Source organism: Morus notabilis, unplaced genomic scaffold (assembly GCF_000414095.1).
Source record: "Morus notabilis unplaced genomic scaffold, ASM41409v2 Scaffold574, whole genome shotgun sequence".
Taxonomy (NCBI): Eukaryota; Viridiplantae; Streptophyta; class Magnoliopsida; order Rosales; family Moraceae; genus Morus; species Morus notabilis.
The window spans coordinates 243,111-314,505 of record NW_010365017.1 but is presented as its reverse complement, the minus strand read 5'-3'; the positions used below and the strand labels follow the sequence as shown (position 1 = coordinate 314,505).

Here is a 71,395-nt window from a genome sequence, read left to right as displayed (position 1 = left end):
TAATATATATATATATATATATATATATATATACATTTTGTTTTCAGTTTATTTTTATGAGACACTAATGAGCATGTTGCTAAATTTTATAATTAATTTAATGAAGTTTGCTTTGAGTTTTATAATGTTAAATGAGTAGGGCATAAGGACAGTTCTACCAATGGGGATTCTTTTACCCCTAACCCCGCCTAAAATTAAACGGGTATGAGGGACAAAATAAGAGTATGGTATGGGGTGGGGGAGCATACCCGCCCCTGCCCAACCCGATTCTCATCCCTATTTTTAATCCGAATAACTAATTAATAAGTTACACACAAGTCACACATCAATTAATGTTAGGATTTTTTTGTTGGCATTAAGTTTGAATTCAGGAAAATAAAAAAAATTATTTTTTAAAGGGTGGTTCTTTTCACACTTCTAATTTTACTCTCCACATCCCTTTCTAATTACATACTTCTCATAATTTTCAAATGATTAAATTTTCTTTCTACAAACCCTTATTATTCTAAAATTATCCCTAACTATTTTCATAAAACTATTAAGGATAGTTTTCTTTACACTCCTCCTTTTTTTCTACACACCCACCTTTTTACTCTTCACACCCTCTAATTACACCCCCACATAAGTTAATTTATCATTTTAATATTATCTTTTTTTATAACTTTTTATTTTTTATTGAAACTTTAGTCATACAGTTTTTTTTTTTTTAATTTCAATAGGGAAACAAAAAATAAATAAAAATAACAAATGAAAAAGTAAATGAAAAAAATAAAAAATGTGAACTGAGTTGCATTATAGTGTCTTACCAAAAAAAAAAAAAAAAAAAAGAGTTGCGTTATATTGTATACTGGTCGAGTTATAGCATTAAAAAAAAAAGATGGAAGGGGAAAACCCCATAGTTTGACATTATAAAAAACAGAAAAAGGTGAGAAAGATTTGTTTAAAAGATTGATTAGCAAATAAATATGAACAAAAAACGAAAAACAAATGAAAAAACAAGCTTCATATAACAAATAGTAAAGAAAATTGAAGACCTCCATGTAATTTTTTGGAATAGTTATTGAAAACGTTAAAGTTATATGCTATGAATTTTTCAAATAGAAATAATTTATAATTCAGAATATAATATATGAGGTGTGTGGAGAGAAAAATACTCTCTGTTAGTTTTTCTTTTGTAATAGACTTAATTATATAATTAAGTCTATTGTCTTTTTTTTACATTTTATTTAACGATCTTTTTGTGATAAGAAATTTTTAATATGAAAAGAGTGTATAGAGGAAAAAAAGTTATGAATAAAACCACCTTTTTAGAAATAAGCCTTATAATGATAACGACAAGTCGTTGGTGTGATTACCCACATTTATCATAGAAATGTACAATAATTAATGGCACGAGACACAAAAAGAAAACAATAAAAAACTAGTAATTAATTATGTAATATTTATTATTTTTTCAGCGCTATATAAAAAATTAGGAAAGAAAGAAAAAAAAAAACTTTGTGATAACGATCTAGAAAACAGAGTGCAAGCCACACGTATCAAAGATCATTTTATAATAAGAAATTTTTAATATGAGAGAAGTGTAGAGAATAAAAAAAGTTGTCAATAAAACCACCTTTTTAGAAATAAGCCTTATAATGATAACTACAAGTCGTTGGTGTGATTACCCACATTTATCATAGAAATGTACAATAATTAATGACACGAGACACAAAAAGAAAACAATAAAAAGCTAGTAATTAATTATGTAATATTTATTATTTTTTCAGCGCTATATAAAAAATTAAGAAAGAAAGAAAAAAAAAAAACCTTCTCCGTTCAAATTTAGAATTTGAGTTTTGCTACAGTAAAAAGTTATCAGAAACAGTCACATCTAACTATTTTGTTACAGTAAAAAGCTCTCACATAAAATCATATCTCAATTCGAATTACAAACTCAAATCAACGAAATGAACAGTAACTATCTAGAAAACAGGGTGCAAGCCACACTTATCAAATTCCCCACGGAACTAGCAAAACGACCCAATTTCCATTTATAAGAAGAGAGCAAAATTGGGAAAATTTGGTCATGAAAAGTAGCTTGTCATGATTGGCCTTTCCCATCTATAAAAGCCAAATATTCCTAATCAAAACTTGAAAGTTATGTGGTGATGATACAACAATACAATCTACTTTCTTCTTTTTTTTATTTTTTATTTTTTAATAATTAATCTCAAAGTTGCTTATGGGCCAAATTCTGTGTGCCCAAGTCGTTTTCATCAATTTTACACTTCCTCATTGTCTTCAGTTTCAGCTCAAAGATATTCTCCTTTTAACTAAATGCATAGATTACCAAATCATGACAAACAAACCAACATATTTTGCATTTTAAAAACAAACATATTGAGAAAGAGAAGCCACATTTTAGTGTTCCTTTTATCCCTTGATGTCAATTCTCTTATGATTTTGGGCAAGGAATAAGGAGACATGTCATGAGGGCACAAATTCAGCTTCATGGTGCTACTTCTTTTCTCTTTTCTAATTATGTCACTCCAAAGATAAAAAGAAAAAAAGACGTGTTTTTGTTTTTATTTTTTTCCTAGTTATTACACTTAATTATTTAAACAACAAAATCTGTAATCTATAATCTATTATCTATAATAATACATGAAGTAATAGGATTTTTTTTTCTTTTTTGATGAGCTAAAGAAAATAAGTAATAGACGTTACTTTGTCAAGTGTTCTAATTATAAAATAAAATAAACATGTAATAGATTATTGGAAAATTTGGGGGGAAAAAAGAATGCATAAGGTGATAATACACTTATCTGGTTGAAAATCAAGAAAACCCCTACTAATATTAAGGTTTAAAGTTCAAATATCCAGATGTTTAGAAAAAAAAAAAAATATATATATATATATATATATACATATATATGTGTGTGTGTGTGTGTGTGAGTTTTTACCAATGTCAAGCCATGTCCCACGCGAACCCAGAGAGGCTAATGAAGAAATTTCAAAAAGCCAACACGAATAACAAGCACCTAGCAAGTTACGTGAACCAATCTCAACGTTTTATCACTTTTGAAATTTAAATTTTTATGAGAGAAAATTAAAGTAACATAATTAAAGTTATAGGTTTACATTGTAAGATTCCGTTAATTTCACCGATTTGAGTTTAAAATTCAAATTTTGTCACAGTAAAAAGTTCTTAGAAACAGTCACATCTAATTTTTTTGTTACAGTAAAAAACTCTCACAGTAAAGTTACATCTCAATTCAAATTAAGAACTTGAATTAACGAATTAAACGGACCCTCAAAACTCATATTCCAAAGATACAACTAAACGAGCTTATTGATTATTTTATTGTTTATTAGCCCCTTTAGGCGAGCTCAAAAGAATAGGTGTGTGAGTGTGTGCAGATTCAAATTTGAACGGCTTCATTCTTTAAAGTGATGTGGTAGCCATAGATCCAACGCCTAAAATTGTTTTTTAAAGAAAAAATTGTAGAATTTACTATTTAGATTATATTGAGTCTAGATTTTTATTTCTTACTCTTGATTAATACCCTTTTATTAGTATAATTATTTGACCAAAAATGTTATTAATCAAGAGTAATGGATAAAAATCATGACTCATGCACTTTTAAGTGGTATTTATCAAAATTACTCCTTATTTAAAAAAGATTATTCTCAAAGATGCCCTTAAATTTTAAAGTCATTTTCAATTTATCCATGACTTTATAATTTAAAATTCATGAGATAAAATAGAAATTTTTAAAATTTAAGAAGTAAACTGAAAATAACTATAAAATTCAAGGAGCGTTAGTGATAATAATCTATTTTAAAAAAAAAATTTGCAGCGCACGCACTGAGTAACTGACATTCTCAACCCACTGTGTCCACCAGGTAACTGATATTGTTCACTTACATATTGTTATCCATTGTACATACAGAAGCCAATAACCAAACAGATTACCTCAAGTCTGCCACACTTTTATATTCCAAGCTAGCTTACTAATTCATCTGCTCCAATGGCATGCAGTTAATTTGAGCAACAATTGCCCGAACACAAGAGTTTTATTATTATTATTTTTTGCTAATAAGCCTGAACACTAGACTTAGTCAAGGATGTACGGCAGTTTCCACTGAAAGGTAAGAGTAAAAAAAAAGAAAAATAAATAATAATCAAATTTGAATTGGACATGACAATTTTATATGTGAACCCATTTACCCGTCGGGATCCATCTTAAATGGGACGGAAAAATCCATTCTGAATGGGTTCAGGTTGTAAATGAGTTAAGGCTCCGTTCACTTCACCGATTTGAGTTTAGAATTTTAGTTTTACTACAGTAAAAAGTTCTCAGAAATAGTCACATCTAACTTTTTTACTACAGTAAAAAGCTCTCACATAAAATCACATCTCAACTCGAATTATAAACTCGAATCAGCGAAGTAAACGGATTTTAAAAATTTTAACGATTTTGAAATGACCCTATTCCTCATTTATCCGCCCCATTTAATCGTATATCATTGTTAGATTTAATATATTATATATGCAAGTACCCTGAACCCTTGACGCGGAGACCGTCCCATCCCTGCCAAAATGTGCGAGTTAACAAGGGCAATGTTGGGTATTATTTTTTATTCGTGGGGTGGATTGGCGAGATTTGTAGTATGTGTTCGTGGTCGGTTCAGGCGACCGAACTGAATAATTTTTGTATAAACCAATAACTAAATTAAAATTTTTTTTTTTTTGGGCGGTTTGATTTTTTTGATGAAAACCAAATTAAATCAAATAATTCATAAAAAAATTTGAGCAGTCTGAGCTTAAAACTAAAAAAGTTTAATAATTTACAAAAACTATAAAGTCATTAATTCATAAAAATAAAAATAAAAAATTTAAATTTACAATAAAACTTAAAAATAGCAAATGTTTTAAAGTTCACCATTTAAAATTTTAATACAACTAACAAAAATGTGATAAGTTGTACTTTATAAGTGTAGAATCTTGATTATGACTAATAAAATTTAAAATAAATAAAAAATTATATATGTATTATTTTGGACGGTTTGGGAAGTCCAAACCACAAACCAAACCGTCCAAAAAATTAGATAAAAAACGGACCAAACCACCCAATAATTCAAAAACAATTGATGATTTGGTTCAGTTTAATTTAGATCGAGCGATTTGAGTGATTTGACGGATTTTTTGAACACTCCTAATTATGACGCATGAATTGATATAGTTGGACCGACGAGCAAGGTTGCACCTGAATCCATTGTGGTAATATATCCAGCAAGGCACAAGCATAAAAGTGTTCACATGAAGTTGAAAAAATTGTCCGTTTGGTTGGATGATTCGTTCTCTTATTCGAATCATGTTTCATAATTTGTTACAGTATTTTCTCTCACAAAAAATACACGTAAATAAAAAATAATTCTAATTTCATGGTTTTAATCTATGAACCAAATAAGCTCGAAAAAAGTTTACTCCACGTTGAAAAAAGATGAAGTTATTATCTCCTCTGACCCTTATAAAAGGACCCCAGTCCATTACAAGGTACACCAAGAGCAATAGCTCCCTTATCTCTCTTAAATTTCCTTTTAGGGTGTTTTCGGGTGTTTATTTGATATCTTGTAACAACTCTAAACTACGTTGTCGTTGACCTTTAATCAATGTGAATGTGAGCTTTCTCTGTGGCCCATGATTGTTGTTGGTGACGTTGGTTGCTCTTTAAACTCTAATCCCATATGCTTTTGTTGTCAAACCCAATATCTGATAATGATTTTTCTCCCCCATTTTTCAGCGACTGAGCAAGAAAAGGCTCAGAGTGGGCAGTTGAGACCTTACTCTTATGTAGTTGTTCTTTTTCATGCTTCAAGAGTCTTGTTTAGCTGGGTATGTAATCGGCGAGACGTGGCATGTGAGTAGCCCTTCACTCAGAGGATTGTCCTTTCCGACAGTGCTGTGTGCCCAGAGTTAGCGAAATGACCTTGCAACCTAGGGATCACCAGGCAGCTCTTTCGCTCTATAGGGATGGGGGCATAGCACAATTCTTCTTGGAGGAGGGTTGATTTACCCGGGTGACTGATCCTGCCATAATGTACTCCTACCTGTAGCACCGGCAACCGAAGTCGAGCATATATACGACGATCTTCATGCGTGAATAGCCGGGAGGAAAGAAAGGGCGGTAGATGATAATGAAAAAGGGCGCCGCGTCTAGACGGGCGGGCAGAATGGATGCGCGAAAGGTGCCATGCCATGGAGTGAGGAATATCCCGAGTCTCATGTAAGACAACTAAATGCACCTCGAGGTGCTAGCTTATTGCTTTGGAGTTTTTTTATTTTGAGTATTGAAGTATTTTGGATGGTAAATGGATTACAAAATGAGGTTTTTGAGTTGGCATGAGCCAAATGAGCCCTAGAGCTTTTAGATTGTGATCACATTAGCTAATTTACAATTATAAGAAGACTAGTTAACCTTAAACCTGTAAATAAGGAACGCAAAAGGATAATAATCTAACAGACGGTGACTGAAAACGAATTTTGAAGGGAAAACCCATGAGCTCACATTTGCACAACCCCATTTCATTTGTCAAGTGCGCTTTAGAAGCGATACAGCTGAATAGGAGATGCTGATGCGAGACTTTTTTAATTATTAGGGACTCGTTCACTTCGCGGATTTGAGTTTTTAATTCGAGCTGAGATGTGACATTTTTTAAAAAATTTTTACTATAGCAGAAAAAGTTAAATGTGACATTTTCTAAGAGTTTTTTATTATATAAATTTAAAATTAAAAACTCGAATCGGTAAAATGAACGAAGTCTAGACGACATGTGTGGAGACTCTTCACCTTTTCATTAACATCAGTAATGAATGGTGTTGTTGTACTTACAGAAAAAGGAAGCCTGAAGATGAGACCCGCATTTGAGCTGCCAATCTCAAGACAAAGTCTCCATTTGTGAGATTTTTTGTTTAGTAGAAAGCACGATTTATGCCCTTATAGTAGAAGCAGACGTCTCATTTGGATTATCAGTTAGTCAAAGATTAAAAGCTCTGAATTCAGAAGAGATTTGTTGTGCCTAGAGGATAAAAAATATCAGGATTGTGAGCATATATGGATTTCAGCTCTCTTCCTTTCTCTTCCTTCACACCTACTTCAGACTTTGCATAATGGTTTCTCCCTTGGCATTTTTTTTAGGAAATTAGGCGTCAATGCTCAAGTACTTTTGTTGTTTTTGTTATGTCTAAAGACTCAGTGCTTGTTCTTTTAGAATAAAATTTAAAAAAATTTAAATTTAAATTTAAATTTTATTTAAGTTTACGTTCGTTTATAAAATTTGAGTTTTAACTCGTATTTTAATTTGAGTTTTAACTTGAGTTTTGGGCTAAAATCTGAGTTCAAATTCACCCATATAACATAGTAAAATTTTTCATTACTATTGAGTTTTTATTAAAATATTATCTAAATACAAATTCAAATTTTGATCCACTCAAACACAAACTCAAATAGATTTTCAATTCAAATCATAAATCAAATGTGTACATCTAAATATAAACTCAAGTTACAATTTCAACTCAAATTATAACTCAAATTTAATTCAAGATCTATACTCAAATTACCATAATTTAAAAATGTAACCGAACAAGTCCTTAGTATTTTTTGTCAAGGATATTTCAGGAACTTTTTCAAATTTGAACAATCGAAGAAGTGACAAGGTAAATCTTTAATTAAGCTTGTCATAAGATTGTCACTGTAATATTAGCAACAATGGGGTGCTCGTGCAAGGAGTAATTTTTCTACTTGAATGCACGAAAATTTACATAGGTATTATTATGATCATGCATAGAATATTTATATATTACAAAATTAAAAATCTGACTTCACGTGCTCCATTAAGTAATAAGAAAAAAGATGTACGTTGTAGTCATTTTTCTTATTTCATCTTCTTCACTTAGCGTGGCGACACCATTGCTGCTTCTACTAAGAGCTTCCTAGACATTTGTTTTTCGACAATTCTTTTTGTCTTGAAATTTTGAAAAGGAATCCCATTACACTAATTTAAACTAGAAAAATTTAGTAGTTATATTAAGTAATTAGAAAACTTCTCTGGTATGCCAACCTACCAGCAGATCTAGAGGTTGTTTGGTTTATATATTTAAAATTATGATTCAAAATCATTCTCATTTTACGTGTATTTTTTGTGAGAAAAAATACTGTAGAGAATCATGAATCATGATTCAGAATTAAGGACGGATATAGGAAATAAACGTCCCCCTAATTTCTGATTGTTAAATTTGATCAAAATTATATTAAAAAAATAAACATAACAAATAATTTTTTATATAAATCAGACGATTGAAAAGTAAAGATTTACTAATAGCTTATTTTTTCTAACCCTACTATAGATTCTCTCAAGTAATTATTTTTTAAAAATATTATTATGTGTTGAGGTTGAATTTCACACCTTATCTCTAGGCCCACGGAGAAAGCATGATCAGACGACTTGGACAAAGTCATATTGACCAATCCAAACAAGAATCAAGTAGAAGACGACTCGATAACTACAGTCGACTAGAGACAACCAATTGACTGGCCAACCAAATCGACTTAGGACCCCGTTTATTTTACTGATTTGAGTTTAAAATTTAAGTTTTGTTATAGTAAAAAATTCTCAGAAACAGTCATATCTAACTTTTTTACTACAGTAAAAAACTCACACAACATCACATCTCAACTCGAATTAGCAAACTAAACGGGCTCTAGAGAACCCAGATCAACTGGATCATTGCGGGATCCACCTTGGATAGATTGGGAAATGAGTATCCCTCAAATTCCACAAACACCAAATCAAATAAATCATGCAATATAAGAAAACTGCCCACTCATCCAGCTAACTGCAAATTCACTCAAGAATTGGAAAATTTAGGAGGCTTAAACCATTTCCAGTAAATAGGGAATTGTTATTTCGAATTAATGATGATATGCTGCCCTCCTTCTTTCCCATTCTCATTATCCATTGCAATTATATGTTATATCTTATATCGTGAAAAATGTTAACGTCGCTCATTTTGTCACTCTCTTTGTCACTTTGTCCTTTCATTATTTGACGGATTAATTTCAAAAATTTTCCCTCGAATTATGACCCTTGTAACATTTTACCTCTCAAATTTTAAAACGTAACATCCGCTCCCCCCTGAACTTTGTTCCGTTAACAAGTTTTCTCCTTCTGTTACAATGAGTGACAGAATTCACCACGTGTCAGGCACATGACCTATCTGAGGAGGGTAATTCTAAACTAATTCTGAAACCAGATCTCTTGCACATAAATTTTCTCCACTGTCAAGCCACTTTCACAATTTGAAAAAAAAAAAGACTCCTCTCTAATTTTTCTCTCTTCCTCTCTCTCTTTCTCAATTATCGCTCTATCTTTGAGAAACCAAAAAATAATCCTAGACTTGAGAAACTGGATCTCCACCTGTAACATCGATGGGGTTGGGTTGCCGAGGCCGGACAGAGAGTCACGATAGGGCTGGAGAGAGAGAATAGCAGGGTTGGGTGCAACGGTGGTGCGTCGCAAGAGAGCTAGGCTTGCCGGGGCTGGAGAAGGAGGAGTTCGGGTAGCGTGACGAAGGTGGGTCACGATGTGCGATGGATTTGGGTCGCCGAGGCTGAAGAGGGAGGAGACGCAGTGTAATGACCAAGAAAATTTTAAAATTTAAATAATGCAATTTATGTATTTAAGTCAATGATTTTTCCTGGAAAAAAATATATTATGTTATATTTTGTGACTGAAGGATTTATGGAATTAACATTAGTATTCCTAAATTCTATAGTAGATTTCATGTTAAGTTCATGTTTTACGATCAAGTAAATTCGATCGATTAAATTCTCGACGTACTTTAAGGCGGAAGAATTTTCAGTACATATACAGTTTGAGAATCTTAATTCTAAGAATCTCCAAGCACAATACGAACTAGCATCAAGTATATATACATGAGGAAATTACAGCCACTATAATTTTTAAGAGTTTCAAAGGAAACTTAAGAGAGTTGACAAAAGTACAAGGGGTAGCTTAATGTGTAGAATTGAATGAGGTGTGATGAGGGAAGATGAAGCGGACTCATGATTATTTTTTTCCTTCTCTTTCTTCACTTGGCCGGCCATGCTTAGGGAATTTATAGCCAAATTTTAGTTAGTTGAGTGTGCTAGAAGATTTCATGATGAGATGAATCAAATCAACTATTTGACAAGAAGGCTTACTTCACTTCTCTCTTGAAGCATCCAATTAGCCAAGCAAGGGAAAATTAACCCAAAAACTTTGCTAATTAAGCTAGCTTGATAGGCTTAATTAAGAACTAGGAAGAGATCAAGCAAAGTCTATAAATGTTAGACCATTAGTGCAAGCATTAGGTTAGCCATTTTGCACATTTCCTCTCCTTTTCCACACACCAAAACCGGCCATACTCCACCCATTGCCTCTCAAAATTTTCTCTCACTCTCCTAACCTTAAGCCACTAGTAAACAATAGAAGAAGAAGAAGAAAATCAAAGTGTTCTAGGAGGAGTCTAGTCAAGCATTTCTCTAAGGGTATAAATTCTAAACCCTTTCTTTCTTATGTTCTAGCAAAGTTTGAGATTTATAAATATTCTTCTCAAATTTTCTTATACTCTTCTAATTCCAAGTCATTAACAAACCTTAGAGGAAGAAGAAGGTGATCAAGTGTTCTAGGAGGAGCCTAACCAAGGATTTTCTTCAAGGGTATAAATTCTAAACCTTTCTCCTTTATTTTCCTACCAAAAATTAAGTTGTGGATTAAGGATGTAATTTGTGGTTCTTGAGAAAATAAGTTGTAATAAGGGTGTGTGAGTTTTATGTTGGTTTTGTGTGTTTTGAGGTTAGTTTAATTAGTATTATGTGGTATGTTTAGGTTTGGTTTAAGTTTGCTTATTTTGGGTTGTAGGAAAAATTTTTCGGTTACTTTGAATGCGAAAATGAGACCCTAGAGCGAGATTTTTCAGCATTTCTTAGTTTGAACTTATGGTTCTCGATGTTTTAAACATTTTTCTGTGACTGTGATAAAATCCAATTTTAACTCTAAAAGCAGTCCAACACAGTTTCGAAAAAAAAACAGCAGCCACTGTTTTCAGCAAACGAGGCATTTAAAGGCTGAATTTCAATTTTCTCCAAAAATGACATTTTTAGATCTCGACGAGACGAAGAATTTTTGCGAAGAACATATTTTTGAAATCCAACTCTAAGATGTAGTAAAACACAGATTTCAGAAACTGTACAGTTTTAACTAAACAAAACTAACATAGTGTGATTTTTAACAAATGGTTATCAAATAACCGGAGATGTAATTTCAGTAACATACTATGGTGTTAAATCTCGTTTTAATGGAAATATTTATAAAGAAAGTTTTTAAGAAAAATGATTCCTTTTAAGAACTTAATGGTTTATCGAGCAAATCATCCCAACGAGTACCTACGAGCCCAATACGTTAGGTCCTTAGAATTTTGAAGATTTGATGTGGGTCTAACACCCGTATTAATTCAAGAGACCCCGTGAGTTTAAATTTCAACAGCCTAAGAGTTAGAACGTAGTGAATAAGTTTCTAGGCCGAATTGGGCCATAATATCATTATAAGTCCAATGAGGTAGATTACGGAGAATAAGTCACTAGATTGGGTAATCGATTTTCAATCTAGGCAAGTAGATGATAAGGGCAATTAAAAGATATAAGATTTTGAGGATTTAATAAATTGATCCTTATAGTAAAATTATCCTTCAGTAAATGAGAGGAATACATGCCTTAATGAAATGGTTAGATTTCCTTTATAAGCTGCTAAAGTAGAATAGCAAACGACAGTTAATCTCACACTCTCAATGGGTGTTCATTTTCATAAGTAAGCAAGTAAGAGAGTAGGTTGTTTGGTGAAAAGAAAATAATAGCTCTGTAAAATTAGGTAAGTAGGAATCTCGCCTACAATATGAATATATTTTAAAGAAAAGTTACACATTAGTTGAATTTTAAAACGTAACATCACCTCCTTTCAAACTTTGTTCCGTTAACAAGTTTTCTTCTTCTGTTACAATGAGTGACGGAATTCGCCATGTGTCAGGCACATAACCCATATGAGGAGGATAATTCTAAACTAATTTTGAAACCAGATCTCTTGCACATAAATTTTCTCACTGTTAAGCCACTTTCACAATTTGAAAAAAAGGAAACTCCCTCTCTCTAATTTTTTTTTCTCTTCCTCTCTCTCTTTCTCAATTATTGCTCTATCTCTGAGAAAAAAAAAATCTCAAACCTGAGAAACTAGATCTCCACCTACAACATCGATGGGATTGGGTTGCCGAGGCCGGACAAAGAATCATGATGGGGCTGGAGAGAGAGAAGAGCAGGGTTGGGCGCAATGGTGGTGCGTCGCAGGAGGGCTAGGCTTGCCGGGGCTGGAGAAGGAGGAGCTCGGGTCGCGTGACGATGGTGGGTCATGGTGCGCGATGGATTTGGGTCGCTGAGGTTGAAAAGGGAGGAGACGCAGTGAACGACGATGGTTGGGCTCACTAAGTCAGATAGAGATAGACAAGATCGAGGGGGAGAGAGGATTTTCTTTGTTTTTCTGATTATTTTTTATATTTTCAGAGAGTATAAGCGTAATTGCACTTTTAATTCTTACTAAATAAGTGACACGTGTAATTCATCACTCATTGTAATAGAAAGGAAAAACTTGTTAACGAAACAAAGTTCGGGGGAGCGGATGTTACGTTTTAAAATTCGGGAGACAAAGTGTTACGATGGTCATAGTTCAAGGAGAATTTGTTAAATTAATTCTTATTTGACATGTAAATTCTATTATTTTATTTTTTGTTTAAATAATAATATATAATATTAGTGGAGATCTCATTATGAGAAAAGGTGGTCGTAGAGAGAGATGTCGATAATGAGAGAGATGAGCTGTAGAAAGATAGTTAGAGAAGAAATAAGAAAAAAATAAAAATTATTTTCATAAATACTCTTTAAATTATATACTATATTTTAAAGTATCCTTTAATTTATCAAAACAGTGCAAAACACTTTTTGATATGTAAAAAAAAATTATTCTTTTTGTCTATTTCTATCCATACTACTAACAGTATGGTTGACTCATCATTAAGCATTAATGAATGATATTAAATTCTAATTAAATTTAAAAAATAATTGTAAATATTAAAACAATAATAAATTTAAAAAAACCCCTTAATTTTAAATTGAATTAAAAAAATAATTAAGGGCTGATTCTTTTGAGTGAAAAACTTAAAAAATGCAACTTAAGTTACAATTTTATTTGATTCATGTTCTTTTAAAATTAAATTTGAGTTCTCGAGTTTAAATTTTTCCTTCAACTCGAGTTCAGAAACTCGAACTCAAATTAATAAACATTATTTTTTCTATTCTTAAAAATACTATAACTTTTTCGTTTTAATTCTGATTGAGATAATTTTTTTCTATGTGGTGACAACGAAAAAATGAATAAAACTTGACCCATATACCCTATTAACATTTTTCATTAACATTAAATTTTTATTAAAATACTATTTAAATACAAATTTAAGTTTTGACTCACTCAAATACAAATTCAAAAAGATTTCTTATCTCAAACTATAACTCAAATGTACACAACCAAACACAAACTTAAGTTACAAGTTCAACTCAAATTATATTCAAATTCAACTAAAAAATTATACGTTAAACTCTAAAAAGAAGAAATCCTTATCATCCCCCAATGAAGAACAGTGAAAATCTCAAGAAAAGCAAAGCTTCACCTCCTTCGACTGTTCTTCTATGGTGGTTGAGGTTCTGTACACTGTACAGTATGAATATTTTCTCTCCGCATCAGTTATTATACAAACAGGTATCTATATATGCATTAAGCACTCGTGAGGGATTATTCTCCTCTGGGAGTTTTTTTATTTTGGTCCCCCTAACCCACAGACTTGAGCATCCGCATTCTCGTCGCCGTTCGTCTTGCTCGAGATGGTGGGATCTCGTCGGGAATGTCTGCGGATTAGTCTTGGGTGAGATTTGAACCGAAAACCAGGTCAGCAATGGGCGAAAGGCGACGGAGGAGACGAGGGTTACAGCAGAGGCCACGAATGAGAGATCGCCATTGTCGTTGTTTGGTTGAGGAGTTTGGGCGGAGAAGCCCACTTGTACGTCGTTGATTTGGTCGGATCGAGAGGTTTTGGGTTCGCCGCTCCAAAAAGGTCTTTTTCGATATATATATATATATATATATATATTTTTTTTTTTGAGGGCTTATTATCAGCAAATAGTATATTATGATATCGACGATGCTTTCATAAATGCGTTACGATTATCAACGGAGGAATCGGGATTATCTTTCTCTTTCTTGTTGACTACCAAAGAATTATAGTCCACGGGCCTCTTGTTGGTCACTTTCTCTCTCCACAACACAGTTTTTAGTGTCTCTCTCAGCTTCCTCTGTTTCCAGGAAAATCGCCATCAAAACTTCTTGCGCACCACGTTATCTTTCGCCCAAGAAATCCCACCTTTTGACTCTCTCGTGTTGACTAAAACTCTCTCCACAACACAGTTTTTAGTGTCTCTCTCAGCTTCCTCTGTTTCCAGGAAAATCGCCATCAAAACTTCTTGCGCACCACGTTATCTTTCGCCCAAGAAATCCCACCTTTTGACTCTCTCGGGTTGACTAAATTTAGGGCCGTACATAGATTGAATTCGTGCGGGTTATAATTATTTTTATTTCGGTGTGGATTGTCCATATTTAATCTTACCGATATTAAAAAAATTTCACAACTTAATAATGTTTAGATTAGGTTGAGATGGGACAGGTGGGTTGGGTGGTTAGGTTCATCATTAAAGAATTAAAGTTCAATCTAACATTTAAAATTCATCATCAAATAAAAATAATAATTCTAACATTTAAAGTTTATTATCAAATAATATTAATCATCAAATAAAAATAATACTAATAATTAAACATAATTCTAACATTCAAAGTTTATTATCAAATAAAAATAATACTGATTAAATTCATCATCAAATAGATAATAATTTAAAGTTCAATCCAACATTAAATATGAAGCAAAGTAGTCTATTCAACATCAAATATAAAACAAATATAAATTAGAGGCTTAATTTAAATTTATCTAAAGTAAGCACTGTAACAACAACTGTTCTTATCAGTTTACACTCATAGGCTCCTTATCAGGTATGTTTGTACAGATTAAATTGAGATGTGCGGGTTATTATAGGCCCAATTCACAAACTGTTTTAAACACCTCAGGCCAAACATTTAATGGGCCAAAAAATAAAAATAAAATTATAAATTACCTTTTTTGAATTGAATTAGGATGGAGTGAGTAGGGTGCCCTAACTAAAACTCTTCCAGCATTATTATACGACATAACTATATATATAGACACACGTATACACACTCGCACACACAAAATATTCATTCTTTCACTTGCATGTGGACAGAACAAAAAGCTCCACAAGCAATGGAATTCATAGCTTCACCGAAACAGGTTATGCCAAGCTTTTTCTCACACTCTTTCTCATACCCAAGTACTGATTTCCTCTTTAAACCAGTTTTCCTTCGTGGGGTTTCTGGTTCATTGCATTTAGTTTTGCTTTTTGTGTTGTTTTCTTCGTGGGCGTGTCATAAATTCAAGAGGGGTAATAGGGAGGCTCCAAAAGAGAGGTGCAAAAACACCACAAGTTTGTATTATAAACAGACTTTAATTTTTTGCCTTGGTCTTTTTGCGTTTAACTTAGTTTTGTGTTTATTTAGTAGCTTTTATTGGTATAGGAATGGTTGGTCTGAAGAAAGGCTAGTGACCCTTTTGGATTTAGCCATTAGAACAGTTTCTTGGGGTGTAATTTCTGTTTGTTTGCACACCCAATTTTCCAATTTTGGCAACTCAAAATACCCGTATTTTTTAAGAGTTTGGTGGGGTTTCTACTTCTTTCTTTCTTGTTATTGCCTTGTCATTGACATTGTTCTATACAAGAAACAAGTTTCCTTAGCTGTTCAGTCCTTAGTTTTAGATGTTGTTTCGGTTATTTCGGGTTTGTTTTTCGTATTCGTCGGGGTGTTCGGGAAGGATGAGGATGAAGATACCCTTCTTGGAGAACCCCTTTTGAATGGTAATAGTGGAGAAGATAGTGATTTAGTGTCAAATAAGTCCAAAGGGGAAGCAACTGTCACCCCCTATTCGAATGCCGGAATTTTCAGCATTCTTAGTTTCTCTTGGATTGGTCCTCTAATTGCCGTTGGCAATAAGAAGACTTTGGACCTTGAGGATGTTCCTCAACTGGATGTTGGAGATAGTGTGGTTGGAATTTTTCCGACTTTAAAGAGTAGGATCGAGTCAGATTGCGGAGGAGTTAACCGAGATACCACGCTTAAGCTGGTGAAAGCGGTTTTCTTGGCTGTTTGGAAAGACATTCTTTGGACAGTCTTGGTTGTGCTTTTGTACACACTGGCATCCTATGTCGGCCCTTATCTTATTGACACTTTTGTTCAATACCTTAACGGGCGACGGGAGTTCAAAAACGAGGGTTATATGTTGGTTTCTGCATTTTGCGTGGCAAAGATCGTGGAGTGCCTCACGCAGAGGCAATGGTTTTTCAAGACGCAACAGATTGGAGTTAGGGTCCGCGCAGCACTTGTGGTGATTATTTACAACAAGGGCTTGACCCTTTCATGCCAATCCAAGCAGGGGCATACCAGTGGGGAGATCATCAATTTCATGACCATTGATGCTGAGAGAATTGGCGACTTCGTTTGGTATATGCACGATCCTTGGATGGTCATTTTGCAAGTCGCTCTAGCTTTGCTGGTTCTGTATAAAAATCTTGGCTTTGCTGCAATTTCGACGCTTGTGGCGACTGTGTTAGTTATGTTGGCTAATCTCCCTCTGGGGAAGCTGCAAGAGAAGTTTCAAGACAAGTTGATGGCGTCGAAAGATGTTAGGATGAAGGCAACCTCGGAGATATTGAGGAACATGAGGATTCTCAAGTTACAAGGTTGGGAGATCAAGTTCCTGTCCAAGATTTTCGAGCTTAGGAAAACTGAGGCAGGGTGGTTGAGAAAATATCTTTACACTTGGGCTATGACCTCATTTGTCTTTTGGGGTGCCCCTACATTTGTGTCTGTCGTCACTTTTGGTACTTGTATGCTTCTTGGGATCCCACTTGACTCCGGGAAGATCTTATCTGCTCTTGCAACATTCAGAATTCTTCAAGAGCCCATCTACAATCTGCCGGACACGATTTCAATGATAGCACAGACAAAGGTTTCCTTTGACAGAATATCATCTTTCCTCCGTCTTGATGACTTGCAGCCCGATGTTATCGAAAAGCTTCCAAGAGGTAGTTCAGAGACAGCCATAGAGATAGCTGATGGTACTTTCTCCTGGGATGTATCTTCCCAAAATCCAACCTTGAAAGATATTAGTTTCAAAGTGTTCCGCGGTATGAAAGTTGCTGTTTGTGGTACCGTTGGCTCGGGCAAGTCAAGCCTGCTTTCTTGTATCCTAGGAGAGATTCCAAAGATTTCTGGGATCGTTAAGTTGTGTGGGACGAAGGCCTATGTTGCTCAGTCACCTTGGATTCAGAGTGGCAAGATAGAGGAGAACATATTGTTTGGTGAGGCGATGGACAGAGAAAGGTATGAGAGGGTTCTTGAAGCTTGTTCATTGAAGAAGGACCTGGAGGTCCTCTCATTTGGTGATCAAACAGTGATCGGGGAAAGAGGAATCAATTTGAGTGGTGGACAAAAGCAGAGAATACAAATTGCCCGAGCCTTGTACCAAGATGCCAACATATATCTTTTTGATGATCCTTTCAGTGCTGTGGATGCTCACACAGGATCCCATCTCTTCAAGGTAATCCTGAATTTCTAGTCTTTTAATATTCATGCATTTCTTAGTATGCAGGCATTATTTGAGATAACTAAATATACTTACCAATGTTATATTTGTTTGTTAACAGGAATGCTTGCTGGGCCTATTGAGTTCAAAAACTGTAATTTATGTTACTCATCAAGTTGAATTCTTACCCGCCGCTGATCTGATATTGGTAAGGAAGTAGTGTTTTCCTTTGTGATAACTGCATACAAACTTATTTTTTTAATTTTTTTAATTTTTTTAATTTTTTTAATTTTTTGTTTCTAAACATGATATTTTTATCAACTATTAGGTCATGAAAGATGGAAGGATTACGCAAGCCGGAAAGTACAATGAAATTCTGAATTCCGGAACTGATTTTATGGAACTTGTTGGCGCCCACAAGGAAGCATTGTCCACGCTTAATTCAGTTGATGCCGGCTCAATTGAAAAGAGATGCATTGATGAGAAAGATGAAAATTTAGTGACTACAAATGGGGTTATGAAGAAAGAAGAAGACGGAGTTGGTCAAGATAGTCAAACTGAGGATGCAGCTGAACCAAAAGGGCAGCTCGTTCAAGAAGAAGAAAGAGAGAAGGGTAGAGTCAGTTTTCAGGTCTATTGGAAATACATCACAACAGCATATGGAGGAGCTCTTGTGCCTCTTATACTGCTCGGGCAGATTTTGTTTCAGGTCCTCCAAATTGGCAGCAACTATTGGATGGCTTGGGCAAGTCCTGTTACGGAGGGTGCAGAGCCTGCAGTTGGAGGCGTTACACTGATACTTGTATATGTGGCATTGGCCATAGGGAGTTCACTTTGTGTCCTTGTGAGAGCTACGCTTCTAGTGAAGGCTGGGTATAAGACAGCTACTTTGCTGTTCAATAAAATGCATCAGTCCATTTTCCGTGCTCCCATGTCGTTCTTTGATGCCACCCCAAGTGGAAGAATCCTAAATAGGGTAAATGAAGAATATTTTTCTTAGCCATAGTTCTTGATTGGATAATGTAGGGCTTTGGTTATTTTAACAACTTTTCTTTCTTCATTTTCGTGCAGGCTTCTACTGACCAAAGTGCGGTGGACCTTACCTTTTTCACTCAAATTGCATCCTTTGCTTTCTCTATGATCCAGCTTGTTGGAATTATTGCAGTGATGTCCCAAGTTGCATGGCAAGTCTTTATTGTATTTATCCCTGTCATTGCAGCCTCTGTCTGGTATCAGGTATTCCTTTCGACATTGTCGGAATGCTATGTTAAAAATCTGTATTGATGGTTCCTTTGAACTTCCAAATCACAATGACGTTTAACATAATTTTATGACTTAACTTCTCAAAAGTTTTTGGATGAAAAGTGGGAAGGATGGTTTATTAATAATTGTAATGCATATATGCAGCAATACTACATGCCTGCTGCGCGAGAACTATCACGGTTAGTTGGCGTCTGCAAAGCTCCAGTTATACAACATTTTGCAGAAACAATTTCAGGGGCAACAACCATAAGGAGCTTTGATCAAGAATCGAGATTCCGGGACACAAACATGAAATTGGCAGATGGGTATTCACGGCCTAAGTTCCACATTGCTGGTGCAATGGAATGGCTATGCTTTCGGTTGGATATGTTTTCTGCCATTACATTTGTCTTTTCATTGGTTTTCTTGATTTCTGTTCCAGAGGGTGTGATTGATCCAGGCAAGTTATTCCCATTCAGAAACTTCAATTCTTTCTTGCAAAACAAAAGCGTAAGGAGACTGAATCATTTTTTTTTTCTATTTTCTGTTTTGATATAGGTATTGCGGGCTTAGCTGTTACATATGCACTTAATTTGCATACGTTACAAGCTTGGGTTATTTGGAATCTTTGCGAGATGGAGAACAAAATAATATCAGTGGAAAGAATACTTCAATACACTACTATCCCAAGTGAGCCTCCACTTGTGATAGAATCAAATCGGCCAGATCGTTCTTGGCCATCACGTGGAGAAATCGATGTTCGCGATCTTCAGGTACTTGCTGGTTTCTAGATGCTATTCCCTTCTACTTGCTTGACATCAAAAGATATTTTAAACTTTATGTATGGGTTATTCATGTATGTGATGGTAAATTTATAGGTTCAATATGCCCCGCACATGCCACTTGTGTTGCGAGGTCTCACATGCACTTTCCCCGGAGGAATGAAGACCGGCATTGTAGGGAGAACAGGCAGCGGCAAATCAACCCTCATACAAACACTTTTCCGGATTGTTGACCCTGCTGCTGGTCAGATTGTGATAGATGGCATCGACATATCTTTGATTGGCCTGCATGATTTGAGATCAAGGCTGAGCATTATCCCTCAGGAGCCAACCATGTTTGAAGGGACTGTAAGAAGCAACTTGGATCCACTTGAAGAATACACAGATGAACAAATATGGCAGGTGGGCTTTCTTTTCTTTTCTTTTTTCCTTTTTCCCCCTCTTTTTTGCATTCCATTTAGTCTTCTATTGTTGTATATTCTTAATATCTCGCTTGCATGGTTTTAGGCTTTGGATAAGTGCCAACTTGGAGATGAAGTTAGGAAGAAAGAAGGAAAGCTGGATTCTGCAGGTTTGTTTGGTGGCTATTCCATAAAATATACATATTTGAATTTCTGTTCAAATTTCATGTTCAAACTCATGAACCAAACGGCCCTTTCTATGTTGATGTGGATTATGCAGTGACTGAGAATGGAGAGAATTGGAGTATGGGCCAGAGGCAACTTGTCTGCCTTGGCAGAGTTCTACTCAAGAAAAGCAAGGTCCTGGTGCTTGATGAGGCCACCGCATCCGTCGACACAGCTACCGACAATCTAATTCAGCAAACCCTCCGAGAACACTTTTCCGATTGCACGGTTATCACCATTGCTCATCGCATAACTTCCGTACTCGACAGTGACATGGTTTTGCTTCTTAGTCATGGCAAGTATTTTATGATCATGTGATCCTAAGTTTACCTTTTTTGCGGTTTTTTGCAATGTCCTGATCATCTTCTCTTCATTTTCACGCAGGGCTTATTGAGGAATACGACTCTCCGGCAAGATTGCTAGAGAACAAATCGTCCTCTTTCTCGCAGCTCGTGGCGGAATACACCATGAGATCAAATACAAATTTTTGAAAAGCTTTCTAAAATAACAACTGTTTTGTTGAGATGAGTTTCTTGACGATGATGAAAATGTAGAAGTATTGTTGCTTTTTTTGGTGTTGGATAAACAAACTCTGTAGCATATTTAAGGCTTGTTTTTTTAGAGTGTAATTTGAGTGTAGTTTTTGAGTTGAATTTGAGTTATAACTTGAGTTGAAGTTGTAACTTGAATAAAGTTGAGTAAAGTTAAATAAAATTAAAACTTAAAAAACATGAACTTGAATAAAGTTGAAACTCGAGTTGTATTTCTTTGAATTTTTTAAATAAAAGAACAGACCCTTATTCAAGTAAAAAAAAAAAAGAAAGTATTTTTAATACAAAGCTATACACACTAGTGAGAAGTGAGAACATTTCCTCCTTTTATTATGTCTAACTTGTTTGGAGGAGTCGGGCTATATATCATCACATATTTTAATCAATCATAAATTCAAAGTCTCATGCTAATTATGATACATGTTTTACACAATCATACTAATTGGTTAAAAAAAAAAAAAAACAGAGAACTAGTATTTTCTTGATTGAGATCCGATTATCACACTAATTTTCATTGCCCAATCACAATTACCCTCTTCTTTGATAGAACGCATAGGCAAAACAAACAAGAATCCTATCCCTACAACTTATAAGTGGACCCCACTAAGTAATACTAACAAGGAACTTATACAATAAAGAACTTATACAATGACACTGGGGACTAATAAGTTAAAAAAATAATTATATCAAAATTAGAGGATTAAATTTATTAATATTTAATGGGAACTTTGTGTACATTAATATAATAAATTGCATATATACACACATATATTTTCAATAAAAAATTACTTGACCCCACTAAACTGCATTTAATTCCATCCGTGAACTTATAAACACTATATATATAATATTAAATCAAAGGATGAAAGGTAAAATGTGTCGTTACTACATTTTAATTAAATTTTAACTAAAATAATTAGAAACTTTTTTAGTGATTTACTCTTACCATACTCTCTATTTTAATTAAATATAGACTGTTTTAATATTTATTGAATTTAAAATATAAATAACTTTATTAAAATTTTTAAATTTTTTTTACACTTATTACGGTTAAAAGAATAAAATAATATAAAAAATTAAATTATTAACCTCTTCATATATATATATATATTTTAAAAAGCTAATCTTTTCATACTAACTATATTTAGTTAGTGCGAAAAATATTTTTTAAAATGACTAATTATTTAGTTAATAATCGAAGTGGATAAAAATAAAGTAAAAATAAAAAAAATTATCAATATTAATTGCAAATAATTTCCAAAAAAGAATATATGAAATTAAGCTCTTCTGATTGAATCATCCACCTTGGAAGAAGAAAAAGCAGTATGGGAGCTAGATGAGTATTAATTTTCGTACCAATCAGTTACAATTTTGTCAAGTTTCTTCAATATTGGGTTTCTACATAAATACGATTTTTTTTTTGAAACAAAAGTCTCAAATTTCAAGGCTATCTACAAAACTCACATCAATGTGTCCACCCGTCAAACATAGATATGAAATACATAATATTAAATAAGTGTTTGTCATACATCACTCATTTACACTAGGGATGAAAGAAATCACTCCGAACTCGACTATCCGATCCTATCCTACCCGAAAATATAGGGTTTTTTTCGGTTTAAAATTAGCCCAACTCGCAATGGGCGGGTAGGGTCGCGGGGCCAAGCCCATTACCCCGTTTAACCCTACCCGGCCCAAAATAACCATCTGCACTTTAAAAACCCTACATCACGCCATCACCTACCTCTCTCTCTCTCTCTCTCTACACGCTAAAGTGAACGAAAGCGTTCTTTTTCCACCGTAAAGAACTCTTCTTCCTTGGCCATCACTTCTCAAATGTGAATGCTTAATGGGTTTTCTTCACTTTCCATTCACAACTATGTTCACCGTTTAGAAAAGGATATATGGGGTTTTCTTTACTCTGGTTCATTAATTTTCTGAAATGGGTTTTTGAGGAGCTTTGCTCATAAGCAGATTTTTGACAGTTTCAGGAGTGTTTGTTTGTTTCCTGGGATTTTAGTGCAAATCTGTCTGAATATTTGTGAACCCTCATTGTGAAGAACGTCGCACTTAAAATTTGGAGTTGGTTTACCCGAAGTAATCCGGCCGACCCGAGGTAACCGAATGGTATACAGGTTCTAAAATTAATTAACTGTTGCGGCCCAACATTTTCTCAGGCCGATTATTACGGGCCGGCCCAAAACAAGCCCAAAAACTAACCCTACCCAGCCGACTTTCACCCCTAATTTACACAACACAAAATTTATCACACTTCAATACAAATTGGTCTCATTCATTTCACTAATTCGATTTTAAAATTCGAGTTTTATTACAGTAAAAAACTTTCAGACATAGTTATATCTAACTTTTTTTACTACAGTAAAAAGCTTTTAAATAAAGTCACATTTTAACTCGAATCAAGTCAAAAATCTAGTCTTAATACAAATTCATAAATCTAACGTGCATAACAGAAAATCCAGAGTCTCTCAGAAGTGCCATCAAAAAACAATTGTGAGACTTGTTGTATATCTAACTACTCTGACCATCGCTCGCAATAAGAATACCGACTATTTAATTTAAAAATCAACAAAATAGAAATAAATAGGGAAACATTATAAATAAATCAAATGTTCTAAGCGCTAATTTCGAAAGAATTCAATAACGATAATAACAATAGTAATAATAAAGATATATATATATATATATAATCCATAACAACTGATAGAAATCTAATTTTCAGAATAACATAATAACTCATCAATATTAAAATATCTGGATTAGTTAAATAATCAAACACCCGCATACCCGTTACTATAAAAGGTCAGTAATACTTCTATTTGGTAGTAAGACCATCTCTAATATAAATGTTAATGTCAATTATATATTTAACATTAAAAAGTATAATATAATATGTTAGAGTATCTCAAATGTAATGTTATAATTAATGTACTAATTGAAAATTTAGCATTTGAATGTAAAAAATAGTTTTCAATACAGTATTATTTATTGTGTCAAATTTCTAATGTGTTATATTTTGTGGTAAATTTCTCATCAAGTATAGCACATAGAAAATTTAGCATTTGATTACTATTAGTATAAATGTTTACTTTTTCATGTTATGACTTTTATATTTTTTAATTATTTAAAAATAAAAGTTTACTTTTACAATTTTTAAAACTTTATGATTATGGGGAAAAGTAGATTTAACATTTTAAATAACATTATGCATTAGAATAAAAATGAAAAATAACATATCATATCACATTTTTTGATCCTAAATATATAATGAGCATTAACATTTGTACTGAAGATAGTATTATTTTTATTTTTGCTCCATTACATAATGCTATTTGAAATGCTAAATTTATTTTTTCTCATAATCATTAATTTTTGAAAGATGTAAAAGTAAAATTTCATTTTTAAAATAATTAAAAAATACAAAAGTTACAATGATTACATGAAAAATAAACATTTCAGCTAATAATAATCAAATGTCAAATTTCTCATATGATATCTTAGTAGGAAATTTGTCACAAAATATAACATATGAGAAATTTGACACAACAAATAACATTGTATTAGAAAGTATTTATTGTACTAAAATACTAAATTTACAATTGGCATATCAGTAATAGTATTACATTAGGATACTCTAATGGAAGAGAAACGAAATGAGAAAAAAAAGTTTGTTCTGCCACAAACGAACACCCCGTTAAAGAGTTTGCGTATCAGTTAAAGATAAGACCAGCAATGAGACACCATTTTATATAGAAAATATTTGTAAATGACATAAATATAAATCTGAGAACTCAAAACTTTACAAATGGAATTACTAATGCGTATGCATCTTTGTGACTTAGTATAATCACGCAAAGCTTTGTTCTTTTCTTGGTGGTCACACAAGTTAGCTATACCCCGGAAATTCCTATCAAAAGTTAGGAGACGTTTGGTAAGGAGATTCATACTATGATTTGAATCATGGTTCATAGTTCGTTATAGTATTTTCTCTAAAAAAATACACGTAAATCAAAAATGATTCTAATTCATGAACCAAACGTCTCCTTAGTTTAATTAGTCAATTTTAAATTTCTATTAAAGTTCTTGTCCCATCTTGTACGTATTGGGTACATTTGATACAAGAAAAAGTTTCTAGATTCATAAAGATATTGAACAACGTATAAACACTTTAGATCATGTCCAATATAAACGCAATATCAATATCATATTTGACTAATAATATGAAAATGACTTATAAAGCTAGTAGTTATCAAATTTAACTACTAAATAATATTGTATTGGAGGGTTATTATTGTTCACTAGAGATGTTCACATTCGTCACTTATCTCTCAAAGATTCTCTTTTTGATATGTCTATTTTTTTCTTTTAATCTTTTACCTTAAAATTATATCTCCACTTGCGATCATTATTGAATTATGTGCGTGGAGTACTTTCCTAAAGCAACGTCAAAAATGACCAACTCATCAATCAATTTACTGGGTGGTCCAATTAGAAATAAAATAAAAACTACCTTATTTTCTCTTTCATTTTGTCTGCATTCTGCTCCGATTCCGTCCCATGAATACTTTATGATTCTGTTTATTTTACTGATTTGAGTTTAGAATTTAAATTTTATTACAATAAAGAGTTCTTATAAACAATCACATTTAATTTTTTTACTACAGTAAAAAACTCTCACATAAAGTCACATATCAACTCAAATTAAAAACTCGAATCAACGAACAAAACAAACCTTACTTTTTAACATTTTATCAAATGATTTTAAAAATGTAACATCTGTTTTTTTTAGAATTTTCATTAAAAAAACACATGTCATATAAATAATCGTTCTTGTTAAATAATTTGATGAAAAATTACTCCTTTACTCATTAAAAGAACACATGTCATACATTGTCTAATCTAGGTTTTAATTTTCTTCCCCCATATAAAATGAATAGCCAAGGCCATTGTAGGCTAAAAACAAAAAAAAAAAAAAAAAAAAAAAAAAAAAAAAAAAAAACACCAGACCTTGCGTTTTGATGAATTTTGAACTTCCTTCAGTGGTCAGTTCAGCCCCTGGCCTGCTCAAGATCCCTTGCAAGGCTATAGTTTATTATTATTATTATTATTATTATTATTATTATTATTATTATTATTATTATTATTATTATTATATTACATTATTATTATTCACATTATTATTATTATTATTTTCCTCTATTTCAAGACTTGTGCATGCAATAATAAAAAACATTTTAATGGATCATTAGTATTAAATGTATTCCAATAATAAGGTTTTTAGATTAAAATTAGATTTTAAATACAAATAACATTTTAAAGGCAAGATTACCAAAATACCTTCATTTTATACACCGGAAGTCAATTTTTTGTCGAAATTCTAAGAAAAATTTTCTTTTTTTGTTCATGTTTTGATTTTCATATGAAATAAATGTTACGTTTTGAAAATTGAAGAGTAAAGTATTATAAAGAATATTGTTCGAGAGGAATATTTGTAATTAATTTTTTTTAAGCGCCTTTGAACTCAATAAAGCTTTGCAATTTGTATGATGAAGAAAAGGAAGTTGATTTTCCGTGTTTGCTCCAATTGCGTTTCTTGCCTAAATCTTGATTATAGTTAGGACTGCTTTTCCAGTCCCTCCAGATCTCCCATATACCAGAGACCCAAAAAAAAAATAATAATAATGGGAATAGCTGGCCTTTCATGCATGTATGTTTTTTTTTTTTTTTAATCTTTTTCCTTTATTTTTCTTTTTTAAGCAACTTGGAAAGGGAGTTTGATAGCTAATTGAGTGGAAGATAATCATTGTAATTCAAATTAATATTTTAGTTGACTTTTTTTTTAAATAATATTTTAGTATGACGTGGTAAAAGTAAAAAGCTAAAACATGTAGGTCACATTAGGATTAAGACGTAGGCCCCATTTATTTCACCGATTTAAGTTCAGAATTTAAGTTTTATTATAGTAAAAAGTTCTCAGAAACAGTTACATTTAACTTTTTTACTACAATAAAAAGTTCTTACATAAAGTCACATCTAAACTCGAATTAAAAACTCGAATTAACGAACTAAATAGGCTCATATTATGTACAAATCCGGTCTAATATAAATCATTTAGGTGTGTCTAGTGGCAATAATGAAGGAAAACGTATATGCATGCTTTGTTTTTGAAAGTGTACATCATGTTTTACAAAAGGACAGTGAGATGGATAAATACCTCCAAAATAGAGACAAGGGATACACATGCTCCATGTGATAAACGTACGTCAAAAATCAAACGTTTGGTTTATGGATTCAGAATTATGATTCAGAATCATTTTTAGTTTACATGTATTTTTTGTGAGAGAAAACAATGTAACGAATCACGAATCATGATTTAAATCATGATACGAATCTACTAACCAAACGCATGTTCCTCAATTATTAGACAAGTTTGGTTCTTTAAATTTGCCATTAATATACCAATAAATAAGAGAGTTTCTTGGGTAGTACCAAAGAAAGTACATTACGAGTAGCTTTCTATTCTTCAGCCGTAAAATTTACACTAGAAATTGTCTTTTTTGTTTATTTTTTAATTTGTTATGATTTTAACCCGATCAAACAGACAAAAACTAGTACTACTAATAGAGAAGCCTACTAAAGAAAGTCCCTAATAATTAAAAAAAAAAAATTATCCACATGCAAGTTGCTAATCTTTCTAGCCCGTTTGGTAATTTGGTTCATGTATTTTGAACTAAAAAATTGACTTAAAATGATATTTGATAATGCTTTTTTAAATTTATTTTAAACCATTGATTTGAAAATAACCCTACAATTTACATTGATAGTCTATAGAATATGTTATTTTGTACTATCAGTACAGTAAGATTTTAGTCATTTAATTAAGATTTGATGGTCTCATTAATAAATGTCTATGTTGAAAATAGTGACCTAATTGTAAAAATACTCACTAATAATGTGCCTAATCGTAGAATAATATTATTATATACTTTTCAAAAAAGAATAATACCTGACTACCATAGTAAAATTTTTCTTTATTTTATCAAAAAAATTTAAAAAAGAGAATGAGAATTTTGTCAAATATTATAACTATTTTAAACTGATTATGTTGCTTTTGCATACTTTTCTCACAAAATTTTAACATATATCTAAACTAATGAATGAAACATGCATTAAGGAACGGAAATTTCTACGCTCTGAGCCATCATTTTAACTATCAGTAAGAGTTACTGTTTTAGTTATTAATTAATCTTTTAACAATATGATGTAACATAATATTATAGATTATACCTGTTAGAAAATTAATTCACCGGTTAAAATAACAATATCTAAAAATCTGTAATTAGAAAAAAAAACTAGTTCCCACTGCATAAGTTATCCCACATGAAAAATATAAAAATATTAGGGCCTTGTTCACTTTGCGGATTCGAGTTTTCAATTCGAGCTGAGATGCGACATTTTATGAGAGCTTTTTACTGTAGCAGAAAAAGTTAAATGTGACATTTTCTGAGAGTTTTCTACTGTAAAAACCTAAAACTGAAAACTCGAATTGGTGAAATGAACGAGGCCTTAGAGACAAAGGCTAAATAATTATTTTTTTAACTTCTTTTTTATTATTATTTAACATTTAATCTTTTTTATAAATTTAATTATAATATAATATTCATAATTAGTGGACATTTTTTCAATTTACGTGTATTTTTTATGAAAAAAATACTGTATCGAGTCATGAATCATGATCAAAACTAAACGCACACTTATAGTGCGTTTGGTTCAAGGATTCGTGTCATGGTTCAAATCATGGTTCGTGACTCGCTATGGTATTTTCTCTCGTAAAAAACACACGTAAATCGAGAATAATTCTGAATCATAATTCTTTAATCCCATTTTACGTCAGTAAATTTGTTAAATTTATAAATGAAAGTTGATGTAATATAGGCCTCGTTCATTTAACTGATTCGAGTTTTTAGTTTTAGATTTTTACAGTAAAAAGCTATCAGAAAATATCACATTTAATTTTTTTTTGCTACCGTGAAAAGCTCTCAGAAAATGTCACATCTCAGCTCGAATTAAAAACTCGAATCCGCAAAGTGAACGAGACCTAGACCTTTTTAGATGAATTAATCTATTAAAAGTATTTATTTCTAATTGTTAAATTTAATTAAAATCACATTAAATTAAAAATTTTATAATAAACATACAGTTTTTAATTAAAAAAAATAGAGATCTCGGTTCACTTTTTCCGGTCCATAGAAGAAACTCCCAAAAAAAAAATCTGGCCGGTTCGATAAAACCGAGGCAAAAATAACCGCTTATATATATTTCCAAAACACGAAACGGCACGCCGACAAATCCACCTTCTGAGTTCTGACACCAAACCATTAGATACAAGACCCAATTACACCTTTTTTATTTCTAAATTTATTAAATAAAAATAAATTTTCGCACGTGCCACGCGTACGGAAACACCGCTCTTGGCACGTGCGAGGCACCTTCTCCTCCCTCGCCACTCTGAGATTCCCCACCAACCTGACCAGCGAACCTCAAAAAAAAAAAAAAAAAAAAAATCTCTCGCTAGAGCTCGGGAAAACTCAAATGCCGATTTCGAAACTCCGATAAGAGCTCAGAAATTCTGCGTCGCAGATCCTGAAGAAGCTTCTCGAAGGTTCCTTGGAGATTTTCTTTGGAAGTCGCGCTTTTTTTTTTGTTGAGCTTTTACTACTACAACTATGGAGTCGATACTGGCCCGGGCTTTGGAGTACACTCTCAAGTACTGGCTCAAGTCCTTCTCCAGAGACCAGTTCAAGTTGCAGGGTCGGACCGTGCAGCTTTCCAATTTGGGTGAGATTGAGATTTCGGCGATCGATTTTGCTTGGTTTTTGTCGGTTTTGTGATTGTTTGATTGATTTAGGTTTAAAGATTGGAAATTTGATTTGATTTTTGTTTTTCTTTTGTTTTTTTTTTTTGATAAATTGGTAGATATAAATGGCGATGCTTTGCATTCGAGCGTTGGATTGCCTCCGGCGATCAATGTGACAACGGCGAAAGTCGGCAAATTGGAGATTGTGGTTGGTGATTCTTGATCCTTTATTTGCACTCTGTGTCATTTGAATTTTCGAAATTTGGAAGGTGAATTTGGATTGTGATGCGAAGTTTTGAAATTTATTGCTGTTTGCTTACTTTTGTCAAAGATTTAACTTCTATGCAATACAATGTTTATATCATGGGTGTAAAAGAGGTAATTCGGTTGAATTTGTTTGATTTTCGGTAACTAAGTCGACGCATAATCTAAAAAGTCCTAAGATATTTTGAATGCCTGAAATGAGTTTCCTTGTTCATATAATTTTGAATCTTTTATCATTTTCCAAATGTATATATTTGGGTGTTTAATTAATGTACATTGTCTTTTTTCTTTTTTCTTTTCCTTTTTTTTTTCTGGGTTTACCAGCTTCCATCAGTAAGTTATGTACAAGTAGAGCCGATTGTCGTTAAAATCGATAGGCTTGATTTGGTTCTTGAGGAAAATCCTGATGCAGATGCATGTAAAAGTCCAAGCAGGTAATGTTATTCATAGTTGTTTGAGGTTTGTTTAAAGATTCAGGTGGGTTTCACCATTAAGGTTCTAATTCCTTCTTACTTTTGCAGCTCTCAGTCATCCTCTAGCTCGGCGAAGGGTAGTGGTTATGGATTCGCGGATAAGGTTGGTTCTCTCTTTTGTGTAGTTAAATTTAGGTTTTATAAATCAGAACAGAAAGATTGCTAGGTGATTGCCCTGAAATGAACTGGATTCTTTATAAGAATTTGCATGAGAAATAGCGAATCTGGCTTCTTAGGTAAACGATGATTGTGTCGTATAAAAAAATTCTAAAGCTCAATTCTTGTAAGTAAGGCAGCTAAGAACCACAATGTTTAAGATACATGCTAAGACATGGAATCTCCTTGAATAATTGACCATTCAAGTAACATGTTTCGGCACTGGGTTGAGACTTGGAGTTTGCTATTCCCAACTTCTCTGAAGTTCATCTATTTATAGCATTTTGTTATGATAAGAAGCTGAAAGTTTCACTCTCTCCCCTAAATAACTATTCTGTCTGGTTCCATTTCTTGCATTTGAGCCCTTGCTTTTCCATTTTTGTATTTCATTCATAATAATTCCACTGTTGGGTCATCATTATCATTAGCATAGACAAGATATGTTTCCGAATTTTGTCCACAAGGCTTTATTTAAAATTTTATGCTTGATTCTACTCTGAAGGAATTTTTATATGGGCGCGTATGACGTGCACATAAAGACAAGTAGTTGCACCGAGTTATGGATTGACCTTCTTTACGTATCAGATTGCAGATGGAATGACTATAGAGATTTCTACTGTCAATCTTTTACTTGAAACTCGCGGTGGTGCTCGACGCCAAGGAGGGGCGACTTGGTATTCCCTAACCTTGAATGTGTAGTTTTCTTTGTGTACCTTGATATGTCAACATTTACATAACTGAAACCCTTATCATAACTTAGCAAGAAAAATATGCTGACACGACAAGTTTTTATTGTACAGTTGAAAATTTTGTGCTGTCCTAAATTAGAAATTAAGAGCTATTTACACATTATATGTTCAGTGATGTTCCATATCATATTCACGTTGGATTTACAAAGATTCATTTCTTCAAGTTTCTTTTCTGTTACAGGATGTCGCCTCTAGCATCTATCACTATACGCAACCTCTTGATGTATACCACAAATGAAGATTGGCAGGTAATGTACTGATTCTTCTCATAAGGTGATTTCTTGACCACATTCTACATTTGATTATTTTCAGCTGCTTACCTCAGCAAATTACTGTAACAGGTTGTAAATCTGAAGGAGGCACGGGACTTCTCCGCTAACAAAAAGTACATATATGTCTTCAAAGTAATATACTACGCTGCATACATGAGATGGATGTTCCTTTTATATTTATGCATTTGTTTAGTTCTCTATCTTTTGCACAAGTCCAAGCTTATGTTGCACGTGTCTTGACTTTTGCGATTGCTTCTCCATTGTGTATGCATGAGTGTTTGCTTGTACTGTCTTTATTATTATTATTATTATTATTATTATTATTATTATTATTATTATTTTTCTGTCCTCTAATGTCAAAAAAGTTTTGGTACTCATGCCTGGTTAATAATAATGATGTACACTTTTCTTACCAGAAACTTGTGTGGGAGTCACTGTCTATTGATCTCTTGCCTCATCCTGATATGTTCATGGATGCTAATGTAGCATGCGCCCGAGAAGGCGGAAACCAGAGAGACGATGATGGTGCAAAGCGAGTTTTCTTTGGTGGGGAGCTTTTTCTAGAAGGAATATCAGGAGAAGCTTACGTAAGTCAAGTCTGATCGCGAGGTTGATTTTGATAGGTTTTGTTTTGTTCTCTGCATTTTCTGATGCTATAGAGCACTGTATGGGTTTTTTTTCCCATTCTCAATTTGTATTGGCATCTTTGTTTTCATGACCAGATCACAGTGCAGAGGACTGAGATGAACAGCCCACTTGGGCTTGAGGTTCAGTTACATATTACAGAAGCCCTTTGTCCTGCACTAAGTGAACCAGGTAAATAGTGTAATGTTTTTGGGCTACTTGTTTAATTGCTGGTAGTGAATATACGAGACATCTTACATGTAGCATGGCGTTGATGTATCACCATGTGGCAGGGTTACGTGCTCTTCTCCGCTTTTTGACCGGATTCTATGTCTGTCTTAATAGAGGAGATGTTGATCCAAAGGCTCAGCAGGTTTTGGTTTCCTTTATTCTATTCAATATATACATACACACATTATCCTTCTAAAATTCTTTTGTGCATTATCAGTTAAGTCATCTCTTCCTGTTTTGGATTTTTGCAGAGATCTACTGAAGCGGCTGGACGTTCTCTCATCTCTGTTGTTGTTGACCACATATTTGTGTGCATTAAGGATGCTGGTTTGTGATTTTCCTTACGAGTCGGCTATAGATTAGTTATCCACTAACTTCCAATGAGCAAGCCTACACATAATATCCAGAGACACATGTACACACACACAAAGATGCGTTCACACATACACACTGACCATCAACAGATGTCAGAATGGATCCATATATTTATGCTCTTTTACAATTGTTTGCTTGTCTGTTCATAGTACTTTTCAGCTAACATTCTACAACAATTTCAATCTACGTGCAGAATTTCAGCTCGAACTTTTGATGCAATCACTTTTCTTTTCTCGGGTATATAGTCTGAAAAATTTATTATTATCGTTCTTTTATCTTCCTCTTAGTGCATCGTGTTTGTATTCTGACAGCAGTTCTACACCCACCTTTACTAAACACTTGGTAAAATTGAAAGCTAAACTTGTGCGCTAATTTACACAGCAAGTTTGGACATCAATATCTAAATGACGCATGCCCTTGTATGTATAAATTGTTTTGAAATTCTGACACAGTGTTAAATAAATTTTATTCTTTAATGCTGACATACTATGATTAAATACAGAAGGAAACAAGACGTATACTAAAGCACCTTATGCAACAAGCTCCAGTTCTTTTGAGTATTTTGAAAATATCAAAATCTAGTAATTTTCATTTTATGTTTACTTGCTTCTTTATAGACTCTATACTGGATACAGATACAGTCCACTTCAGGGTAAAACAATAGTGTTTCTTAAGTGCCATGATTTCACTTTTGAGATTTATTCTGGGATATGTTTTGCTTTGTAGGCCAGTGTTTCCGATGGAGAAGATCACAATAACTTGACTAAGGTCATGATTGCTGGGCTTTTTTTAAGGTGAATTTCTTTTTATTTCTACTCTTTCGCAAGATTTGATGCTGGTGACCATATTTTTTTTATAAATGTTCTCTTGGATTTAAGATAGACATTAAATATGTCATATAGTATCAGTATGTAGCATTTTTGTTTTACTTTTGGCGTTGCTTTATCATTATGCTTGTCCTGTGTTTTGTTCCTTTTTTTTTTGGGTACAAAATCACGTTAGCTTTATTAGTGTTATTTATTTATAAGAGGAATTTGCAATCTCTACCTAGAACTCTTATTCTTTGCCAAAACAATTTATCTAGAACTTTCTAGTCTATCATTTTGCTGTAATGGAATTAAGGCGTGCCAAGTTTTGACTTGTATTAAGAACTTCTGTTGTGTACTTTTGAGACTCCAAAAAGTATTGATTTCTGTCCTCTTGTGGCTTCCAGATCTTGGTATTTAAATCAGTTAATTTTCCTTGATGAAGTGAAAATTATTAGGTAGGACGTGTATAAATAGTTGGCCTTCACTTATATTGTGTGCTTGAATGCAGAGATACCTTTTCACGGCCTCCATGCACCTTAGTGCAGCCATCAATGCACGCTACTATGAAAGAGACAGTGCCTGTTCCTGAGTTTGGTAAGAAATGAAATCTACATGCACGTCCTCGTAAAATATTGAAATTTAATCCCATGGCCAAACGTCATAATTTTGGTCTAGTTTAAAGTGGCCTTTTTCTTTTTCCTTTTTTTTTTTTTTTTTTTGGTTCTTTCTAGAAACAGTCTATAGTTTAAAGTTGATCTCTGTGGTTTCTCTGGACAGCCAAGAACTTCTGTCCTCCCATATATCCTTTTGGAGATCAGCAGTGGCAGTTAATTGAGGGTGTCCCTTTACTTTGTCTCCATTCTCTTCAAGTTAAGCCCTCCCCTGTTCCGCCATCTTTTGCTTCACAAACAGTTATCAACTGTCAGCCTCTTATGGTATGTGTTGATTATTTCTGTTCACGATCTCCATATATCTTGTATTTCTTTTCCTAATAAATTTAGTGTCATCTTCACATTTTGTGACCAGATTGATCTTCAAGAGGAGTCCTGTCTGCGGATATGTTCATTCCTCGCTGATGGAGTTGTAGTCAACCCTGGTGCTGTTTTGCCAGATTTCTCAGTGAATTCATTTATTTTCAACCTCAAGGAGCTAGATGTTACTGTTCCTTTGGATCCAGACAAATTGAATTGTACTGCCAGCAACAAGGATACCATAACCCAGAACTCGTTTACCGGGGCAAGGCTTCATATTGAGAATTTATTCTTTTCAGAGTCACCTTCACTGCAAGTTAAGCTACTGAACCTTGAGAAGGATCCCGTTTGCTTCTGTCTCTGGGAAGGGCAACCTATTGATTCTAGTCAGAAGAAATGGACTACTGGAGCATCACACCTTAATCTATCTCTTGAAACACCTACTGGGTTAAGTGGACCTCAGAATTGTCATAACTGGGCCTTTGGCCTCTGGAGATGCGTTGAACTGAATGATGCTTGTGTTGAAGTAGCTATGGTAACTGCAGATGGAAGCCCATTAACAAATATCCCTCCTCCAGGTGGAATTGTCAGAGTGGGGATTGCTTGTGAACAGTATTTGTCGAATACTTCAGTTGAACAATTATTTTTTGTCCTGGATCTTTATGCATACTTTGGTAGAGTCAGCGAAAAGATTCTCCTCATCGGGAAAAGTGCCAGGCAAAAGAAAAGTAGTACTAGGTCTTCTTCTGGAAGGCTGATGGATAAGATTCCTTGTGATACAAGAGTAAGTCTAGCGGTGAAAGACCTTCAACTTAGATTTCTGGAGTCTTCTTCCATGAATATTCAGGGAATGCCTCTCGTACAGTTTCTTGGGAATAATCTATTTGTCAAAGTTACTCATAGAACACTTGGTGGTGCAATTGCCGTTTCGTCCACCTTATGCTGGGATAATGTTGAGGTGGATTGTGTGGACACTGAGGGACACTTTACTCATGAGAACGGGACAGCGTTAACTTCCTATGAAAATGGCTTTTCAATGTGTGAGAATGGATACCCTCAGCTAAAAGCTGTTCTTTGGATACATAATCATCGAAGAAACCAGCAAAAAAATGGCAATGCTTTCATTGAACCATTTCTGGATATAACAATTGAACATATGATTCCTTTGAATGAAGTGGATAGAGAGTGTCATACTCTCAATGTCTCAGCTTGTATTTCGGGTGTCCGCTTAGGCGGAGGAATGACTTATGCTGAAGCCCTATTGCATCGTTTTGGTATACTTGGCCCTGATGGTGGCCCCGGAAAGGGGCTCTCTAAAGGATTGGATAACTTAAGGGCAGGACCATTATCAAAGCTTTTCGAAACATCGTCTCTTGTTGCTGATAGTCTGGAAGAGGGTAAGAATTAGATGATTCTGGGTTAGTTTACAATTGATCACACCTGGCTGCATTCATACTTCCACTTAGTCAGGCATACAGATGACAGAAGTTCTTACTTTTAATTTGTCCCTTCTAAATTTAGCTGTTTCATTTTATTCAGTCATTGTCTAAATTTCCATTTTTCTCTAGATGGAAGTTCAGGAGATGGCAAAGAAAGCGATCTTATGCACTTGGGAAAGCCGGATGACGTGGATGTGTCTATAGAGTTGAGAAACTGGTTATTTGCTCTTGAAGGTGCACAGGAGATGGCAGAAAGGTGGTGGTTTTCGGATCATGAACGTGTGGGCAGAGAAGAAAGGTGTTGGCACACAACCTTTGAAAATCTGCGAGTAAGAGCAAAAAGTAGTCCAAAAATTTTGAGGAATGGAAAATCACATGGGATAAAGGAATATCCTGTTGAATTGGTTACGGTAAGAGATCATGCATCTTGATTGAATTTGTGATCATGCTTAGTTTTTTTCTAATACCTTTTTCTATTTTAGAAACTTGTGTATTAATTTCTGCAGATTGACATTAAATGAATCCAACATATAGCTGCCATATTTTTTTTGTCTATATATGTTATATTATTATTAAATAAGTTTGTGTACTATTAGGTGATATTCAAATATCTGCCTGTAACAGATGCTGGTGACATGTATAATAGAAGTATGACTGTGATGTGTTAAAATTTGTTGGTCTGGGAAAATCCCTGCTATTCTTTGCTGAAAACTGTTTGATTTTGGGTGCCTGTGCTATGTGCTATGTTGACTTCTACAGTAATGCTCTAGACCCAAAATGAATCTTTCTTTTTGCTTTCAACGAGCAAACGCAACAATCTTTTCCTGGATAAAATCGCACTTTCATGAAATAGACATTCTCTCTGTCTGTCTCTGTCTCTCTCTCAATAATAATTTTTAGTTGCATCTTATTTGTGGTTTCATTTTTTTTTTTTTCCAATACAGGTTGGTGTTGACGGCTTGCAGACCTTGAAGCCCCATGCCCAAAAGAGTATTCATTCAGCTGTCCTGCCAGTAAATGGGTTTAAAGAAACTGTGGAGACATCTGGAGGCATAAATCTCGAAGCTCGCATTGTGGCATCAGAGGACACTGTTGATGATGAAACGGTGAAATGGATTGTGGAGAATGTAAAATTCTCCGTTAAGGAACCGGTAATTTAGATCTTTAACTTTCAAGAAATTGACAAGTGAACTGCAATTATATTCCCACTTCATTTTTCTGATTATGACATGGTTTACTCTGTAGATTGAGGCCACAGTCACGAAGGAAGAGCTGCAATACCTTGCTCTTTTGTGCAAGTCCGAAGTCGACTCGATGGGTCGAATAACTGCTGGAATTATACGGCTACTCAAGCTGGAGGGGTCCATTGGCCAAGCAGCAATGGATCAACTAAACAACCTTGGTATGTCGAACTCGCTTCATGAATGAATTAAGTTTTGTAAAGAAATTCTCTTATGCTCCCAAGTCCAAAGCAATCCATTTATTGGTTCAACAAATTTGCAGGAAGCGAGGGCATTGACAAGATTTTCTCCCCAGAAAGGCTTAGTACTTCATCAAATTTGATTGGTGAAAACTCGCGTTTAACCTTGGAATCAACGGTTGCATCACTCGAAGAGGCAGTTGCGGACTCACAAGCCAAGTGTGCTGCTCTTATAAGCAATTTAGGCGGTTCAGATTCTTCCCTACATCTTTCTACCATCAACCAACTCACCCAGAAACTTGAAAACATGCAGAGTTTGTTGACGCATTTAAGAACTCAGTTATAGCTGTACCTTTCACCATTTTCTTTTGTTGTTATAGTTTGGGATGAAAAGGTCCCAACTATATCTATATATATATATATATATATATATAGTGCAACCATTCTTTTTGTATATAGCATAGATCAATATGATTGCAAGTATATGTACAAGTCAGGCCAAAATGTTGCTCTTCGTGTAGTTTAAAAATTTTGTATCGTAAAATGATGACTCCTCTCCTCTGTATCAATGCAGTTTTGGAAGAAATATATTGTGCTTAATTATCGTTTTTACATCAGACATATTACCCTATAATTGTGCAAATTACTCTTACTAGTGGCAGTCTTCTATTGGTTTCTAATTGTAATTTAAGTTGAGAAGTAAAAATCTATGGGTAATTAGCATTGTTAGTTTCTAAACTATGAGCATTGTGCCATTTTCAGGGTTTATTGAAAATTCCTAAGCTAAAATCACACACATCAAGCTTGCATTACATAATTCTGAACCTTTAATACACAAGTTTATATTACCTAAAAATCGGTGGCTAAGAACTTTGAAAGATTAATGTTACTAATCCTAAGCCTAGAATCTTTTCGTAGACAGAAACTAGGAAGCATAAATCTCAATTTTTTTAATAATTCTATTTTCCTCATAAGTCAAATTTTATGCTTTTCCAGTTTTATTCCTAAATTCGTTTATTTGTTCTTATCAACATAATGTTAAAAAAAGAATCTTAAAACAAACCTTATTATTATAAAATAAATGATGGCGCCTTCAAATAAATAAATAAATAAATTATTGTTTTTAACTCGTGGATACTTATAACGTTAACACTAAAATAAGTGTAGTATTTCATAAAAATTAAGGAATACTTATATTTTTCCTTTTAACAACAATATTACCATGGCAAACGTGAACACAAGGGTAGTTTTGTCATTTCAAAAAATTTACAAACTAGTAGGATACAGATATACTTGTTTGGGTGTTTGAAAAATCACAGGCGTTAGTTTGACTTGATATTAAAAGTTTAGGGAGTATTTTTAGTATTTTTCCTACTAGTTAGATATTTTGCACTTTTTGAAACCAATATATATATATATATATATTTCAACTCTAATATGGCAATATCTTGGAACAAACAATAGACAAGATAAATAACCTTATCTTCTGTGTTTCCTTTCACTTTGGTTTCATAGGATCCCAACTCCAAGCTGGCATGGCTTCCACTTCCACTCTCCTCCAAGCTCTCTTCCATGCAAATCGTCATCACCTAAATCCTCTTCTCCAATGTCAAATCCCACAAACCTCAAAAAACCCATCAAACTTTCTCCTCCACAATTGCTCTCCCACAAGGAAGTTCCATTTCTCAATCAAGTGCACTTCCTTAGTCTCCAACTCCACCCCAGAACCACCTGATGATGACTTATCGTTTCCAACTCCAAGCTCCGAAACCACCATTAGCCCGGGGAGTTTCCCGATCGAAAGGAGAAGAAAGTCGGAGATAACACGAGAGAAGAAGTCGAAATCCGGGCTTGTCATGCCCGAGCCACCAAACTTTGAGGTTGGTTGGAAGAGGACCAAGGATATAAAGCTAGAGAAGCCAAAGGGGTTTGTGATAGCGGATTTCTTGGAGAAGTTGGAGAGCTTGATGGGCATGGAGTACGGTTCCGCGGAGCTGTTGGCCAAGGCCGGGGAGATGGTGGCGGAGAGAGCTAGAGAGGAAGCTGAAGTGTTGAGAGATGGCGGAGAGGTTGAAGACAGGCTCATCACTGAGTTGTTTAGAGTGTTGAGGCTGATGGAGATGGACTTGGCAATGGTCAAGGCTGCTGTGAAGGAAGAGACTTTGAGTGAGAGGATCGAGCAAGCCAAGGCTCGGTGTAGGCAAGCCATACTTGTTGCTTTGTCCTTTTGAACCTCATAAGAAACAAGAGCACATAAATTATCTCAAAGATGTTAATAACAGTTGTTTTTGGGGTGCCCCATGTTAATATCTATGAACTTTTCAGTACATATTTTTGGCGTTTTCGCCCGTTGGGTTCATAGCTTTTGAACAGAAAGTTTGAACATAAATTCAAATTTATGAGAAAAACACTTCGAAAAAAGGTTTGAATCGTGATTAAAGAATGCTTCATCTCTTTTACATTGTCATTCCTCTTTCCAGGTAAGAAAATCTGGACTGCAGACCACTGACACTACACTTGCATTGCGCGACAATTGCTGTCGCGTTTTCATCACTTAAACGAGGAAGTTCAATTGGTGTAACCTTGTGCTTTTATTAAGTTGTTAAAAATCAGCAACCAAGTAGTTATATAACAGAGGAATTTTCTCTGCTCATCATTTCAAGAATACAGGGGATCAAATTGACCATTGCTAAGCAGTTAACCCCATTGATATTAAATTGGAAAATTGGTAGGGGTAACAAATAACAAGATTAAGCATCCGAGATGAGGAACTGACCATCATCAATTCAGAATTGATAATATTTTGGACCTTATACTGTCTACTTGTAACTAATCTAATTTAAGGCTTTTTCATCTCTTTTCTGTTTTCTTCTTTTCCTTCTTAATTTCTCGAGTGACAGACCCTGTGTAAGTTGTTTGACACGCTTTGATAACAGATCGAACATGTATATCTTCTTTTGGAATTTTTGAGAGCAAGATCTTTGCAGCCTTATGGTCCCCTGCAACCAAGAGAGCTTGGTACATCCTGAAAGCATTCCAAAATATAAAAGGTTAAGAATATCATTCCATATATATTGGAAATGGCAATGGAGCAAGAGTTTGTCAAAAGCAAAACCGAAAGATAAAGCACAACAATAGTCACCTTAAGAAATTTAAAATGTTGTGAGGAAGACCAGCAGCTTCATACTCCTTCCAGACAAATCGGGCATTTTCCAAATCCTTGGCAATAACACAAGCATGGAGCAGAAAATCCAGACATTTTCGTGGGGGAGTGAGGCCGAGATCATCCTTAACAATGCGAAGCAAGTCGAGGCCTATCTGCAAATACTCGGGCTCTGAATGTCCAACTAGGCAAAATACCTGCACATTTTTGAAAGTGTATCCCTTATTGTCAGTTTGGCAATACACAACCACACTGAGGGTTTCTTTTTTTTTTTTTTTTGATTTTGATACCAGAAATCTCCCGAGCTCACTTTGTGAACCCGAGTTAGAAACTGGAGCCCTCCGCCAAACTCTACAATCTTTGGAAGGCAAGGAACTATGGCTTTTGTCATCTAGTGCCCATAAAGTGATTCGAACCCCAGACCTTGTCGGGGCAGACTAAAGGCCTAACATAACAACAGTGTGTTCTATCAAAGATTTTCCACAAAAAAGACATGATTCATGTTTGATAGGATATGCTATTTATGATAGTAATTAGTTATCAATATAAGTGGTTAGTGGTTTAGTTAGTCGGATTATGTGATGTGAGAATTAGAATAAAAGAGTGTTCTAATAGTAAGTCATGGGGGAATTAGTGAATTGAAGTGGGACTTAGTCTCTAGGGAGAGATCAAAGCGTACTTGATAAGAACCAAGATATAGAAGAAATTGAGCTAATTTTCGTATTGAAGAAGTAAACAGAAATAATGAAATACAAGAAGTAAAGCAGGAATTAGTGAACTTAAGTGGGACTTAGCTTTCGAGAGGCTTTGATCTCTCCCTAGAGACTAAGTCCCACTTAAATTCACTAATTCCTGTTTTACTTCTTGTATTTCATTATTTCTGTTTTACTTCTTGCATTTCATTATTTCTGTTTTACTTCTTCAATACAAAAATCAGTTCAATTTCTTCTATATCTTGGTTCTTATCAAGTACGCTTTGATCTCTACCTAGAGACTAAGTCCCACTTCAATTCACTAATTCCCCCCTCCTGACTTACTATTCTAACACTCTTTTATACTTATTCTCACATCACAAAATCCAACCACTAACCACTTATTATATTGATAACTAATTACTAACATAACTAGCATAATCCTATCAATGTTATTCATGGATGAGAAAGGAGAATGCGGATTTTAAAACAGTTAATTGGATCTTATTAACAAAATATAACAACCAGAAGGTAGAAATATGTTTTAACCATATTAAGATAGTCAAATGATTTTAAGCGCCATGTCAACTACATTAGGAAGGAACAATGACAAACCTCATCAAGAACAGCTTCCATAACAAGTTCATCTTCATCTTCGACACATAATTTATCCTTGATTTGCTTGAGCAAATCAGCAGCAGTACTGAAATGTAAAAAGAAAGGGGAAAAAAGAAAAAGGAGAATGAATAAGTTAGGGTATTCTCGAAATATATATACACACACACAGGGTAAAGGCAAAAAATAAAATAAAATAAAATAAAAAGAAAAGGGAATAGAAACTGTCGTGTGAATGGACCTTAAATGCTTGTATCGAACACAGTATAAGATAACTCTGCAGCAACCATCAAGCCAATATCGAGTATCATCCAATTCCTCTAGTAACTGAAGCAAGGTACTTGTCCCTCCATCAGAGTGATAGTGGTCCTAATAGATCGATGAAAAGATTTCATTCCATCAAAAGGGTGACAAAGAATTAAGCTAGTCTCAAAACACCAGCGCTTAATGTGTGTGCGTGTGTGTGTGTGTTTAAATATACATATATAGAGACGACTTTTCAATGTTACTTTCCCGGTTACCCGTCAAACATGGAAATTTGATAACATGATGTGATAAGAATTCAGTTTCATTAATTGTGTATATATTTTAAGAAAAATATTGCTACTCGTCTATTTAACATAACATTTCTTTAGAAAGTTTAAAAGGCATGATATCAAGCAATTATTTATGAAAACTCACAATAAGACCTATAACAGCTTTGGGTTCCAGACTGCATCCAGATTGCTTGATCTCTTCGTATATAGTAAGGGCGTCGGAGAACTGCCCATGTGTTGCAAGAGCTTGGACAAGCACGCTTTTGATTTCATTCAAGTTTTTAGCTGGAATCCATTCATCCGACAGTACCTGAAAAAAAATAGAAGGGTATAAATAACAATCAAAATCTCCAGGAATTAAGAGAAGCACAATGGAGCCATCTCAGAATTCGTATACTACAACCAATGCAGAACGAGGAAAGAAGCTCTTCAACCAAGTAGTAATACATTCAAAGAAACGTTAGCATATAGTTCTTCAATCAAGTCTTGTAATTGTTTTGTCAACACTGTTTCCAATATAAGACCAATTCTGCTTTACACTTCAACTAAGGGAATCAGTACAAGAAAATAGCTAAGCACTAAAATACCTGTTTTGCCTTCTCAAACTGTCCACAACTTGCATATGCATTTATAAGTGCCATGAAAATAGTCTTCGTAAATTGAACTCCAGAAAGCTTTAGTTGTTCACAATACTGTAATCAGATACCCATATCAGCATCTCTTGAGGTCAAATTCAAGGCAAGGGAGATTATTTTATAAGGAAAAGAAAAAACATACATAGTAACTTCAGAGCAGTACAAGTTACGGGTTAAAATAAGAAACAATACTGTTATCATTTTTTAACGAAGTTTATTAAGAGCTTTCTTATGTTTTTTGATAGGAGACTAAGAAAATTTCATTAACAAATGACAACTTTACAGAAGTTTTTGGACGGATGAGAGATCCATCCAGAAAAAGGTAAAAATTACAAAACAACCAGAAACAAAGAGACTAGATGACCACACTGATAATCAGCCACCACTCAGAAATTACAGACCAGAGATCTCCTAAAGCAGCCTAAACCAAACTCAGCATTTAAACAAGTATGGGACATTAAATTTGGAATAAACATAAAGCATTCGATAGCACATCATAACAAAGTTTATCATGATTTCTTTCATCTCGATTTTCCAAAAAAAAAAAAAAAAAAAGAAGAGGCAAATTCTACCTTGTCAATATCCTTCTCTGATTTGCAATTGCTTATTAGATAGCTGAAAGTCATTGAATCTGGTTTGACATCTGCTTTCTCCATTTGCTTGAGAACCATTAACGCCCCATAACTGTTCTTCTGCAGAGTACAGAAAAAGAAAAGTGTTAATGCATACTAAGTATGGTCATCATCCATAAAACATATTAATAAACATTTAGAAATATGACGGGCCACAATGCAACAATAATAATTAAAAGGGGATGGCTGGATATATAACTAAACTTAATGACTGGTAAATTCCTAGTAAGAATATAATCGCGTTCTTCTATGACCGCTAAGCTATAGCTGGCTGTCAATCAATAAAGGCATGAAGAAGTGGGATCAAAGTAAACTGGAAACAAAATACAGCCTCTAAACAAAGCCCGGATCTCAACAAATTGCGATAGAACATGTTGCTAGGGTCACATTTTGCTGACCTTTAGATCATGTTATTTCACACAACTTCAGTTCATGTATTTTAAACCTTTATCAGTCCTTTTCAGTTGCTTTTGACTTGATTCAAAAGACTATTATACATATGAAGATGAAGCTGGTCTCTCCTGAGTTTCTACCCTTAGAACTGCGACAACTCAGGATTTTAGTACAAAGGAACACAAAAGTGCACGTATAAGCATTCACTTTTGGACAAGAACAGAAAGGACAAGTTCAATTGAAAGTTTATTATTTGTCAAATATCATAATTTTTATTATAATTACAGACAGTCATCCAAGAAAAATAGAGTAAAATAGGTCCAAATAAGCAAAAATGTGATAGCTGCAGGAGTCTATCCATTGTACATAGGCTTTAAACACATTGTGACATAACTGTGAGGCAAAGTAAGGACCCAAAAGATTGAATGGGACAGTTAAAAGACAAATGAATCCCCAAGGCCCTCCTTTACTTTTTGCAAGCATACGCGCAAAGAATACAGCATAAGCATCTTAAAAAAATCAGTAAAACGACCTCACGGAAATATCCGGCCATTATAGAGTTGTACATGTTGGCTGTGGGCGTCACATTCATTTTTTCCAAATCACTTAGAATGCTGTACGCAGCGGCAACCTACAAAATCAAGTCACCTCAAAATATTAACATTTGTATAGAAGGAATAATACCCAATGGAAACTGAGGCATGTGCTTACATCTTTCATTCTCATGCACAAATTTATCATCAGCCTGAACGTTTTAGCTTTTGGCTTTAACTTGCGGTCACAGATCAGGGAATATACTCGGTGAACCTGGTGAGTAAAGCAGGAAAAAAGAGATATAGAACAACATAAAGTTAATAACATATTAAACCAGAAAGAGTTAAAACTGGAAACTCATTATCATGCAAAGGAATATAAATAGACAAATTATAGTATAAACTTCATGATTGAAATCCAAAAGAGAGAGCCAGAAAACTTAGAGAAGTACAAGAGTAGTATAAGCAAATTAAAACGTATTGTAAATCGTTAGGACCTATTTGTTATCCAATCATTGCCACTGTTTTGATTTTTTTTCTTGCACCATTCTTTCTCTTTCCTTAATTCTTATTTTCTTTTAAAATTTATTAACTTCGGGGAGGGACGAGGATAGGTAAGGTGGCGTCATCCTTTTAATGCATTTGGATCGACGTTTCACTCTATCTGACACTGCTTGACTAATTATGCATTTACCTTTGTTATTAAATCTCTGAAACAACCACAGCAAACTCCAATTTTCTTTCCGGGATATTAATGTTAAAAAGTCTTCAACAGTTATGGTGACTGTAAGCATTTGTGGGCTTCACATGTTTCTTTCTTTTGTTTTTTGTTTTTTGTTTTTGTTTTTTTTGTTTTGTTTTCTCCTTTTCTTTCTTTTTCTCTTTTTTAGATATGCATTCCAGTTTGTTTTAGCTTCACCATTCTCTAGAACGGAAATGGACTTCTGGAAGTATCTTCAAATTGGAACTTGGTAAAAGATAATATTTACCCCTGCAGATGCAAAAAGGGTTAAGAAATGCATCTTACTAGATTATAATCGCAACTTTCTTCACAAGCGTGTAAAATATGGTTTATTGCCTCAATGGACACCGTCAGACCTCCTTTAAACACTTCATCAACCAAATCAAGAGCATCATGCACCTACATTTGATTGACAAAACAAATAACTTAAGTCAGTGCAATATTCAATTACAAAACGAATTAATAAACATCATAAGCCATACTTTCTAATAGTTCTTTTAACCAACAGAGAAGTCATACCTTAAGTAGAGTACAACAGTATTTGATAAGATTCTCATACGCTGCAGATGAGGGTGCCACTTCGAATTTCTCGTGCAAGTTTTTGAATGTTGAGAAAACATCTTCAACCTTCAACACCCAAAAATAAACATAAGAAACACAAATTTAAAAATGTGAAACAATCAACGAGATATTTCACTTCTTGTCCTTCATGTGAACTACTAAGACTGACAAATAATATTAAAGCCTATATCTCAAGCACATAACATGGAAGAGAAAGAGATGGTTGGGTGTTGTTACAATCATGTCATACATGGTTGACATCAAATTCCTTGGTTCCCCCATAAAATAAAATAAAAAAAATCTCTAATATAGTCTACGACCCCAAGCCACTATTGGAGATCCTCATGTGACGCATATAAAGTGTCAATACCATATTTGTATATCAGACAATGCAGATTTTCACCCAGAAGCAAACTGCATGAGGAGCAGAAGTGCCTCTTGTAACAACAACCCTAAGGAAATTACCAGCAGTATTCATGGGAAGTTCCTACCGCTAAGTTTGGGTTGCCAATTGCGTAACTAGAGAGGAAGTTTGAGAAATTCTCTGCTCCAAAATCTGCAACATAATTAAACATACTCGCAATTCAACATATGGGAAGGAAAAAAAAAAAAAAACACACACACACACACACACAATAAATCTATCATTGAACAAACTTAAAAATCTGGTAGACTAGATAATATGCCATACAATTAAAAAAAAAAAGTTTCAAGTCGTTCACAAATAAAGTTTCAAGGTGAAATGATGTAATAGTCGACAGGAATTGATTCCAGCTTATGAACTTACCACGAGCTTTGAATGCATTAAGAAACTTCTCCACAAAAGCATCCAATTGTACCTTTCCTAAGGATTTAAAGATAGCTGCTGCACAGTTCACTGACATCTTCGTAATATCAATGATTTCATAAAGCTTCAAAAGTTCCTTCTCCCTGCCACCTTCGCAGAGCGCTAACAAGTAATTTTCTACAACATGAGATAAAACCTGTAAGGTAATTGACAATACCAATGGCAAAGACCCAACATTGCAATAAAAGAACATTATCGATAGTTACTCTTAAAGCAAAAGCATCAACCTTGTAAACTGGAGTTGCTTTCCCCTTCCTCAGTCACAATATAATTAATGAGCTCCTGGATCTTTTCCTCATCATCAACTTTGATCCACATCAACATCTCATAATATCCTAACTTACAAACTGCATTAGGATTTGCATCTTTGATAACTCCAAGAAAGAAAAAGAATTCTTGTATCATATCCATCTCTATCAAAAAAACAAGAAAGGGACCGAAAGTTTCATCTTCTAGCTGAAAACCGTGTTCCTTCATCGATTTGAAAAATACATAAGCCCTGTGAATCTGTTCTAGTGCAGCATCTTCATCCTCAGTGCTCCTAGCCGTCTCTATGCATACCTTTAGTAACGCATTATACTCTTTTACACTGGTTTCCCTTCCCAACTTACCGAAGACACCAAAAGCGGTACCTGGTCCTACCTTGTCTGCACACATGTTAACTAATCGATTGAAACGGTTAACCTGGGTGCTTTTGAAAAACCATTTATGTTTCCTTTCGCGTGTTACTTCTTTACGATGCAACGATATGCCACTGGGAGCAAGAGATGGAAACCATGGTATGCTTAGTTCTCTCTCGAAACTGTCATCTGCTTCGACAAAATCATCTTCTTTCTCATCACGTGAACTTTCCAAAGCATCAGCAGCTGCAAAAGAAACAAAGTAAGGACATAGCACCCCATTTGGCAAAGAGAATAAACCTATTGCAAAATAGTTGATGATGCTAAGCCAATACCGATTTTCTGGAAAACAAGTAACTCTAAAAGATGTGGAACAGATAGAACAATGCTAAAGAAGCTTGAAAAATGACAATGCTAATTGAGCACATAACTTTCCAAGAGCATTAAGTTTCCCAAAATGGCTTAAGGAAAATTCTTTACTTTCTTATTATCTCTTGAATGCCTGACTTCAGACATTAGGGGTAAAAAAGTACACTTCCTAACATTTGTGCATTCCCAAATTCAAGAAACAAAGATTTGCAGCACCAACACAATAGTGATAAGCTCTTCTGGGTTCCCACTAAATTAGTCAAAATCCTTTAAAGCAATTAGCTCATAAACATGGGAAAATTGTGAAATTTCCAGACTTCATTATATCTATTATATGTAATTCTCCAAGCGACAAAGATGAACCTAAAAGGAACCAACCTCGATTATCACCGCTAAAACAATATATACTTACTAATCAATATAGAAGATATCCTCTGCAATACCCAACAACTCCTCACATCCAAACCCGGAGAATCCACTGCGTTAAAAAAAAAAAAAGTATTAAGACCGAAAGAAACAAAAAATAACAATAAAATAATTTCCATATTCCATTACTTGGGCAGGTTCTTCATTTCACATGAACCAAAACCCAAAAATTTGTTAGAATATTGAAATTAGTACAATGACGTAAAAAGTGGTCTCTCCTATAGTTCCGTAAGCATTTTGCAAATAACTATTTTTGAAAAGTTATTTCACTAATAAAATTTTCTTTTTTAGTCATTTTTACAAACACCAAAACCCCAAAGTTCAAATTTTGTTTCCTTTCCATTTCTTTTCCAAATTCTTTCTCATCAACAACAAATCAATATACCAGAACTCAAAGCCGAATCCAAATTGGAACTGAAGCGAACAGACTCGGAGACAGATTCTTCGCGGGATTTCTCCGCGAACGAAGAAGAAGATAAAGACGAAGACGACGGCTTGGGAAGTTTGGGAGACGACTTATAAGCTTTGTTGTTGGTGTTGGTTGTGAGGACTCGAGAAATGGTGGAGACGGTTTGTCCTTCGGAGGCGTTGAGAGCGGAGACGAAGTTCTTGAGAGTGCTGTCCTCGACGGCGGCGGTTGAAGCTCCGACAATGGCGGTTGCTTTGGCTTTGGCTTTGGCTTTGGCTTTGAGCTTGGGTTTGCGATTGGGCTTGATATTTGCTTTAATGGCGGAGCCGAAGAAAGAGCTTAGGCTCGATGTCTTCGAGGCGGGCATTTGAGCTTAAGCCCCTCCTTTGCCTGGAAGGATTTTTTGGGTTTTTTTGCTTTAATGGAGGTTTTGTGGTTTTATACCCCCCCTTTCTCTCTCTCTCTCTCTCTCTCCCATTTCTCTCTTTCTCTCTCTAGCTATTTTTGTTTATATATTATATAATTTCAATTATGCTCATTTTTACAATGTTTTTGGTCTTTTTTTTTGTTTTAAAAATTTATTATTTAATGCTATAAAGTAATATTTGTGACTTGTTTAATTGTATTTTTTTGTGTGTGGAAAATTGTCTATTTGTCAGAGGACCTAAATTAACAAATGAAAGTGAAAGTGAATAGATTTTTGAGATTTATTATTATTATTATTATTATCATTATTATTATTATTATTATTTTGCATTTGTTTTTGGGATAAGTAAGTGAGCTTTTTAGCCGTTGTGTGGCTTGTCCTAGGGCGCGGACAAATGCTGTCTCAAACCGTTTTAGGAAACATAAATACGACAAGTGCGATTTTGTTTACCCAATTAAACGACAGAAAAATTATAAGATGCTAAGATTATGTCATGTAGAAACGACAACAGAATTTTTCTTAAAAACACCGGCGAGAGGAATTCAGTTTGTTAAATTTTTAAATAAGTGAATGTAAATTTTTTCAGAAGGGACCAAAATGAAACGGAATTTTAAGAGAATATAAAACAAAAGAAAAAGAATAACATTTTTAAAATAGTAGTGGTTGTAAGTATTGATTAAAATAAAAGACTTAAAAAGAAAAGAGGGAGGGAGTGTACGGTTTCAATCGCAACGGTCGGGAGAGTATATCTTTGATTTTTCAATATATTGATTTATTGATGATAGATTATATAATATACATATTTTTTCTTAATAAAAGGTAATTTTATAAATAATGCTTCAGGTTTACTCTCAATGCGATTTTGATTCCTAACTTTTTAAATGTCCTATAATTGATCTCTAAGATTTTATTTTATTTCAGCTCCAGTCATTCTGTAAACTAAGCGTTAAAAATTAATGAAATTTGTGTAAAATATAGACCAAAATTGAAAACAAATAAAATTTTAAGACTATTTGTAAAATTAACTTTTTTTGTATTGTTTTAGTCTCTAAACTTTATATGTTTCTAAATTTAGTCTTTAATTTTCACAAATTTCTTCAAATATTTAATACCAAACTAATAGAAAGACCAAAACTAAAATGGAAAAAAAAACCTTTAACGATTAATTATGAGACGTTTAAAGGTCAGAAGCCAAAGTAAAATTAAAAGTAAACCTCAAAAATTATTTATAAGATTAACCCTAATAAAATTAATACTATATCTCATTTCTCAAACAATCCAGCGCATATGATTTATATTTTCATTTTTAAGTTTATTATATCATTTTCGTGGATTTTCTAATTCTAATATTTTTTATACCCACTTTTGACAATATTGTCGTTTTTTATTTTGCTTTCAGTATATTTACAACTGCTTTAAGTAGTTTTCTTTTTTTAATTCTATTACTAATTAAGTTGATACAACTCTAAATATAAGGGTATTCAACTACAAATAAAGACCGAATCTATTAGTAAAGATGAAAGAGGCATAAAGATGAACAATAGTGTAGAGACCCGATAAGAAATGGTTGGCTTAGCATATTACGAATTGAGCACGACAAAAACTAGTTTGACAAACCATTTTAGTCAATGGATAAAATTATTTGACCGAGATCAACAAAAGATTCAAAACATTAGAGTCACTTATAACACTGTATAAGATTAAACCTAACAGACTAAACCTACCACAACTAAAAAAAAGTGAGACGGGAACTTTAGTTATCACACAACGAAAACATAAATGTTGAAACATCGCCTTATTATATCAAATAAAAACTAAAAATAAAACATAAGTCCCAAGCCACACGGACAAGATTATCGATAATAAGCCGGCAAATAAGACCATAGAGGATATATTGGTAAGCATCTACGTGACTCCAAATGAAGATCCATGCGACTCCACCCACCGGCGTTAAGTGCCCATCTATCAACCTTTATCCCATTGACCATCGCGATGAAGAGAGTGAGATTTCGAGGTTGTAGGAACATCAGAGATCCAATGTGCATCACATGGTCGATCGACTGAAAACCCACCACCTCCAAGCCTTCCCCTCTACCCACAAAGTCGACACTACCACCATGATCATCTTCATCGGACCTAGAGCTCCGTCTCTAGGACTGGGGGTTCAACAACTAGCCAAGGGGAGGCACCAAACTCCAGGCCGAAAGAAAAAAGAGAGCGGTGCACAAAGGAAAAAAAAAAAAAGAAAAAAAAAAAAGAGAAAGCCTAGACAGACAGAAGGAAAGAGAGGAATTTTGTTTTCTCGTCACAACTACTGAAGTCCTTTTTTGTTTTTTTTTTTTTGTCATTTTAATTAGTAGTAGTTGTCTTTTCTGAAATAGTTTTTATGTTGTTTCTCAAGGATTACGTCGTTTTCAGTTTTTTGTTCCTTTTTCTAGTTCTTGTAGCTTAAAACCGTTGGCGTTGCATGCGCATTGCCGCCTTATTCTCTTTATGTATCCTTTTGAACTTTGATGATTTTGTCGTTTCTTATTTTGTACTTGTTTTGTGGTTAATGTCTCGCTTCAGACGTTGATGTCGTGTTTCAGGAGCCGTTTTAAACTGTTTTAAAATATTATGGAGCATTTTAAAACTGAGTACATATTTCAGAGGCGTTTATAAAAATAATTCTACTTAACATTATTGGAGTTTATTATTTTTGTCATCGTTAAGTTAGATTGTTGTTGCTTTCCGACTAATGACCGTTTTTAATTGAGTTGCCTACTGATTGAACTCCACAGATTAAGGATCATTCCGCAACTCAATATAATAAAAAACTAATAGTTTGGGATTTTTCTAATGGAAAAAAGAGAGAAATTCTTTAGAGTGTATGAGTCTGGATTTTTAACTTTAATTATTAATTAATACAATTTTTAGTTAAATAATTATATTAATTAAAAGAATATTAATCACTAATAAAAGGTTAAAGCTTAGACTCATGCACTTTAGTAAATTCAATAATTTTATCTTTTAACCTAAGATTTGGGTCCTGCCATTATTCTAATAGTTGTCGTTTCTCACTCTTTTTGGCATATTTGTCGTTTTTTTTTAACAAATTCTGTTCTTTCTTGTTCTGCTATCGTAACATTAACTACCAAATTAATCCCTTAAAGAATAATAATTAATCCAAAAATAAAACAATTTAATTTTTTTTCCTCTCTTTTACCCTTGCTATAAAGGGTTATGTCTTTATCTTTTTACAGTGCACCAATTTTCTCTTCATTAAAATTTTCACTTTCCCAATTTCCAAAAAAGGTTTCTTGAGAAGCAAGAAACCTACCAGCCTAGTTCAAGCTGTAAACTTTCTCAGAAAACAAACCGTTATGCATGAGCAATACAAAGTTTCTGTAAATGGGAATTCAATCTTAAAAGTGTTTTCAAGTGCATTTTTAGTATTCTCCGAAGTCTCTGATCTCTTCCAACTCCGACCGTTTTTGTTCTGCAATTAAACTCTGAAGAAATTAAGCCAGCCATGCACCAAATCAAACCCATTAAATTCTCTACATTCTGATTTCTCATTTCAGCCACAGATCTCTGCTTCTTTGCATGGCAATTTGGAAAAGTCTCAGACACAGGTACTCTCTCTCTCTCTCTTTTTTTTTTTTTTTTTTTTTTTTTTGCATTTTAGAATCTTCTTTTTCTTTTCATGTGTTGCTTTTACGACATGTTTCTTTTGTTAATATTGCGTATCTTTCTGTTTCACCTTATTTAGCTGCTAATTCTTGGTGTTTATTGGTAATGATTGTATAAAGATGAGTTTGTAGCAATTCCCAGATTTTTTTTTTTTTGGAGGATGTATAAATAGTTTGGTTAAGTGATTATGGTTCAAAGTTGCTAATTATTGGTGAGATTATAGTTCTTTGAATGTTTCTAATAAGAACAAAAATTATTCAAAGTTGTAATTTTTTTTTTCCTTTCAAACTGCTTTAGATGATAATTTCTCGATTTTCTTGAATAAATAATGACATGTCTATAGCTACTTGTAATTCATATATATATATAATTTTTTTTTCTCTCTTCAATAGATAACAGTATTAAATTGTAAAGAAAAGTTATGTGGATCTCATATGTGGCTGCTACAAATATAGAGAAACAGGTGGTACCCCTGGAAACGATTTTTAATTTAGTCCTAACTGATTCTTTTTTTGAAGTAATTATTTTAGGTGGAAATTGAAAGTAACGGTTAGAGTCTTATAAGATAATAAGTATAATGAACACACGTAAAATAAATGAACACATGAGAAATGATATCGCGGTTCGGTAACACCCTACTCCGCGGGGTCACGCCCAGTTGATGAACAATCCACTAAGAATTCTTTTACAATTCAATTGGTCTTAATCTACCCGAGACTCATTCCCTAAGAAGACGCCTATGAACTTGCAATTTCCTAATGGACTAGAACAGCGAGATCCCATCGACTTTTTAGTATTGGAATCTCTCCAACAAAGTTTTTCTCTAAAAAATACTCAAATTATCTCTCTTGAATACAAGTGCTCACCTCTCACAAAACTCAGCAATAACTTCATCAAAAGGTGTACAATAAACTAAGAGACTCTTTGAATAAATAGGCAGAAGGAAAACAGCTTGTCGACCTCTTCAAAATAAATCGCTGAATCAAATCTGTTGCAGATCCTTATTATAACAATAACTGTAACATAGCTGTCATGGTCGACTTTTTCCAATCCAATCCGTATCAATTTCCTTTCTGCTGAAACCTTCCCAAAACTGTAATATGAACCTGGACACGTTCTTGGAAAACAAAGGCAGATCATACAGCTATGAAATCTCCATAAAAAATCAATCAAATCAACCTACCATCTTTGGATCAAAAGTTGACTTTCAAAAATAGAAACTAAAATAAGTTTCCAGTTCTTTCATAAAACTTCCATAAAGATCTTGCCAGCTGCACATCTAATTTCAACCCCAATTAACCAGCCAAACATTCCCAAAATAATGCCAATCACAAAACCAATAGAGTCAATACAAAATTCGGAAAACAAATCCTATCAATCAATACAAAATTCGGGAAAAATCCCAACAATCTCCCCCTTTGGCATTGTTTTGGCAAAACTTAAACAACAGAAACTAAAACAGAATAGTTTTTGTAAAGTCTATAATCATAAGCCAAACCTAAGGAAGACTCCCCCTGAACTTAAAAACTAACTAAAAAACTACCCACTTCTACTCCCCCTTTTTGACAAAAAGAATGGTCAAAGTAATCAACTGTCAATGATGCAGAACCTTGTGTAGGAGAAGGAACAAGAGCAGTTGAAGAAGAAGTTGGATGAAAAGAAGCCAGTAATGCCAGAATCTCTGTCTCTTTGGCAGAAAGACGAAGTTGTTCTTCAGCGAGCTGCTGTTTTTAGAGCCGAACCTTCTGTAACTCAGAAGAAAGAAACTTGTAGATTTGGTTGTGATCACCTGTTGCAACAGGTGTTGAAGCAACTTGCTCCCCCTTGATGTCATCTATGTGTTCTCCTTTCAACAGCTTTGGTGAAATCTTCATAGGGCTCGTGGTTGGACACTTGAGTTTGTGTCTTCAATGAGGTCTGCTTTTTGTGAAGTGAGAATTGCATGGATTAAGCATGGAAAGGGAAGTATTTTTGTACTTACCGGAGCATTGGCATACGTAACGATCACTTCAAAGATGTGCCTGCCTATATCAAAACCAGTACCTGTACCCAAGAGATATAATAACAATGCCAAATCTCTTGTGATAGTGGTAGGATGCAACGAAGGAAGCCAGTTTGCTAAAGCAATCTTGTGAAGAACTGAATATTTGATAGTGAGCTCTACAGACCGAAGAAGTCTAGACCATTTAGTATTTTTTCCTGTGAGTTCTGATGCAACAAGATTCATATCCTCATTTCTATCTAGCTCCCTGGCCCAGTCAGACTTAAGGTTTGGACAACCCAAATATTTATTGATGATCGATGGAGAAAAATGACAAACATTATTTCTCACATATATGAGACAATACCGTGGGGATTTAGGATTAGCAATTTCTGGATCCAAATTAGCATAGAACTTATAGATGAGAGTACTCGAATAAGAACTAGCCTTAGAAATTGTACCTAACATCTTAGTTGAAGTGAGTTTTTCTATAACAAATTCTTGAATCTCCTTATAGTTACCCCAATGTATATATCTCTCAGACAAAATCTTTCTTCCACAGATCAAATTCCATGTTTCTTTGTTTTTCTCAGAATAAAATTTCTTGGAAAAGGCTTTGGAGAGAACATACCGACCTGTAGAACGAGTACTCTTTGTTGCAGATGATGTTGCAACGGGTTCTTCAACAGAAAAATTTGACTTCTTCCGAGTGGAATGTTTGTGGACTTGCTTTATTTTTGAGGCGTGGGTCCTCGTAGATTTTGTCTTCTTCTTAGGAGAATCAGACTTGGCGGGAACAGATTTTTTAGCAAAAGTCTTTTTGGCGTGAAAGACTTTTTCAACAAAGTTCTTCTTTTACTTTTTGACCTCCACCTGTTCTGGATTTGACGCCGTATCTTGCGGGTTTAGAGTGTTCCGAGTGATTCTAACCCGTTTCTGGACTAGCCCTGCATCTTTGAAAAGAAGCCTTTTCCTTTTCTAAGGAGCAGAGGAGCTAGAGGGTGTAGATTCTCCTTTGAATGGAACGTGCTGAAATGGAGAAGATGATTCCCCAGGAGACTTCATTTTTGCGGCAAAGATTGGGTCGAAGACCACAATCGCCTTTGACAAAGAAACTCCCTCGTGACGAGGATCAAAAATTGCAATCGGCTCCGGAAAAAATGACTCTTGTGATTGTGAAGATGGCGGCGATGACGAAGACGACGGCTGTGTTGAAATGCGAAAGGGTGGCGATAGACTTACATCATATTCGGAAGAGCTTGAAGAAGATGACTGGGCTTCGTAAGATCTTCCATGGTGGCAAAGTTTCTCTATGGCAGCAACGAATTCTCAAGGCGACAGAGAAACAACATAAAGAAGAAACAATTTTGAGGAGAAAAAAATGAAGAAAGGTTAGAGCAAACTCTCTTTAAACCAAAACACCTTGATAACTGAATTTGAGAGGATATAACAAATAAAAATCCCTCTTTTCTGAAAAATTGAGATTTGGTTTTATTTTATTTTATTTTTATTTATTTTATTTTTGTTTTAAAATATACATATATATATATATTTAAGGAAAAAGCTATGAACTATATATGCTTAGAGCAATATTAATTCAAAGTTATGTTCAAATATCAAATATGTACTATTTAGAATTTCTCAATATATTAAAATTTAAATATGAACCAAGTGTGTGTGTGTAAAAATTTCTTTCAAATTCATCTTTGAACATTTATCTTAGCATTCTAATATCTGGACAAGACATAGCCTGTTCAAATTACCTGTTCATCTAATCATCGTCCAGGTTTTTAATATTTTTGGGGCCTTTCACTCTAGCATCATGGCAGCTCTTTTCTCATGGTAGATCGTCCTCTACATATTGGTGATACATAGGCCCAGATTACTCAAGGATAGCTTCACACAAGATGTAGGTAGTTCCCCCTCCCCTCTTTTTATATATATAAGATTGCCTGCATATTTTCTTTCTAAAATCAAGATGATCAGAATTCAGGAATGGAGATTAATCCCAAGTCACAGAAAATTCAAAATCGATTAATTATTGTGCTTAAAATCAATGTTCTAGATAAGTTGCTGAGAAATCGTGCAAAGAGGACAATGGTTCACATAAGAATTTTAAAATATTGAGAAAATCAAATTCCAAATTATCAAACTGAACATAACTAATCATGAATTATACTTACAGAACACATAAACCCAGAGCTTTTCTCATAGACTCGTACTTTATTGCATCAAGAGCCTTGGTAAAAATGTCAGCCAGTTGTTTCTCTGTTGCAACATAGTCAACAACAATTATTTTCTTATAAACCAAATCTCGAATAAAATGATATCGAATATCAATGTGTTTCATTCTAGAGTGCTCTACATGATTCTTTGAAATGTTTATTGCACTTGTATTGTCACAATAAACACTTAAAGTATCTTGTAGGATACCATAATCTTTAAGCATTTGTTTCATCCACAACAATTGTGTACAACAACTTCCTGCCGCTATGTATTCTGCTTCTGCCGTGGATAGGGAGATTGAATTCTGTTTCTTACTGTACCATGAAACCATGTTGTTTCCTAAAAAGAAACATCCGCCAGTTGTGCTTTTTTTATCATATGCATTTCCAGCCTAATCTGCATCACTATAACCTGCAAGATTAGAATTTGTGTCCTTTGAATACCAAATGCCGTAATTTACCGTCCCTTTGGGTCTGCCTGGTACCTAGCACACACACCAACATTGAAATAAATATAAGGTCTACTTGCTGTGAGATAGAGTAGACTACCAATCATGCTCCTGTAAAGATTTGGATCAATTGAAACTCCTCCTTCATCCTTGATTAATTTAACTGTGGATCCCATTGGAGTTCTCATATCTTTGATTTTGTCTAGGCCAAAACTTTTTACTAGGTTGTTTGCATATTTTGATTGTGAGATAAAAATCCCATCATGCTCTTGTTTCACCTGCAATCCTAGAAAATAAGTTAGTTCTCCAACCAGACTCATCTCAAATTCTTTCTTCATTTGATTAACAAAGTCATCAATCTTGACTTGTGAAGTAGATCCAAAAACAACGTCATCAACATAAATTTGAGCAATAATCACGCCAGTCTTAAATTGTTTAATGACCAAAGTTTTATCTACTCCCCCTCTCTTGTATCCATTTTCAATTAAAAAATTTGTTAATCTTTCATACCATGCCCGGGGAGCTTGCTTTAAACCATAGAGAGCACTTTTTTAATTGAAACACATAATCAGGATGATGAGGATCTTCAAAGCCTTTTAGTTGTTCAACATAAACTTCCTCATTCAAAAAACCATTTATTAAAGCACTTTTTACATCCATTTGATAGAGTTTGAAATCTAGAAGACACGCAATAGACAAGAGTAATCTAATAGATTCAAGCCTAGCAACTGGTGCAAAAGTTTCATCAAAGTCTATGCCTTCAACCTGTGTGTACCCTTGTGCAACTAACCTTGCTTTGTTTCTAACAATTGTACCAAATTCATCCGACTTATTTTTAAAAATCCATTTAGTACCAATAACATTTGAATCTTTTGGTCTGGGCACAAGAGTCCACACATCATTTCTAACAAATTGCTCTAATTCTTCCTGCATTGCATTAATCCACTCATCATGAAGCAAAGCCTCTTTGATATTTTTAGGCTCAATTTGAGAGGTAAAACAAACATACCTAACTATTTTATCATACCTCTTTCTTGGTTGCTCTCTTGTTCGGATTCCTTCCTTAAGATCTCCAATAATCTTCTCTGGAGGATGATTTTTCTGAACCCTTGCAGATGGCATTCTTCTTACTGGATCCGCAACATCAAATTCTGCAGAAACAACATTTTCTGTACTCGGTTCATTTTCTGCTGTTTCGTCTGTCACAGAATCTGTTGCAACATTGTCTGTAACATGTTTGTCTCCAGAGTGATGAGCATTATTTTTTCTTTCTGCATTTCCAGTTATGTCAGTAAAAGAGGTGATCTGTTCTTCCCTGGAAAATTTAGACAAATCTTTGTAATCATCAAACACTACATTGGTTGACTCCATGGTAGTTTGTGTTCTCATGTTGTATACACGATATGCGCGACTACTCATGGAATACCCTAGAAACACACCTTCATCACTTTTAGCCTCAAATTTTCCCAATTTTTCACGGTCATGTAAGATATAGCACACACATCTAAAAACATGAAAATATTTGAGATTTGGTTTCTTACCTTTCCAAATTTTGTAAGGTGTCATTAAGGTACATTTTCTCAAGTGAACACGGTTTGTTGTGTAGCATGCTGTATTCACTGCTTCTGCCCAGAATCTCAACTAGTTTCTCTTCGAATTTAGCATGACACTACCCATTTCTTGGATTGTTCTATTTTTCCTTTCAACTACCCCATTTTGTTGAGGAGTTTTAGGAGCTGAAAACTCATGTGCAATCCCATGTTCATCACAAAATTCACCGAAAATGGTATTTTCAAATTCTTTACCATGATCACTTTTTATTCGGATTATTTTGCCTATATTGCAACTTTTCTCATTTTTTAATTTTTTACACAAATTTTTGAAAACAACAAATGTATCTGATTTCTCTCTAATAAAATCCACCCAAGTGAACCTAGAGAAATCATCAACACACACAAAGATATAACTCTTACCTGCAATGCTCTCCATGTGTATAGGACCTATAAGATCCATATGTAGCAATTCCATAATCTTCGTTGTACTTATCTGTTGCAATCCCTTGTGCTTTGTCCATGTTTGTTTGTCGAGTTGACAAGGACCACAAACACTTAGTTCTCTTTTACTCAGTTTTGGAACTGATAAGTGCATGAATATGCACCTAAATTGTTCATAATTGCTAAATAAATTAAGTTTTAATTAAATATTTTCATGGAATTAATATTTTGTGGAAGTATTTGATTTTAATTTAATTTAATTTATTTGGTAGGGAAATAAGACATTTGGGCCAAAACTAAAGAAAATGAAAATGAAGCCCAGCCGTCAGTCAGTTGCCGCCAAGCTAAGCCATTCGAGCCGCTCCACAAGCCGAGCCAAGTGGCATTTTCTGGCGAACCCCCATGTTTCCCACTCAGTCGCGCGAGCATTTCGTCCACGCCAAGCCCAGGTCGCGAGCTGGTGCCACGCGCGCGTAAGCCAGCCTCTCTCTCTCTCTTCAGCGTGGGCTCCACCTGTTCCCTCGCGCACACGCGTTTGGCGCGCACGGTTCTCTCCCCGGGCGAGTCTCCTCCATGCGCACGTCAGGTAGTTCTTTAATCCTCTCCCCGTGGGTCCCGCGTCGTAGCAGCCTCCGGATTAGTTCGTGCCACGTGTCGCACCTGTCGGCCACTTTGCTTCTCCGCAAATCAGCGCACGCCACGCGTCAAGCTTTCTTCCGCGTGGGCTCCATCTGTGCAGAACCTCTCCTCTCCGTGAATCACAGTGTGCCACGTGTCGGAGTTGATGCATCTGTCGGCCGTTTTCTCTTCTCAGCCTCTCTCCGTGCGACACGTGTCCCACCCGTTTGGAATTCTTAGCCAATTGATGCATTTGTGTCCATTGTTTTACCGTTTGGAACACCTGAGATTACTTTCAGCCTCACCGAATCAACTTTTACTCACTAAATAAAGCCTTGTAAATTTCAATTAAATAGGGAAACGTTTTTAGCCTTATTTTCTTTATTATTTTTGTTGTTGATTGTTACTTTTACCATGACCCAAAAGTCTATAAATAAGGTTATTATCAAGATAATTTGGTTGTTAATTTTTAGCCTAAGTTTAGACATCTTCTTCTCTTTGTTGAGGTTAGAGAGAAACCTATCTGTGAAGTGATCTTGAGTGAATTTTGATTCTCCATTTGTTTTTTAAAGTTTATATATTTGAGTGATTAATTTTCTTCTATCTTCTTCTAATTTCTCATATTGATATATTTTATTGTCAACTTTTATACAAATCTAGTCAAGCTCTTTTTATGTGATTGTTGCATGATACTATATATTGATAGATATTATTTTATGCGTAGTCTTTTACTGCAATATTGCCAATTGTATATTGTCGCTCTTAGATTTCTCTTAAGATGATTTTTTCTAATACTAAACGTAAGAATTTTACTCACTCGAATACATTTTAATTCACATGTTCTTCAAATATATATTTTCTGATTGTTAGTTTGGGATGTGAAACTTTCAATTGAGTAATCTCAATGATCAAAATCCATTCGGGTGAACAAAACATATAGGAGAATCTCGACGCCTTACCGGTTTTAATTATATAATTTTCTCCTATATTTTTCTTATACTTTAACTTCTCAACAAAAATTCCATTCTCTTTTATTTTTATTTTATTATTTATCTCCTAAAGCTTTTTATTTGCTAATCGTTTCTTGTTCGATTTGTCACTTCCTCGTGGGATCGACCGTCCTAATTGTGCTACAATTGACCGCTTGTTTTGTACACGTTTGGGCGTAATCAAATTTTGGCGCCATTGCCGGAGAAGTGCGTCAACAAGATTGTTCAGTAGATAATTAGCCAAAAAGGTAAATACTTAATCTTTATTTATTTATTTATTTATTTTTTGTTTGTCACGTTTTCTTGTTTGTGTTTCTTGGTCAAGTTATTGGTTTTCATTCTCTTAGTTGTTAGTTTAGTTTTCTTTCATTAGTCTGTTAGGTTTTGTTTTGTCTTATTTTGTTTTGAAAAAAAAAAAAAAAAACGTAATTTTTTTTTATTTACTTATTTGTGTCCGTAATTAGTTGTCGTGTTCCTGTGTTTTTGAAGTTTTGTTACATTGTGTTTAGTTAAAAACGTGTTGCTGTGTCTTTTCTTTTCTTAGTTCTTCTTTACTTTATTATATTTTATTATTATTAATATTATTTTGGTCATTTTGTTCGTTGTCAGTTTTATTGTTCATGCTTCATCAGCTTTAACTCTTTTCTTTTAATTCCGTTTCTTATTATTATTAATTGCCTAGAATTATTTTTTTTATTTTTTTATTTTTACTTATTATTATTATTATTATTTTCATTCATAAATAATATTAATTCTTAGGTTGTGACTCTTAAGTGACCAATTTAGACATTAAATTAGGACTTTTAATTTCTCATAATTTGTGTAACCTTAGGTTTTAGAATAGTATTAACTTAGGGTACTAATATCTAACATTTAACATCTCATAAAATAAGTCATAAAATTTAATAAATTTTCAAGCAGTTTTGTGGAAACGTTAGAAAGTACAAACTAAGGGAATTCTGTCTAGGAGGCTGGTTCCTGTTAGCGTTCTACGCCACTAGTCTTTCCTGGGAATGTTGCTCTGTCTAGGAGGTTGGTTTTTAAGGAGGCTTCGCCCCACCAATCTTTCATGGGAGCACTCTTGGGGGTTGCGATTCGCGGTTCTACATTATTGTTTTCTTTGTTACAAAAAAAAATCAAAAATTGAAAAAAAAAAGTGAAACGTTGTAGAGTGAATGAATCGTTATAGAGACGACTTAGGGAGATTTGTAAGAAGACCGGAAAACCCTAGTGAAGTTTCTTCCCACACGTCCAGTCCCCCTTCGACCCCAGCCTCATTAGCAGTGCAAATCCGTTCGCGATGGCTCAAAATGAGGAGGTCCAGCAGAAGACGTTGAACGATTATCTTCACCCTACACGTATGGCCACACCATCATGCTTAATGTTTCCCCCTAATATGCCGAATTTAGATTTCAAGCTGGGCATGATCCAACTCTTGCCGACCTTTTACAGGTTAGAGAGCGAGAATCCATACGTGCATATTAGGGAGTTTGAAGAAGTAGTGGTAACTTTTTACAACCGAGCTGAAGCCGCAGACTCTGTGCGATTGAAATTCTTTCCTTTCTCTTTGAAGGACAAGGCTAAAAGCTGGTTGTATTCTCTGCGACCTAGGTCTATTGGAACTTGGGAAGAAATGACAACAACATTTTTCAACAAGTATTTCCCTCACCATAAGACCAATGGTCTGAAGCGACAGATCTCGACCTTTACCCAGAAGGATAATGAAACTCTGTATCAAGTTTGGGAACGGTTCAAGGATCTGTTAAATCAATGTCCTCACCATAGTTACGAGAGTTGGCGCCTCATCAGTTATTTCTACGAAGGACGTACGATTCGAGAGCGCCAATTTGTGGAGATGATGTGCAATGGTGAGTTTCTCCAAAAGGATCCCGAGGAGGCTTTTGAGTATCTTAACGAGTTAGCCGAAAAAGCCCACACTTGGACCGGACCTAGTGCTACTGACAGCACCAATAGGTCCCGACCGGTTGGAATCTATCAATTAAGGGAGGAGGACAACCTCAAAGCCCAAGTCGAATCTTTGACAAGGCAAATCGAGGCCCTCAAAGGCAAAGAAGGTAGATGAATCTACACGGTCGCAAGGGCAGAGACACATGAGCCATGCTTTGTTTGTGGTGGGGTGGAACATCTAGCTAAGGATTGTTCTACTTATGGTGAAATGAGAGGGGTTTACGAGGAGCAATGTAATGCCTTAGGGACTTTCAACAAACCCTTCTCTAACACATACAATCCTGGTTGGAGGAACCATCCAAACTTCAGTTGGAGAGATTCTAACCAAGCACACCCAACAGGAGGAAAAGGGAGAACGGAGCACCAGCCGCAACCACCAAAGGCGTATTCTGCACCTCAATACAATGCGCAACAGCCAAAGAGTTCTCTTGAGAACACATTGCAATCTTTCATGGAGGCGCAGAGTAAGACGAATCAGAAGTTTGAGTCACTATTCACGCAAATGGTGGAAGAAAGTAAAGAGATGAAGAGTCAAATCACGAAGCTGACTGGAGCTTTGGCTGTTCAAGAATGCGGCAAGTTCCTTTCACAAGCTCAGTCAAACCCAAAGGGCCAACATATGGCGCAAACCTCTTGAGGAGTTTGCTTCCAACACTTTTGTATCATATTTTTGTTCTTTGTTTCGTTTGGTGTGATTTGTGTGCTTTTATTTTTGGTTTGATTTTGTGTGATTTTATATTTGTTTGTGTTTTGGAGAATCAGTTTAGGAGGCTCGGCTTAGTTCCAATGTTCATCATCCAGGTATTCTCTTTCTCTGTCTTCTTCATATTGCATATATTTTTAGACATTGAGGACACTGTCTGATTTTGGGTTGGGGGTGGTGAGCATATTCATGCGTGAGATTAATTTTTGTCTTGTTGTTATTTTGGATCAAAATTTTTGCAAAGTTATCTGGGTGTGATTTTGAAATGTTCAGTTTGAGTCAGTTTTTACTATCTTGATTACCGAAGAAGTGATTTTCAGAGTTCTTTTTGAGCACATGCCAAACCTTGTGGTAAGATGGTTGTTAACACATTTAGTTGAGAAAAACTCCCGAGTTTAAGTTTTTCATTTTTGGTGAGTTGTGAGAATTGAGAAAATAACTTTTTGAACTTTCATTGATCTTTTGAGTTAGTTGAGTCATTAATGGAGCACCTTTACTTGACTTGTGATATTTACTTGAGGGATGATTTCTGGTTAGGAATAATTTTTAGAATTGAGTCATGTGTTGTAAATATTTATCATTTTTCTTTTAATTTTCTTCCAAAAAATAACAAATAAAAAAAATAAAAGAAAAAAAAGAAAAAAGAGCAAGAGCATCATTTTATCACCAATGTTTACGTAGTTTGGTTGCACCCACATCTTGTGCTGCATAGCAGTCAGTCAAAAGAATGCCTTACTACATCAGCTTCGTCAAATATATGTTGTCTCTTGCCTAAAAAAAATAAAAAAAAAGAAAAAAAGAAAGAAAAGAAAAAAAAAGTTTGTGTATATTTGTTTGTATTTTTCGGCTCTTTGTTTGTTTATGAGATCTTCCTCTTGACCAGAATGAAATCCCGAAAGCTTGTTTATAGTTTGAGTGATGGATTGTTCCAAATATTTGATTTCTCTATCATTTGATCAATGTTTGTTTATTAGCTTGTCCTTAAATTGCCTTCCCTCATTTAAGCGTTGATTGATTGACTTCCAACTCCATGAGTGAAAACTATTTGCATTAAAATATTTCTAACACCCGTGAGGAAAATGGAGTTGAGACTTTTTCTTGGTGAGTTTTACGATGCTATTTGTGTTATGGACTGTGGTAAGAGGGATACGGTTTGGTGCACACACATACGACTCTGAAATTATGACTGAAGTGGTTTTGATATCATTCTCTGATTTCTTTCTGACATTTTGTTTGAGTGCTTGGTGGCTTTGTAGGTTTTGATCTAGTTTAAGTGCATGAATATGCACCTAAATTGTTCATAATTGCTAAATAAATTAAGTTTTAATTAAATATTTTTGTGGAATTAATATTTTGTGAAAGTATTTGATTTTAATTTAATTTAATTTGTTTTGTAGGGAAATAAGACATTTGGGTCAAAACTAAAGAAAATGAAAATGAAGCCCAGCTGTCAGTCAGCCGCCGCCGAGCCAAGCCATTCGAGCCGCTCGACAAGCCGAGCCACGTGGCGTTTTCTGGCGAACCCCCACGTTTCCCACTCAGCCGCGCGAGCGTTTCGTCCACGCCAAGCCCAGGTCGCGAGTTGTTGCCACGCGCGCGTAAGCCAGCCTCTCTCTCTCTTCAGCGTGGGCTCCACCTGTTTCCTCGCGCACGCGCGTTTGGCGCGCACGGTTCTCTCCCCGGGCGAGTCTCCTCCACGCGCACGATAGGCAGTTCTTCAATCCTCTCCGTTTGGGTCCCGCGTCGCAGCAGTCTCCGAATCAGTTCGCGCCACGTGTCACACCTGTCGGCCACTTTGCTTCTCCGCAAATCAGCGCACGCCACGCCTCAGGCTTTCTTCCGCGTGGGCTCCATCTGTGCAGAACCTTTCCTCTCCGCTAATCACAGCGTGCCACGTTTCAGAGTATGCATCGTCGGCCGTTTTCTCTTCGCAGCTTCTCTCCGTACGACACGTGTCCCGGCCGTTTGGAATTTTTCAGCCAATTGATGCGTCTGTGTCCGTTGTTCTGCCGTTTGAAACACCTGAGATTACTTTCAGCCTTACCGAATCAACTTTTATTCACAATTAAATAAGGAAACGTTTTTAACCTTATTTTCTTTATTATTTTTGTTGCTGATTATTACTTTTACCATGACCCAAAAGTCTATAAATAGGGTTATTATCAAGATAATTTGATTGTTAATTTTTAGCCTAAGTTTAGACATCTTCTTCTCTTTGGTGAGGTTAGAGAGAAACCTATATGTGAAGTGATCTTGAGTGAATTTTGATTCTCCATTTGTTTTTTAAAGTTTATATATTTGAGTGATTAATTTTTTTCTATCTTTTTCTAATTTCTCATATTGATATATTTTATTGTCAACTTTTATATAAATCTAGTCAAGCTCTTTTTATGTGATTGTTGCATGATACTATATATTGATAGATATTATTTTATGAGTAGTCTTTTACTGCAATATTGCCAATGGTATATTGTCGCTCTTAAATTTCTCTTAAGATGATTTTTCCTAATACTAAACGTAAGAATTTTACTCACTCGAATACATTTTAATTCACATGTTCTTCAAATATATATTTTCCGATTGTTAGTTTGGGATGTGAAACTTTCAATTGAGTAATCTCAAGGATCAAAATCCATTCGGGTGAACGAAGCATATAGGGAAATCTCGACGCCTTACCGGTTTTAATTATATAATTTTCTCCTATCTTTTTCTTATACTTTAACTTCTCAACAAAAATTCCATTCTCTTTTATTTTTACTTTATTATGTATCTCCTAAAGCTTTTTATTTGCTAATCGTTTCTTGTTCGATTTGTCACTTTCTCGTGGGATCGACCGTCCTAATTGTGCTACAATTGACCGCTTGTTTTGTACACGTTTGGGCATAATCAGGAACTCCACGCACTACTCCTGTACTCACAATTTTTGTCAAGGTTTTGAAATTTAAATGACCCAACTTTTGATGCCAAATATCAATATCATTAGTTGAAGCATTGTGACACTTGTGAGTGTGTGATGTGTTGTGAGGAAGAATAAGTAAATAACAATTATCCGATGATCTTCCTCCTGTCATGACACAACAATCATTATCATCAAAAACTTGACATGAATCTTTTGTGAATTTCACAAATAAGTTTTGATCACACAATTGACTTATGCTGATTAAGTTTGCTTTCAAACCATCCACGAACATCACATTCTTTAGTTTAGGAAAACCATCAACATTCAATGTTCCCTTACCAAGAACACGACCTTTCATACTATCTCCAAAAGTCACACATCCTTTGTCACCTTCTTAAAAGTTTAACAAGTTTTCCTGAGTCCCTGTCATGTGTCTGGAGCAACCACTGTCAAAATACCATGCATCAGTAGTACATACTTTTAAATAAGTATAAGCAACAAAACACCTTAAATCGGATTTTCTAACCCATATTTTTCTTGTATTTTTATGAGATAAATCAATTTTGATTCTAGGTGTTCGTTTTGCTTTTCCATACTCCAAATTCAAATCTTTATTACTGGCATTTATGTACTTAAAGCACCATGGTCGAATATGTCCAGGCATATTACAATAATGACAAATAGGAACAAACCTATTTGTTGCTTGTCTAACTGGCTTTGCAACATACTTCTTACCTGATCTTACATGAGATTTCTGAGGGACCTGCATTCTCATACTGGAGGCTCCTTTCACAAAGACAGTTTTTCCAGACATTCCTTGACCCTTGTAACCAAGTCCAGATTGATCACTTCTAGTTTTTTGTTGTGAAAGTAGGTGATCCAATTTTGCAATTCCCGAATTTAGCATTCTCAGATTCTTCTGGGTCTACTCCAATTCGAGTCTGGTTTCAACAAGCTTTCTTTGATGCTTTGTTGCCAATAGTTCGTAATTTGTTGCAGCCTTTTTCAACTCATCTCTTTCCCTTTTTAAGATAGTAACTTCATCTTCAAGAGATTTATTTCGATTGCATCAACAAGCCACTTACTGTACATCTTCTTATAGGCCTCCTGAATCTTCTCAAGACTTAGGTCATCATCGTCACTGTCATCTTCAGTTTCATCCTCGAAACCTGTATCATTAACAACTCTACCAGAGGTTGTTGCAGACGCTGTTGCAACAGATTCTGCAACAACATTATCAGTGTTCAACAAAGTTTTATCAGTGAGTTTATTACTTACAGTGAAGACCACATAGTTGCTGGTGTGATCATCTGCGTCCTCTTTACTCTCATCCGAGTCATCACTCCAAGTAGACACCATTGCAGCCTTGTTTCTCTTCTTGATGGTGTTTGCACACTCTGCTTGAATATGTCAGAATCCTTCACATTCTCGGCATTGTATTCCCTTGTTTCTTTTCTTCTCTTCAAAACGCTGGGAAAAGTTCTTCTTTTGAGGGTTTCGGTTATTAGAATTCTCTCCGATTCTTCCCTTCTTGTTGATCTTTCTCAACATTTTGTTGAAGTTTTTGGCGAGTAAGGCAAGAGACTCACTCATATCCTCATCTTCGTCGGTCTCATCTTTGGTAGTGACCTCTTCATAATCTGCTTGAAGAGCAATTCCTCTGTTTTTCTTTTGATCCTTAAAGTTCATTTCAAAGGTTTGAAGATTACCTATGAGTTCATCAAGTCTCATCTTTTCCACGTCTTTTGCTTCTTCAATGGCGGTCACTTTATAAGCAAATCTTGCTGGAAGAGATCTCATGGTCTTTTTTACCAATTTGGCGTTAGAATATTTTTCTCTAAGGGCGAAGGCTTCGTTAGCAATATCATAAAGCTTTGAGTTAAAATCGATAATGCACTCATCCTCCTCCATTCGTAGACATTCAAAGCGAGTTGTGAGCATTTGAAGCTTTGAGGCCTTCACAGCATCCGTTCCTTCATGCGCAGTTTGAAGAATATCCTAAGCTTCCTTCGTGGATTCCCATGTAGAAATCAATTTGAATTGATTCACAACCACAGCATTGAAAATGGCGTTCAATGCTTTTGAATGACTGTTTGTTAGCTTGTCTTCATCGTTGGACCAATCCTCTTCTAGCTTAGGAACGATATTGCCTTTGTCATCTATAGTTGTTGGATGAGTCCATTCGGTTAAGACAGATTGCCATGCCTTCTCATCAATAGCTTTAATGAAAGCTTTCATGCAAGCCTTCCAATAGGGGTAATTGACACCTTCTAGATATGGTGGTTTGTTCACCAAACCTCCTTCTCTCATGACATCCATACCTACAAAAATAACTAGTACAACAGGTTCTCACCGAAACACATGTTAGTGACCTGCTCTAATACCAATTGAAAGTACCGGTTAGAGTCTTATAAGATAATAAGTACAATGAACAAACGTAAAATAGATGAACACAGGAGAAATGGTATCGCGGTTCGGTAACACCCTACTCTGTGGGGCCACGCCCAGTTGATGAACAATCCACTAAGAATTATTTTACAATTCAATTGGTCTAAATCTACCCGAGACTCCCTCTCTAAGAAGACGCCTATGAACTTGCAATTTTCTAATGGACTAGAACAACGAGATCCCCTCGACTTTTTAGTATTGGAATCCCTCCAACAAAGTTTTTCTCTCAAAAATACTCAAATCATCTCTCTTGAATACAAGTGATCACCTCTCACAAAACCCAGCAATAACTTCGTCAAAAGGTGTACAATAAACTAAGAGACTCTTTGAATAAATAGGCAGAAGGAAAACAACTTGTCGACCTCTTCAAAATAAATCGCTGAATCAAATCCGTTGAAGATCCTTGTTGCAACAATAACTGCAACATAGCTATCATGGTTGACTTCTTCCAATCCAATCCGTATCAATTTCCTTTATGCTGAAACCTTCCCAAAACTGTAATATGAACCTGGACACGTTCTTGGGAAACAAAGGCAGATCATACAACTATGAAATCTCCATAAAAAATCAAGCAAATCAACCTACCATCTTTGGATCAAAAGTTGACTTTCAAAAATAGAAACTAAAATAAGTTTCCAGTTCTTTCAGAAAACTTCCATAAAGATCTTGCCACTGCACATCTGATTTCAACCCCAATTAACCAGCCAAGCATTCCCAAAATAATGCCAATCACAAAACTAATAGAGTCAATACAAAATTCGGGAAACAAATCCTATCAATCAATACAAAATTTGGGAAACAAATCCCAACAGAAATAAATTTAAGAAATGTTTAGACAAACGAGAACACTACTGCTATGTTTTCATGGCCAAACTTAACAATAAAGCTTAATTTAGACGAGTCGTATGATTGAAGGGATCGATTAGATTAACAACTCTAAAACCAGTATTTTCATAGAGCTAGTTGAAATGGAAGTGTTACTGCTAAAAAAGTGTAACGTCAGAATGATTTGTATGCCTAACATTTCTCTAGAAACCAATTTCAAGCATACCGCGTGTGTCGACCAGTGGGTCGTACTAGAAAAAGTGAAACGAACAAGAGTGATTATGCCATGTCATTGTAATCTGTAGGTATTTGGTATCTTCCAAAAAAGGTAAGAAACTTATTGCGAAATTTACAATAGACCTCATTACCGTGTGAGAGGGGAAAATAAAACGTCGCACTTTGTTTCGTCATGATTGTCGCCCACCGGATTGTATTTCACCGTCCACTTGTTGCAATGCTTAATTAAAGGCCTTGATTCTCATTGAATACATTTCTGGCTGTCGACGTGCTTTATATGTTCATTCAAGGTTTATTTTCCAATTTCTCTCTGCAGGGTCATCTAAGGGGTTCATTGCTCGGTGAGTGCCTTCCTCGTCTTGTGATCTTCCTTTTGTAGTTATAATATTCTTTCATTGCTTAGTACTTCATCTAACATTTATGCATTTAGCACATGTTATTTGAAAAAAGATTAGCATTTCGAGTACGGAATTGTGTGAGATTGCATCAATAGATAGAAAAATTCGTGCCTTTTTTTTGGAAAATATACTTCCCCTTGCGTGTTTTCTGAATTCAAACATGTAACACTTTTGATTTAGCAGTTGATTAGGGTGCCTGTTTGTGGTAAGGCCGTAAGGGTCTTAATTTTGCAGGCTGATGTATCAAGTCAACTAATCCTGAAATGTAGAGTTTTTCTTTCTTCTTTTTTCTTTTTGCTTTTTTTTAGTGTTTTCTTTTAAGTGATTGTTTTTGTGATGATATGTGCTTATCATTGTTAGATAGATGACTGTAGTTCTTTTGCGAACGTCTGATGAAGACGAATTAAATTCGCACAATAATGTAATCGATCATTTGAACTTTAGCAAAATATGGGACAAAATCCTACTCAAGAAAAATTATTACATGTTTAGAATGAGATAGAGTGGAACAAGGTGCTGTTGAATATAGGGCCATTGGTAAAGGAACTAAAAATTTCTGTTAACGTTCCTTTTCCTTGTTTTTTCTTTCCGATAGCCTCTCGGTTAGGTTGTTTTCGCTTTTGACTCTTGTTTGATATAATGT

At 34.6% G+C, this 71,395-nt stretch overlaps 5 protein-coding genes and 1 non-coding gene across 6 annotated transcripts in view; 4 read left to right on the top strand and 2 right to left on the bottom strand.

Moving 5' to 3' along the window:
* Nucleotides 1–15,472: 15,472 nt before the first annotated feature.
* LOC21395143 (ABC transporter C family member 3) lies at nucleotides 15,473–21,141 on the top strand. Its single transcript, XM_024171667.1, has 10 exons — nucleotides 15,473–17,902; nucleotides 18,009–18,095; nucleotides 18,216–18,863; nucleotides 18,959–19,123; nucleotides 19,295–19,589; nucleotides 19,688–19,902; nucleotides 20,008–20,313; nucleotides 20,419–20,482; nucleotides 20,593–20,832; nucleotides 20,922–21,141. Exons 1-10 carry the CDS (start codon nucleotides 15,482–15,484, stop codon nucleotides 21,026–21,028), a joined length of 4,548 nt encoding a protein of 1,515 aa, XP_024027435.1. The 5' UTR covers nucleotides 15,473–15,481; the 3' UTR covers nucleotides 21,029–21,141.
* An 8,502-nt stretch (nucleotides 21,142–29,643) lies between these two features.
* LOC21395142 lies at nucleotides 29,644–38,302 on the top strand. Its single transcript, XM_024171672.1, has 20 exons — nucleotides 29,644–29,944; nucleotides 30,083–30,171; nucleotides 30,552–30,661; nucleotides 30,749–30,803; nucleotides 31,442–31,530; nucleotides 31,787–31,853; nucleotides 31,947–32,009; nucleotides 32,294–32,464; nucleotides 32,600–32,693; nucleotides 32,795–32,874; nucleotides 32,984–33,059; nucleotides 33,301–33,344; nucleotides 33,834–33,901; nucleotides 34,425–34,510; nucleotides 34,694–34,851; nucleotides 34,943–36,284; nucleotides 36,456–36,736; nucleotides 37,271–37,477; nucleotides 37,572–37,728; nucleotides 37,830–38,302. Exons 1-20 carry the CDS (start codon nucleotides 29,833–29,835, stop codon nucleotides 38,090–38,092), a joined length of 3,612 nt encoding a protein of 1,203 aa, XP_024027440.1. The 5' UTR covers nucleotides 29,644–29,832; the 3' UTR covers nucleotides 38,093–38,302.
* A 900-nt stretch (nucleotides 38,303–39,202) lies between these two features.
* On the top strand, nucleotides 39,203–40,064 carry LOC112093384. Its single transcript, XM_024171674.1, has one exon. The coding sequence runs from the start codon at nucleotides 39,282–39,284 to the stop codon at nucleotides 39,975–39,977; it is 696 nt and encodes a 231-aa protein (XP_024027442.1). The 5' UTR covers nucleotides 39,203–39,281; the 3' UTR covers nucleotides 39,978–40,064.
* Nucleotides 40,065–40,299: 235 nt separating this feature from the next.
* On the bottom strand, nucleotides 40,300–49,386 carry LOC112093383 (pentatricopeptide repeat-containing protein At4g04790, mitochondrial). Its single transcript, XM_024171673.1, has 16 exons — nucleotides 48,896–49,386; nucleotides 48,497–48,562; nucleotides 47,323–47,961; nucleotides 47,036–47,212; nucleotides 46,740–46,804; nucleotides 46,207–46,314; nucleotides 45,973–46,086; nucleotides 45,124–45,219; nucleotides 44,945–45,043; nucleotides 43,960–44,079; nucleotides 43,340–43,444; nucleotides 42,898–43,062; nucleotides 42,458–42,585; nucleotides 42,217–42,304; nucleotides 40,889–41,106; nucleotides 40,300–40,771 (listed from the first exon to the last, which is right to left on the bottom strand). Exons 1-16 carry the CDS (start codon nucleotides 49,284–49,286, stop codon nucleotides 40,597–40,599), a joined length of 2,754 nt encoding a protein of 917 aa, XP_024027441.1. The 5' UTR covers nucleotides 49,287–49,386; the 3' UTR covers nucleotides 40,300–40,596.
* A 13,569-nt stretch (nucleotides 49,387–62,955) lies between these two features.
* Nucleotides 62,956–63,062, bottom strand: LOC112093385. The gene has a single exon (XR_002903023.1). It is a non-coding gene; the product is annotated as a small nucleolar RNA R71 (small nucleolar RNA).
* Nucleotides 63,063–69,271: 6,209 nt separating this feature from the next.
* The window catches only part of LOC112093382 (putative F-box protein At2g02030), a 3,533-nt gene continuing 1,409 nt past the window's right edge, over nucleotides 69,272–71,395 (top strand). The window contains exons 1-2 of the mRNA XM_024171664.1: nucleotides 69,272–69,308; nucleotides 70,446–70,486. Coding sequence (XP_024027432.1) covers nucleotides 69,272–69,308; nucleotides 70,446–70,486 — 78 coding nt within the window. The remainder of the gene's footprint in view (nucleotides 69,309–70,445; nucleotides 70,487–71,395) is intronic.

Excerpts from the sequence above, each read along its gene's own strand:
- LOC21395143 (XM_024171667.1), top strand. The coding sequence starts at position 15,482 with ATGTGGACAGAACAAAAAGCTCCACAAGCAATGGAATTCATAGCTTCA. Across the intron at positions 19,903-20,007 it reads TCGATGTTCGCGATCTTCAG|GTTCAATATGCCCCGCACAT; the intron begins GTACTTGCTGGT and ends GTAAATTTATAG. Across the intron at positions 20,314-20,418 it reads CAGATGAACAAATATGGCAG|GCTTTGGATAAGTGCCAACT; the intron begins GTGGGCTTTCTT and ends GCATGGTTTTAG.
- LOC21395142 (XM_024171672.1), top strand. The coding sequence starts at position 29,833 with ATGGAGTCGATACTGGCCCGGGCTTTGGAGTACACTCTCAAGTACTGG. Across the intron at positions 32,694-32,794 it reads TCCTGCACTAAGTGAACCAG|GGTTACGTGCTCTTCTCCGC; the intron begins GTAAATAGTGTA and ends ACCATGTGGCAG. Across the intron at positions 36,285-36,455 it reads TGCTGATAGTCTGGAAGAGG|ATGGAAGTTCAGGAGATGGC; the intron begins GTAAGAATTAGA and ends ATTTTTCTCTAG.
- LOC112093384 (XM_024171674.1), top strand. The coding sequence starts at position 39,282 with ATGGCTTCCACTTCCACTCTCCTCCAAGCTCTCTTCCATGCAAATCGT.
- LOC112093383 (XM_024171673.1), bottom strand. The coding sequence starts at position 49,286 with ATGCCCGCCTCGAAGACATCGAGCCTAAGCTCTTTCTTCGGCTCCGCC. Across the intron at positions 45,220-45,972 it reads AAAGTTGCGATTATAATCTA|GTTCACCGAGTATATTCCCT; the intron begins GTAAGATGCATT and ends TTTACTCACCAG. Across the intron at positions 42,586-42,897 it reads AAGCTGTTATAGGTCTTATT|GACCACTATCACTCTGATGG; the intron begins GTGAGTTTTCAT and ends TCGATCTATTAG.